This window comes from Cryptomeria japonica, chromosome 10, assembly GCF_030272615.1.
Source record: "Cryptomeria japonica chromosome 10, Sugi_1.0, whole genome shotgun sequence".
NCBI classification, from domain to species: Eukaryota; Viridiplantae; Streptophyta; class Pinopsida; order Cupressales; family Cupressaceae; genus Cryptomeria; species Cryptomeria japonica.
The window spans coordinates 157,774,481-157,846,569 of NC_081414.1; the positions used below are offsets into that span (position 1 = coordinate 157,774,481).

The 72,089-nt window shown below is 37.5% G+C and overlaps 1 protein-coding gene across 11 annotated transcripts; it reads right to left on the reverse strand.

Moving 5' to 3' along the window:
* Positions 1-24,434: 24,434 nt before the first annotated feature.
* Positions 24,435-52,822, reverse strand: LOC131057709 (uncharacterized). 11 transcript variants are annotated; one of them, XR_009109029.2, is made up of 5 exons: positions 52,522-52,671; positions 52,248-52,340; positions 50,279-51,075; positions 49,811-50,043; positions 24,435-24,724 (listed from the first exon to the last, which is right to left on the reverse strand). XR_009109029.2 is itself a non-coding variant. In XM_057991872.2 (4 exons), exons 3-4 carry the CDS (start codon positions 51,023-51,025, stop codon positions 24,653-24,655), a joined length of 819 nt encoding a protein of 272 aa, XP_057847855.1. In that variant the 5' UTR covers positions 51,026-51,075; positions 52,248-52,340; positions 52,522-52,671; the 3' UTR covers positions 24,435-24,652. The 11 variants fall into 11 exon arrangements, 10 of the variants coding, with proteins under 10 accessions (XP_057847855.1, XP_057847856.1, XP_057847845.1 ...); XM_057991872.2 differs by lacking the exon at positions 49,811-50,043; XM_057991873.2 differs by lacking the exon at positions 24,435-24,724 and having other exon boundaries at positions 49,431-50,043.
* Between the last annotated feature and the right edge of the window lie 19,267 nt (positions 52,823-72,089).

Below are 72,089 nucleotides of genomic sequence, written 5' to 3' on the forward strand. Positions count from 1 at the left end.
GGAGTTTTATACCATAGTTCAAGCCTTGAGGAAGTGGAGACATTACCTTTTGTTTAAGGAGTTTGTGTTGTATACACATCATCAAGCTTTGCAGTATTTGAATAGTCAAAGTAAGTTGAATCAGAGACATATGAGATGGGTAGAGTTTTTGTAGAGTTACAACTTTGTGTTGAAGCATAGAAGTGGGAAATCTAATAAAGTTGTTGATGCATTGAGTAGGAGAAGGAATTTGTTGATAGAGATGAGAGTGACAATATTAGGATTTGAGGAATTGAAGACTTTGTATGATGATGACTCGGATTTTGCAGAACCTTGGAGAGCATGTAGAGAACCGGTTATGGTAAATAGAAGCAAGTGGTTGGATTACTTCCTTCAGGATGGGATTTTATTCAGAGGAGTTTAGTTGTGCATACCTAAGAGTTCTATGAGGGAGAATCTGATAAAGGAGAAACACAGTGGAAGATAAGTCGGGCATTTTTATTGACAAAACAGTAGCATTAGTGAGTGAGCAATACTTTTGGCCCCATATTCATAAGGATGTTAGGAACTATGTGCAAAATTGTAGAGTTTGTCAAGTTGCAAAGGGTAGTAGTCAGAATGTGGGATTGTATAAACCTTTGATAATACCGCTAAGACCTTGGGAGGATATAAGCATGGATTTCATACTTGGATTTCCAAAAACACCAAGAAGGAATGATTCTATATTTGTGGTAGTGGATAGATTCTCGAAGATGGTTCATTTCATACCTTGTAAGAAGACATCATATGCATTACATGTAGCAGACCTATTTTTCAAGGAAGTAGTGAGATTGCATGGATTACCTAAAAGCATAGTTTTAGACAAAGACACTAAGTTTGTTAGCTATTTTTTTAGAACACTTTGGAAGAAGATGAAGACAGATTTGAAGTTCAGTTCTACTTTCATCCACGGACTGATGGACAAACATAAGTAGTTAACTGAAGCTTGGAAAATTTGTTGAGATGTTTAATTGGAGATAAAACCAGAAGTTGGGATTTGATCCTTGCATAAGCAGAGTTTGCCTACAACAATTCAGTAAACAGGACTACCGGAAGAACACCTTTTGAGATCGTTATCGGAGTGCGTCCTAGAGGTATATAATAATTAAGAGATATTAGCAATGAAGACCAAAGAAGTTCAGAAGCAGAAGATTTTGCAAATCACATGGCAACCTTGCATATTCAAGTTAAGCAGCATTTGGAGGACATGAACAACAAGTATAAGGAGAAGACAGATGAGAAGAGGATACATAAGAAATTTGAAGTTAGCAATGAAGTGATGGTATATCTGAGAAAAGAAAGATTCCCGATTGGAACTTATAACAAATTGCAAATGAAAAAGTTTGGACCTTGCAGGATTTTGAGGAAGTTCAGTTCTGGGAATGCATATGAAGTGGAGTTATCAGATAGTCTGAGTATTTCACCTGTGTTTAACATTGCAGATCTTCATGAGTATCACGAACCAGAATTTAGTGAGGACAATATTGTAGACTTGAAGAAACAGTTGGCCCAGAAGGAACTGGATCAAGTTGAAGACATTTTGGACAGTAGGATTGGGTGAAGTACTCGAAGCAGTCAGTATAAGGAGTATCTTGTGAAGTGGAAGCACAGACCAGTTGAAGATTAATCTTGGATTTCTCAAGAAGAGGTAAACCACCTTGGTTTTCCTTTAACCCCACCAAAGTGAGAGACTCACTTTTTCAATAACCTCGGATGCCTAATGCAAGAGCATCCCCAGTTCATAGCAATCTTGCATCAACCAAAATATTTTCCTTTTTGTTTTGCTTTCTGTTTGCAGTTTCAACATTTCTTTCTGTGTGTCCCGGATTTGGCTCACCGAATCTTGTGGAGTTGGATTTTACTTGAAGACCTGTTCATCTTCCTTATTCCCAAACCGTAGAGCATTTGGATCTTTTTCTGGCAAGCTACGCTATCGGTTTCCATGACAATTTCCTATTACCGATTGACAATTTCCTGTTACCGATTGTTTGGACCTATTTGCATTTGTGATCTACCGGATCCCTTCCATGGCTTGTGGAGCCCTAAGAATTGATTTCTATGTTCCTTGGCGTGTGGCCGACCTTTTCCCACAATCTACACTTCATTCTTTATATTTTTTGGAGTAATCTCTTGGCGGAGGCCGATCTTGTTGGTTTTACACATTAGGTCTTGTTCTTTGGGTTTTGATACCTTTTTGGGCCAACCGGATCCCCTTGGATTGTATAAATCATTTTAATTTAGCATTAGAATGTAATCAAGTAGTTATATTGAGCGTAGAAGATGGATCTTAAGGTTGAAGGTCCCAGTTGTGACCTATTCTGTATTTTGAGCATGTTTTAACAGGCCTGTGAGCTGGTTTCTGTAACCCAGTTGTTACTAGTTGGTTGTAATCAATTTTCATGAAATAAAACAACCTCCTAACCGGTGACTATTTTACTTTGTGTTTTCGTTGTGTTTACTCTTGCTAACCAGTCTAGACTGGTCTCTTTAAGGTACCTCCTAACCTGTGACTGCTTCACGTCCTTTCCAAACTAAGGTCATTTCATTGGTTCTTTTCTTTGTTGATCTATATGGAAAATAGTGGGCAATTGGTGATTTTATATTTTAACATTGTAATTAATTAGGTAGTGGTTAGAGTTATAAATGGAGTTTCCTCCCTACCATCTTGACTCCTCTTTATCATTCCTTAGCACCGAGCTTTCTTGTATGTTGTGTATAGGCATTTGGATTTAAGGAAATGAAGATAGTTTCATATATTATAGACAAAATATAAAATTATAACAAATAGAACGTTTTAGTTTATTTATTTTTAGTTTATAAGAGATTATAATTTTTTTAAAAATTGTATTATTTAAAGTTTTTTGGGGGTATTTTTTCATTTGAGCTATGTTGGGTTATACTAAGAGCAAGTATTCTTTTGCATTTCAATACATTGGTCTTATCTAAAGTTTGGGCATTATATTCACATTCAGAAGAAAATATCTTTTTATGAAAGGTCTAAGTCAAGGAAACTCTTTAATATCTTTGTTTCTTCTATGATGTTTTAAACCTAAAGCTTCCATAGGACCTTGTTTACAGTTTCAAAGTACTGAAGCACTTATCTCAAAGTGTTCAAGGCTTTCTTCAAAAAAAAAAAGATTTGAAGGTGTTACAAGTGTGGTTGTTGTTGCACCAAAAGATCGACTAACCACTAGACTTATAGAATCCATAGGAGGTGGTTAAGCCATGTCAAAAACTCAAGCGTTGCAGTACACATCACAAGGAGACCAAGGGTGCACACCTTGCAACAATCCCCCCAGCACAAGCGAGGGGTTTGAACCTGTGACCAAGCTCTATTACCACTTGTTACAAGTGTGGTTGTCGTTGCACCAAAAGATCGACCAACCACTAGACTTATAGAATCCACAGGAGGCGGTTAGGACATGTCACAAACTCAAGTGTTGCACTACACAACACAAGGAGACCAAGGATGCACAGCTTGCAACAGAAGGTTCATTAGTTTTTATAGGATTCCTCTATTTATCTTGCCTCACATGACAAGACAACAATAATTTCAAATTATAGTGAGCATCAAGTCTAGCCTTAGATCCATGCTTTGAAATCAATGTAAAATATATGCACTAGTATAGATATCTAAAATACATCTATTTAAAGAAATGTTGAGAGAAAACAATTAAATTATTTAATTTACCTTACATTATTTTATTTTACTTTAAATTATATTTACTACATATAAAAACATAAAAAATTTATTGTATCTACATTGTTTATTTTTCCCTATTACTAATTTTTTATTTGATAATTGACATCTAATTTTTTATATTTGTATTCCAAACTTCTTATCATTATTAAAAAAAAATCATGAAAATATTTTTTTATAAAATACTTATTTTAACTAAATTAGTTATTCTATACTAATAATTAAAAAACATTATTTACTATATTTTTAAATATGAAAGGATATTTAAAAAAATGTTTTTGTTTTTATTTTATATTTATATATGTATGTAAAACTCATAGTTTTGGGTGAGGGTATATTTTATTTTATATGGTGTTCATTTTGAAAATATTATGTATAATTAATATTAATTTTTTGACATGTGAGTGGTTATCAAATTTAAGCTAAAGGATAGAAGTTAACATTACACGCTCGCGCCATTACACTCTATTGGGACCTCCAAAATTTGCAAAAATTTTGAGGGCCCATGTTGAGAAAATTTGCTTGAGGCACTCTAAAACAACCCTGCAATTTCAGTAAGTAGCCCACTTTGAGGTTGAGTAATTTGATACCCGTTGACTTTCATGAGGAACCACTTGGGGGTGTTGTTAACCTCTTATTATAGATGTCTCATGTTCATTTGTAACTCTCCACGATCAGATTTGATGATCTTTTCAAGTCCTTGTTTTGGGGTCCTGAGGTAGGTTTGTTGTTCGTACACTGTTAAACGTTTTTGAGTGGCTATTTTGGAGAGTTGCAATCTGTTGCCAGTTGAGTATCATGTCAAACCAACAATTTTTTGTGATTGTATGCATATTAATGAATTCCCATGAAAGTTTTCAGAGCCCCATGAATCCATTTGACATGTTTTCCAAGTCAAAACCATATGCAATTTGTTCATATTTGTAGACTGAACTGTGTAAAATTAGCTAAAGTAGCCATGTGCTCGGATTTTTTATTTTTTGACCTATTGACCTGCATGCTAAGGTAAATGTTCCCCATGATTCTCTATATTTTTATCTACAACTTCACAAGTTTGCAGCGGCCCAACTCTTTATTTGATATTTTTTCAAAGCTCAATCCAAATGGACTTTGTAAGGGTTGAAAATCAGCACATCTAGAACTTTTCAGAGAAGGCCAGTTTAGATGTGAATATTTTGCACATATGATGGAATTGAGCCAAACCTCTTTGCACACATCCTCACTGTATCCAGACAAAGTGATTTCCCCAATGGCAACCCTTGATACTCAGATTTGATATTTTTTCAAAGAAGTGATTGGAAGGGTCTCCCTTTGGCAAAATGTTTTTAGAGGTATAGGAGAATATTCTTGCTCAGCTTCAAGGTCTACAGGTGAAGGCTAGTATGATATTTAATTGTTTCATGACTGCTCTCGAGCTAAATTTTGTCCCAAAAAAGTTGCAAAATTCAAAAAACGGAGAATGTCACAGGTCTCGGTATGGTCTTAAGAGTCTCCAATTTTGATTTCATCAAATTTGAGTGTGTTTGACATAATATTTTTAAGTATATTTTCTTGTTACTAGCTCGAGCAGGTTAGTTTACAAAGGAAGTACTCCAAATTTGTTTAGCTTGCAAAAAAAATTCGCCTGTTGGATACTTGGAGCTTAATAGACAATTGTTTGGAGGTATTGAGGTACCCTGGTAGAAGGGAGTCTGTGTTTCATCTTTTCTTTCAGTGCTCCTTTGCTAAGAAAATCTGGCACTTTTGGTGGAGTGTTTGGGGTCAGTCTAGCTGACATGTTTCCTCTTTGTCTGAGTTTTGGACCTGTTGGGGTCAACCCCTTGCTAATACTTCTTTTCTTCAAGTGGCTTGGGCTCTCGGTCCTTCTTTTCTCATTTGGCTCATGTGGTTGGAAAGGATTCAGAGGACTTTTTAGGATGTTATAATGGGTGCTATACACCTGTGGTGGAAAATTATCCACTCTCTTCGGGAGATTGTTTTGGCCAAGTATGATGTGTGGTGTGGTGTGGATCCAAGGGAGGCTGTTATTTGCAATCATGTGACTTTACCTCTTCATGGAGATGCTTCGGTGATTTCTGGTCAGCATAACAGAAGGAGGTGTAGACAACCTGTGTAGCGGATCAAACGTGAGGGTCACTGGTCACCCCCTCCTCCTGAAGTTTTAAAACTTAATACTAATGGCTCATCTCGGGGAAATCTTGGGCATGCTGGCTTTGGGGGAGTTGGTCGAGATAATTTTGGTAATGTCCAGTTTATTTTATCTATTTATAAGGGCTTTCATACTAATAATTTGACTAGGCAAGAGCTAGGGGTTGTTACCTGGCACTTGGCTTTGGTTATCATATGCAGGATTGGAATATTTTGGATAAGGGGCAATTGCCTCCTGATATGGCTCATGTGCTTGATCACTTAGTTGACAATGGATATGGCTCATGTGCTTGATCACTTAGTTGACAATGGATATGGCTCATGTGCTTGATCAGTTAGTTGATAGGAGCCCTATAGTTCTGTTAGGCTCTTTGCTTTTTTGTATCTCTTTGTTGTTTGAATAAATTTTTACCCCTCTTTTAGTTTCAATAAGCATTTTAAAGCATTTTTAAATATTTTAAAATACAAATTGGAGACATCTATCATGGTTTCAAATGTTTAACATATTAAAGGTTGTTAAATTTAATCTTTACAAACTTTATTTCTTCAATTTGTGCAGGGGAGCAGCCAAAAAAGAAAACAAATTAGTTGCGGAGGATACCCCACATTCTCGCATAAGAAATTAGTGCACCACAAAATTGGCATGAGATTGCGGGGAACTCATTTTGGATAGTGTTGAATTGACCTGGACATGCAAGCACTAAATTTCGAATTGATGGCTCTTCTGCAGTTAATTCCATCAAGTGTGGGGGGTGTGTATTTAGTTTCCTAGGTGTATCTTTGCCTTTTTTCAAATCCCTTTGGGTATCATATTGCATACACTATTGTATGCATTGTCACAAGTTGTGAGCAAAATTGTTTCAGCCTGTGGTACTCTTCCTGGCCTGTGAATATTATATCAATGCTTCTACAAGATATATATTGAATTCACAAAATCTACTCATGAGATGACTTCAATGGTTAATCTTCTATACCAAATTAGTAATCAATTCAAAAGGGAGGTTTGCAGATTTATGGGCAGCGATTAAGCATATGTGGACATTGTTTTGGTCTGCATCAAAAACATTATTTGTCAAGTGTGTAACTATTGTAGTGCAAAATGCAAATGGTGAAAAATGGAATGGATGGGTTTTAGCGTTTCTTTTTCATTTTTTAGAGTGACAATGAAAGTTTTTAATTAAATGCTTTGGAGAAGCATGTAGAGTGCATAGAAGAAAGAAGCACTCCATGTGACAATACAAAGAGAAAATATGAAGTTCCAGAATATGATTTGGGGTGTTTCACCAGTTGTTATAAAAGGTTGTGCATTCAGTACAGAACCATGTTTTGCTATATGAACAAACATGGCAGTCTTCAGTGTCCAAATTGCCCTTTGCAGAGTAAGTTGAAGCATTGGAAATAAGATGGAAGATTAATGCCAATTTGATAGCAGGTAAGAATGGAACAAAAATATTGGACTGTGGTAGCTGGGGTGTATGCATAGCAAGTTTTGTTTCAGGTTTTAATTGTTTGATCAATTGGTTCCAAATGGCTACACATAATATGAGTTGGGGATTATTTTTGCTTACATTAAAATGCTTTCATATAAATATCATAAAGGGTTAAGAGTGCAAAAATGTGACAGACTTTGTTTGTCACTTGAATGGAGTTTATTTTCACTTGACGAGGTAAAAGGAGAGGTTGCAGTAATAATGTCCTTTTCACCAATGTTTGGGTAAAATGTAGATGGAAGCACAAAGGCAATGCGAAAAGCTATTTGAGGGTAAAAGTGACAATGTATCCAAGAGAAAGGGTGAAAATCAGACAGTGCAAGAGGCGCAGAAATTTAAGGGAACGTAAGACAAATGAAAAATATTGGATCTCATTCAAGAAGGAGATTCTCAGTAAAATGCAGTATAATTATTATTATTTTCACCCAAGTTAAAATGGCTTTACAAGCTTATGTGAAAGATGAAAATAAGGATAAACAAAGTTGAAATATAGTTAGAGAATACTTTTCAAATATAAAAGTAATTTTCAAGAAAGCCAGGACATAAAGAACGAGTATTTGTGAAAATTACTTACTCAAAGGGGGAAATGATGAATTTATCAAGTAATGACAAAAACTTTGTGCCTAAAATATTTCTTTCATCAAATGACGGGAAAAGGCAAGTAAAGAATGAATGAAGAATACAGGATGTTCTCCAAGTTAGCAAGTGTCAAATGGAAAAATGAGCAGATTAACGATAAAAGAAAAGAAAAAGTGCAGATTAAAGGCTCCAGGTAAAAAAAAACAGAGAGAAAATACTTTACAAACTCAAATTTGGAGGAGGACAGGTGTTAGCTAGAGAATTAATCTGGAAATCTCTTCTTCCTTAAATTCTTTATTTTTCCCAATGTAAGGGGTTCCAATTTTTTGGGTGCAGGTTGTTCTGGCAGAAGATAACTCAGATTTGGGAATTCTTTGAAATTTTGGTCATTAATGTAGTGTTTTCTTAGATAATGTGCACTGAAAGGCTTTATTGGGTTTATGATCCACTGTAAATATCTCACATTGTCATTTAAGTCTGAATAATCAAGGATTATGAAGATTTTCAATGCACATGTAATTAATGGCTTTTGTTCAAGGAACAAATTAAATTTGCTCTCAGTTAAATGTTGTTGATTATATGCAAGCATTTGGGATTATGAAGAATATTTAACAATGAGCGTAAATATATTGCCGAGCAAGACATAGCTAGATGCATCTATGCTAACGGATTGGCATTTAATGTTGTTCACTCACCTTATTGGAAAAAAATGGTGAGATCAATTAACGAGGCTCCAAAGGGGTTCAAGGGCCCAAGTTATGAGAATGTGTGTACTTCCTTATTGGAGAAAGAGGTGAAACGTGTGAAAAACTCCTTGAAGCCCATCAAGGATTCATGGAATGAAACAAGGGTGTTTGTTGTGACCTAATCACACATCACCCCACTCAAAATGAGGACCCCCTACTTTTTAGGCCCTCTATCTTTTGGTTTTGTTTTTTGGTCTTTTCGCAACAGTCTCGGCAATCTCCTTCTTTTGCAAGTGTTTGGAGGTCAATTTGATCAAGCCTGCAAGTCATTTGACTAAATTTGGCTAAGTTTGGGGCCTATTTTGTTTGTTTTAGGGTTTTGCCCTTAAGGCCTAGATTTTAGGGTTTTCTTCTAGGGTTTTGGAAAAACTGAATGTTGTATTAGAATCAGGACCCTTAAAGGAACTTGCACGTAAAATTTGAGCGAATTCTAAATAGCATTCTATTTTTAGAAAGTTCCTATTTTTTAGGGATTTCGCTGCCTCCTAGAATGTCTTCATTTTGCCAAAAATCAAACTTACTATTTTTTAGTAATTTCTATTTTTAATAAGTTTCTATTTATAGTAAATCCCCCTGTGTCATGTTTTGCCCTAACGCTAACATTTTGAAACGCTTTCTATTTTTGGAAAGTCCATTTGTGGCAACTTCTTCACAGGCAGGCACTGAAGACCAAATATTCATGATCATTTCTAAATCCGGAGAATTTGAAAAGCCAGCATAGTGATAAAAAAAAGGGTTGTGTTGGAATCATTCCAGGAATGGAAAGCATCAGAAAATAATCTATCTGGAAAATCCACCTATATTCCTAAAATGGCATCCTAAATTTGGAAACATTCGAGTTGGCTAAGTCTGGAATGAGCAACAAGAAATTCCATCACAAGGTGAAAGTGAAGCCCAAGGAAGAATCAAGGCGCCAAACTAGCCAAGGCATGGAAAATGTGAAAAAATGTTGAATTCCATGACAAGGTGGAATCAGCACCCAAGTCAATCAGATGGGCGCCAAATAGGGGTCCTCATGAAAACCTCCAAAATGCAAGATTCCTCCATCAAGTCAAATTGGCACCCAAGTGCCAGGTAGGGCGCCAAATCAGGGTGGACTTGGAAAATTTAGAAAAGTGAAGATTCCTTGGCACGAGCAAAACATCGCCCAAGTTTGTGCATGGGCGCCAAAACAAGGTAGCCTTGGAAATTGTTGAAAAATGATGAAATTCCTTGCTAGGGTGGAAATGGCGCCCAAGCACAGAGAGGGGGTGCCAAAATCATGGGCCCATGGAAAATCTTAAAGTGACGAAATTCCTTCATCAAAACAATTTAGCGCCCAAGTTAGGAGATGGGGTGCCAAAACAGGGTTGCTCTGGAAAACTCTAAAATTGCCAGATTCCTCCTCCACATGAAAACAGCGCCCAGGTTTTTGTGCATGGGCACCAAAGCAAGGTGGTCATGAAAAGTTGAAAAAGGTGCAAAATCCTTGACAGGGTGGAATTGGCGCCTAGAGTCAAGTAGGGCACTAGAATGGGGTCTTCATGGAAAAATCAAAAAACACAAAATTCCATCACCAGGTGAAAATACCGCCCATTCTAGAAGAGGGGCTCCAAAATGACTAAGGCAAGGAAAAAAAGAGAAAATTGGAAATTCCTTCACCAAGTGAAGTCCACGCCCAAGTCAAGGATTCAAATTTTTCTAAGGCAAAGGGTAAATTGAGGGTCAGGAATGGAATAAAAAAGCAAAAAATTCCCCTTGGTAAACATTTTTAAAAACCCATTTTTAGGCATTAAATCTCATCAGAATTTTGAATTTTTTGCAGATTTGGGTTTGTAGGAGAATTTTCTATCTCCTAGACCCAAAACCCTAATTTGTGGAAAATCCCTAAAAAATAGGAGATGGTGGAAAATTGTTGAAAATCTCTTCCTAAGCGAGGAAAGCTGAAAAAACTTCAAGAAAATCCTTCCTAAGTCTAAGATTCTCTCTCATGAAGTTTTCTCCCTCCTAAGGTTTTCCCACCAAGTGGATGGATAAGGTGAATCTCAGGTGAATCTTCCAAAATCCCTCCAAAATTCAAAAAATGGAAAGTTGGCGAGTTGGGGACATAAGAAAGAAAGAATATTCCAAATCATGACACACAACTCAAAGCATTAAAAGAAAATTCCATTTTGGAACTCAATGACGATGGTGGAGGCCGTTTGCGTGGCATGTTTGTAAGGAAAGTATGACCCATAATTAAGATGATTGCCAAATTTGATTCTTGCCAACTAAGCAACATGTTGAGAGGAATTCTATATAAACGCACAAGCACAATTCATTCTTCACATGCGAATTTGGAGAAAAAGTAGTTGGAGAGAAAGCGCGAGCAAACAGACTTGGAAAATATTTTATTCTTTTCAGGAAGCTTTGTTCGCGGGAGTGCTAATTTATTCCTAAGATGGTTGAATCAAGCAAAGCGGCAACTGTTACCAAGAAGGCATAAATAAAAGTTGAGATGAAAGGCTTCCTTCCGAAGTCAAAGATGATATCCAGGTGGAAGGAGATAAGTGATACAAATTTAGGAGCATTCAACATGGTTGCCTTCCGAATCAGGATGTTTGGGACAGCAGGATTGTTAGAAGTAGAATTGTTGCGACAGCTGCTTTTCCCCCTTCAATTCAATGTATAGAGTTGATCTTGGAGTGCGCAAAACACTACAACCCGGAGAGAAGAGCTATTTTGACAACAAGTGGCAAGCTTTTGGCCAACCTGACTTTGAAGACTATTGGAGAAACATTTGGAATTCCTTCACACCATTCCATGACCTACAGGGCTATGAATGGAACTAAAGCAGTATACAATGCAGGTCTTGACAGATGTGCGGAGATCATCAACAAGAGCTGGTTGCAGAAGCCTAGGCCTCACATCTCCAAAATGCCTAAGACGCTCACCATTTTTTTATTCAAGCAGGAGAATGTGGACCTAATCACGATGTTAAGCAAAATAATGGGGTGTCCACATGCCATAAATTTCAAGCCATGGATGTTTTTCTACATTGGCGAAGACATGAATGCTAATGGATTAGTGGACTGGGCCCGACTAATCAGCCATTATGTTCGTGAACAGCTGAAAGATCTGAAGGAGAAGAAGACCCAATCCTTTTATATAAGCTCTTACGTGATTTTTTCACTTGCAAGCATGGGCGGCTTCAATGGTTTACCAGGAAAAGGAGTCATGGGCTGCAGACCAGCACAGCTGAAAGTTCATGAATGTTATCCTCAACTGCACCTCTACAACACTAATTCTTTCAAGCTGGTGAATGACACTTTTACCATGTACCTGACCAGACTTATGCAAAATGAGCTCCACACAAGAGTGTCACCACAGGCCAAGGCTTTGGTGCAGAAATTTGGGGCCACATTCCTACAGTTTCCAAAAGTCACTTATATCAAGACGCAGGGATTCTCCTTCCAGCCGTACAAATTACCGAGATATCCATCGGACAAATTGGTGTTGCTAGAGCTTATGAGGCAATTGACAGCCTATGACCAAATTCTCGAAGAAGTTGTCTATTGACTTCCCAGTTGTTCTCAATGATTATGTAGAAGTATGCCCGAACCTGGTAGCAGCAAAGAAAGCAGCAGAGGAAATGGTATTCTATTGCTTGGCATTTTACACCTCTAGATCCTGCTAAGATCCATATCGTAAGATCAAAAAGGTTGCTGGATTGAAATTTGTACACAAGTTTTACCAAGAAGATTATTGGGCAAGTGCCAAGGATGACCTTGAGGTCAGGAAGAAAATGTTTTCCAGGCTACCCCTTGACACAAGTAAGATAGGTGAAATAGACATTTTGGCCAGACCGGTTCTGAAATTCACCAAACATTGGGTAGATCGGCATATCAAGAGGTTGAGAGAAGGAAATGTCCACCTGACTTACCAGTTGATGGGAAGTCTAGATTCCCATAGTGAAGCCACTGAAGGATCTTCACAAGCTCGGGCTGAGGAAGGGGAAGTTCGGCAGAAAGAAGTTGAGCCTGGTAAAGGAAAGAGTGCTCTGAAGCGGCCACGAATAGTAAGGATAAAGGAAACCCAGCCAGAAATTCAGCAAGAGGTCCAGCAAGAAGAACTACCATAGAAAAGGGCAAGAGTGGAAGGAATTCAGTCGCCGGCCAGAGCTTCCAGTGTGCGGGAGGTAGAAATGTTTACATGGGAAAATCCAGTAAATCCACCTCGAGGCAACCATCCTGACAACGTTCCAACATAGGATGTTCTCTCTGCCTACGCTTCATACAAGCCCAATCAGCCAGGAAACCGGAGATAGGAACTTCCTCCTCATCAAGAAGAACTACGCCAGGATAGTTTCATCGAAACAATCCTTGGAGAGATGGAGGAAACATCACAGGAGTACACACACATGGTAATACATGATCCACCGGCAACCGCTCCAGATTGGCTGAGGAATAGGTTGACGAAAGAACCAAAAAAAGAAACTGATCCAGCCTAGGAATTGGAGGAACTTCTGAAAATAATCGAACAGCCAAAAGAGAAGAAAGTTGCTCGGAAATTCTCCAGAATCACAAGAGATGAGTCCGGATCCAGGACTCTACATTTAGCTGAGCTCGTGGCAGATAAAGATAGGAATGAAATCGCACTGAGTGATTATGTGATCAGAGAAATTGATTTGGGGTGCGCTTCCGCGACGCAGATTGTGGAAGATTTTGAAGGGTCTTCCTTTGGCAATGAAGGATAAAATGCAAAAAATGAAGGAAAAATGTAAAAGGTTGAAAAGCGAAAACTAGGCCCCATACGAGTATGTCAAGAGCTTCAAGCATCCGCTCAGGGAAGCTGATCCTTCATTCATTCCTCTACCCTCTCTTCCTCAAGAAGTCGTTGATGAAGCTGAAACAATTAGGAAAATAGCCTAGGATGCCATAGAATGGGTAGAAGACCTCTTCACTACAGCTGCGAAATTCATCGAAGAATTGGCTCATCTTCACTCTAGGCTTGTTACCCTTCTAAACAGATCGGAAGTAGCAGATGGTCTATGGGAAGATGTTCACATCTTTCGGGACCTAACCATTCCACAACTTAGAGCTTTGATGAAGATTCCAAAGCAAACATTGATTGATGGGAAAGTAATCCAGGAAAATGAAATCTACGACTTCTCGCGGTGGTTTTGCGTCGTTTGCTCCAGAAAGAATATCTTTGAAAGATTTAGCATGGCGTCTTTAACTTTGAAAGACTCAATCAGAAGGGTGCAAGAAGAAATTATCAGTGCGATTGAAGCATTGTTCGCAAAGAGGCTTAATGAAAATGGAGTGACAGTGAACATCTTGACGGATCAATTGCATGAATTCTTCTTCGTAGGATCATTTTCCAAGGAAAACTTTGAGAATATTTCTTCATTTTCCAACACAATGAAGAGGACGCAAGAAATGATGGTGGAATGGGAGAACTTTTTCTCCAAAAGCGAAGAGGAAATCACCTTGATGGAATACCAGATTGAGAGTGCCCCAAGCGTCGTCGAGGTGAATTGGAAGCCATAATCTCCAAATTCATCACATATGCAATTAATGAGCGCGACAACGATCGTCCATTCTTGGACAAGAAACTTTTGACCGAGTAGTGGTGGGGCATTTATTACAAGAATATTTTGACCAAGTGGTGGACCGGTCAATGCATGGTGAATTTATGGAACATCTTTTGCATGCAGCCTCCTCCATATTTATGATTTTATGACATTCCTTTTGCATGTTACAATCGCATGGAATGGTGGACATTTATGAACGAGGAATATTCATTGTATGATGGACAAGCTTGATAAAGTGGTGCATTTAATGCACAAATGGATGCCATTTTGGACATGTTTAAATTGATTGTATATGGGTTTCATGGGCATTTATTGTAGATTCCCACCTTGTTGCATCATGTGTGGGGAATCTTTTGGAGAAAAACCCTAATTAGGGTTTGCATGCCTTCTTGGTTTGAGGCCTATATAAAGGGGTGACCCCCCTCATTTGTAGAGGAGAGATTGTATTCTGAGATTGTTGATATAAGTTTTGAAGCAGTCTACTTAATACATTGTTCAAATTGTTGGTGTATTCTTGTGTTGTTTTAAGACTTGCATGGTCTCAATCTCTTCATTTAAATTAGATTTGCTTTAAAGTTGTTAGACGAACAAGATTTGATGAGATTGTTCATAGTATAGACCCTCACTCATGTTATCGGGAAAAAGTGTATAGTTAGTAATGTTAATTATCAATAGTTAGTTAGCCGACGGGTAGGTAGTTGGAGTCGCGACGGTTGGGTCGCACCCCTTCGGCAATCATATATTGTATCACCTCCGGGTGTTGTGGTGTGTAATGTTAGTCGTGTCAGATGTAATGTTGACGATAGATATAATATGAACATCCTTTGACATTAATGGAAAGATTATTCTGGTACTTCTTTTGTATTTGCATTGTGCATTACTGTTCGATTTCTGTATTCTTCCTGTTTACCCAGTGAGGTAAACATTTGGCGTCGTTGCCTAGACGAACTCAGGAATGGAAGACACGGATGGCGCACAGACACAATGGGCCTACCCGTTGGTGAAGTAAACCCGGAGAACCGACGACAGCAAATTTTACGAGAATTTCATGAGCGCCAGGATGACGGACGCAGGGAAGACCGACAAAGGACAAATAATCCTTAAATTGTGAAAGGAGAGAAATAAAGAACACTGTTAGAAGCAGAAGAATTATGTTGATTGTATACAAAAGAATGAATTAATAAAGACGTGTTGTGTTTTGATTTATGTGTTGAGAAACATGAAATTGTACCACAATTAATGCCCAATTTACTGAATAAAGACAGAAATAAGAAATTAGAAACCGACGAGTGGGAGGCTGCGCAGAAGGCTTTGATTCTGGAACAACGTGTAGAACGTAGACGGAGGTTGAGGCAACTTGCCGAAGGACGACCTGCCGAAGGGTTGCCCGAAGGGAACCAAGGAGGTGTCACGGAAGGTGCAGAAGCCGAGGGGAATTTCTACGCGTCACCAGACTACGGTAGAGCGAGAAGCCTTGAAGAGTTTCTGGAGGAAACTAGGTTACGGAGAGAACTAGTTGAAGAGACTCAAGATCGGTTCAAAAACTTATCTCTCACGCCACAAAGGGAGGATCACCGAAGGGAGCCGGGCACGGGTGACGACGAAGGGGAAGTTAACCGCACGATAGGTATAAGGCAGAACACTGTACCTTCGGTCACCACCACAGGAGACATCAGCGGCATCGGAGGAAGTAACCGCACGGTATGTATAAGGCAGAACACTGTACCTTTGGTCACCACCACAGGAGGCATTAGCGGCATCGGAGGGAGCAGCACCGGAGGGCAAACACAGCCACAACCACCTCCAAGTAGACGATTTCCATCAATGGCGACCAAACAGAAGTTACCCAAATTCAACGGGGATAGCAAAGATGATCCCGCACGGCATTGCCGTACATGCGAAACCATCTGGACAGCCAACGGGGTGACTGACCAGGATGAATGGATGAAGCAGTTCCCCGCCACACTGAGAGGAGTGGCTATTGACTGGTATGCAGACTTGGATAAAACCAGTGTAATTACGTGGGATGAATTGAAGAAGGCATTCGAGAAGGAATTCCGGCTTCTTCGAGATGATAACGAGATAGTTTCCGAAATCTACGGAACAAAGCAAGGAAAGAAGGAGACCGTACGGGCGTACGGGCGCCGACTAAAAGAGTTAGTCGGGAAAATGGAAAGCCAACCGGCCGATGGCTTGAAGAAGAGGTGGTTTGTCGAGGGTTTGAACCCTAAGCTACGACGGAAGATGAAAATTGTGCCTCCAACATCCTACGACGACGCATACAACCGGGCCATGGACCTGGAAAGTGAAAATAAGACGGCCAAAAAGAAGAAGAATAGACCTTCATCATCATCTGAAGATGATGACACATCGGAAGAAGAGAGTAGTAGTGACGAGAAGCCGAGGAAGAAAGTCACAGCCCTTCAAAAAGATATGGAAAGGATGTTAAAAGAATTTAAGACAATGAAGGGGACTACAAGTAAGGACGATGAACTATGGTGCACGGAGTGTAAGGAGAGCGGCCACACGAAAGGTGCCTGTCCCAAGAAGGCATTTTGCGACATCTGCCAGATTATGGGGCATTCTACGAAGGAATGTCCATACAATCTGAAGGCACGTAACCAGCAAGTGCTCTTTGCGCAGGAGCAGCCATCCACATTGGAGGCAAACAATAATGCATCATCTGGAGGATACCGGGACAACAGACGCGGCGGTGGAAGGAATAGCAACAATACCAATAACGGAAGCCGTATCCAGTATGACGTCAAGGGCCGGCCAATTATCCAATGTAGGGCCTGTAATCAGTGGGGGCACTTCGCCCGTGATTGCACGAAGGAAGCCACCCCTCAGCACCTCTGCTGTTGGTGTGGGCCAGGCGACCATGAGGACGCAAATTGCCCGCAGGCAGGGGTGAATCTCCTCAACATTGAGAAGGCTGAGAAGACTGGTGAGAAAGAAGTACTGGTGATCACCCGCGCCCAGACGAAAAAAGCCACTTATCCCGACCCCCGTACGGAGAAGGAGAGATTACGGGAGGCAAAGGCCAATATTGAACGTGAGATGACAACCGAACGACGGGACAACGAGGTGGCGAGTACATCATTCCGTACGGAAGTGGAAAATAACATCATTGGGCAAATATTGCAGATGGAGGTGCCGATAAAGGTAAAAGACCTTCTAGACTCTATGCCACAATTGAGGACTGCCATCCTCACCAATGTGCAAAGCACCGCATTGTCGAGTGCACCACAGGTAGGGGTTCCCGCCACCGCTACGAAGAGTACACCACAGGTGGAGGTTTCCGTCAGCCCTTCGACTGACCCGATGTTACTAGCCTTGAGCAGTGGTAGACACCCAGCTGTGGTAGAAATGGGTATCTGTGGGACCATTCTGAAGGACACCATTGTGGATGGTGGATCTGGGGTGAATGTACTACCAGAAGAAACATGGAAGCGGCTGGGGAAGCCCACCCTGTGGCCACCCACATTCAACCTGGTGGGAGCGGACCAACACGGCATTAAGCCACTCGGCCTGTTGATGGCCCAGCAAGTGACAATTGGTACGCAACCATTCTTGTTAGATTTCGTGGTCATTCCCTCGAAGAAGAAAGGCTATGACGCCATCCTGGGGAGAGTGTGGTTGATCAACGCAAGGGTAAACCACAACTGGAAGAAAAATACACTTTCCATGGAGAAGGGAGGGCGAAAATATACCATTGACCTACACACCCAAAATGTCGGCGAAGAGCTCGCCTCTTCCGACTCGGAGGACTCTAATAAAGGGGAAGGGGGTCCCGATGAAAGTAAGGGCAAGAACGCGATGGAGCCGAACAGTGAAGGGGTGCTAGAATTGGAGGGATGTTCTGAAGATGAGAGATGCTCACTTAACGGGCTCTTCCATTGGCAGATGGAAGATTATGAAATGTTCCAAAGCTACAGGCTCGAAGTAGAGGAACCAGAGCAACCAACAGAGGTGTACCTGCCGGAATACAAAGAATATTGGAAGGGAGACGCCCCAAACCCTGGCGACGTAAATAATCCGAATAGTGTCGGCATCGATTGGAACCCTGTGTGGAAGGCCGCAGCCTTCAAAATCTTTATTATCCTTCTTCTTCTTATGTACGGGAAGGAGGTCGTGGTCCCTGTAGAATTTGTGGTTCCAGGTCTTTCAATGACCAGTGAAAATAGATTGGCCACCAACGGGTACAAATTGAAACCTTACCACGCGAAGCGCGCAGGGGACCCGAGAGGCCAGACAGACACTCGAGAGTCCGGAGGGGGACCCGAGAGGATGGAAGGAGACTCGAGAGGCCGGGCAGGCGACTCGCCAGGTATAGGACCAAAACAGGAGACTGTCGAGCGAGGAAAACCGAGAAGGATGAAGGGCAATCCCAGAGACACGGGACCCGAACAGACGACTTTCTAAGACATCTAAATTAGGAGAGGAGGGAAAAAAAAAAAAAAAACCGTACGGTCGTATGACAGGCGACCGTACGGTCAAAAAATAATTTAAAAAAAAAAAAGAAAGAAAGAAAAACGAAGGAAAAGAGACCACCGTACGGTGGCACCACCAACGGTGGACACCACCGTGCGGTGGCACCACCGAAGGTGGAACCCACCGTGCGGTGGAAGCCACCGATGGTGGAACCCACCGTGCGGTGGACACCACCGTGCGGTGGCACCCACCGTGCGGTGGCACCCACCGTGCGGTGGCACCACCGAAGGTGGAGCCCATCGTGCGGTGGAAGCCGCGAAGGGCCGCGTGGGCATAAAGTTGCCTACCGAAGGGAAAATCGCCGAAGGAGATAAAAAGCTACCGAAGGGAAAGCTGCACATGCCGAAGGAGATAAAAAGCTACCGAAGGGAAAGCCGCACATGCCGAAGGAAGAAAAGCAGCCGAAGGGAAGACAATCACCGCACAAATGCAGAAAGAACCAATTACACCGCACGATTGGAGGTGGTATGGAAATTCATTACAGTGCCTAAAAAAAAAAAAAAAAAAAAACGACGACGGATTGAAAAATGATTCGATGACATCTGGAGCCTGGACACTGAAAATATTGGAGTGTAGAAGAAGGGTTTTTGACATCATAAAATATCACAGAAATGCAGTGCGCCATGGACTTTCATGGGGTTCTGAAGGTTGTAAATTGGTGTTGGTGGCGGGGGCGCTGCCCCTCGACCCCGCCCTGTACTGCGACAGGGAGCGCACCTGGGGCGCTGCCCCAGGACCCCGCGAGGGGCGCTGCCCCTCGACCCCGCTGGGGCGCTGCCCCAGACCCCGCGGGGGCGCTACCCCTCGACCCCGCTGGGGGCGTTGCCCCCAGACCCCCAGTTTATTTTGGAGCTACAGAATACCACGGGAAGTGTTGTGCTTGTCCGTACTGTGAGAAGGAAGCCTGCAGCTAAGCATTGGCGGGAATGCCATAAGCCGTAGAGGGAGATGGATTTGGAGGTTGGGAACAAACAGAGTTTGAGGGAAGGCATTGCAGGTCCGCACAGTTGTATGACACCAGGGAGTTATTCAGTTCAGTTTTTAGCCTTTGGGGAGTGTGATGGAGGATTTGAGGTGTCTCCTAGCATTTGTGCCAGCAGATTGTGGCCACCTCCAGGCATGACTGGTACGCTTTGAGGAACTCGGAGGATGTCTCGGCGGGACGTGAGGTTGCCGTGGTGGATGCATAGAGGGCTCGGGAGGAGCTGACCACCAGGTTGGAGGCAATAGTCGCGTGAGACTTAGTTCAGCGTACCCAGGAGTTGGATGCCGGGAGAGCAGCACGGGTGGCTATCGAGGACAAATTGGCTAGGGAGACCATATCAATTGAGTAGCAGTGGGTGGAAGCTGAGACTGAAAAACGTGTGTTGCAGACAAGTTTGGGTTAGACACAGGAGGATTGTGATGGCCAAGGAAGCCATATTGGTGAAATCCGCACTTGAGCATTGGCTGGTAGCAGAAAAGGTTTTCAGGCGCGGACGCAGCAAGTGTATAAGATCTGGGCCCGCCTAGCGTCAGTAGTTCCTGCCATTCATCTCTATTTTGTATTAAGTCGTCGGAGTCGACTTCTTTTCTTGGGGGGGATGATGTTATCGGGAAAAAGTGTATAGTTAGTAATGTTAATTATCAATAGTTAGTTAGCCGACGGGTAGGTAGTTGGAGTCGCGACGGTTGGGTCGCACCCCTTCGGCAATCATATATTGTATCACCTCCGGGTGTTGTGGTGTGTAATGTTAGTCGTGTCAGATGTAATGTTGACGATAGATATAATATGAACATCCTTTGACATTAATGGAAAGATTATTCTGGTACTTCTTTTGTATTTGCATTGTGCATTACTGTTCGATTTCTGTATTCTTCCTGTTTACCCAGTGAGGTAAACAACTCATACCTATGGTTGGTAGCCAATTGTTATCAACTGTGCAAGGTTAGTCTGAGCTTTTTCTACGTGGACACTTAACTTCAATCATCGAGTGAATGTTGTTCAAATTGATTGCTTTCATTGATGATATTAAAAATTAAGGCACAACCTCTGAAGATTGTACCACCTTCATGTAGTTGTACTATGTTGGCGAAGCGAAGCGTGGTTTGGTCTTACTTGAGCAATCGTTGTCTCCTAGTTCTTAGTTTTAGATTAGGTTAGCTTAGCTTTCTATACCCTTCCCTATTTACTTTCAGCATACTTTAAATCAAAAAATCCTAAAAACAAGCCATTCAAAGCTAAATCATTCTCAAATCAATTCCTTGAAGTTGCAAAAATTTGTCTAATCTTCTTTGAGAGTACGTAAGGCCCCTTGGATTACCAGTAAATCAAATCAGCCAGCTGAGTCACGTATGTTGCACGAAGGAACCTTGGAGTTAACCGTTTGCACTTGTCGCAATCTTAACATACCGTTAAACTTTGATCAAGAGAGAGTGAAGTGGCCATTGGAAACTTTAAGTTAGACGCTGTCCTAAAAAACACGTCAACAATGTCTATCATATCCGATGCATGGAAAGATGCAAGAAATCGTCCATTGATCAACGTTGTTGCAGTGTCCCCTAAAGGGACAATGTTTTTTAGAGCAGTGGGTTGCGAAGGGTAGGTGAAGAATGGTCCATTCATTGCTAATATTATTTTCCAAGACATTGAGGAAGTTGGCCCTCAAAATGTTGTTCAAGGGGTAACAGACAATGCCAAAAATTGTAGGGCAATTGGGTTATTGGTTGAGGAGCAGTATCAACACATTTTTTGGACACCTTGTTCGGTCCACTCACTCAACCTAATGCTTCAAAAAATTGGCAAAAAAGTTGATTGGATTAAAGAGGTGTATCCTGAGGTCGATGAGATCCAAATGTTTATCACTAACCACCATATATCATGAGGCATATTTAGACAATTCTAGAGATTGGAGCTATTGAAGGTAAGTAAATTTTGAATTTAGTTAAATAATAAAAATGTTTAGTAAACCTTTTAATTTAATTTTAATTTTAATTGTTTCTTATTTTGATTTTGAAATAGGTTGTTGAGACCCATTTTGCTTCCAACACACTTTTGTTAAGACGACTTTTGAAGATTCATGCGCCACTAGCTAGCATGGTAATCAGCCCTAATTGGAGCATATGGAAGCAATCTAGGACTACACGGGCAGCAAACATTAGGAGAATGATACTAGATAACTCTTGCCGAGATTGTGTTGAGTACCTCCTGAAGTTCACTAAGCCTATATTTAGCATGATCCGTTACATTGACATGGATAGGCCTTGTTTGGGTGAGGTATATGATGGCATCAACACAATGATTGAGAGGATTAAATTTGCCATAAATGCAAAAGAGAAAGATCCAGAAGAAAAAAATTCAAACAAATACAACAAATCATTGTGGAGAGATGGAACAAAATGACCACTCCATTGCATCTCCTTGCCTTTGCATTGAGCCCGAATTATTATAGTCAGCAAATCCTTCAAGAGAGTGACACAAGAGTTGCCCCATATAGAGATTCCGAAGTTGCTCAAGGGTACAAGGCAGACATTCATAGACTCTTTCCACAAGACATACGGCCCAAGAAGACTAAACTCGTGAGTTTTTCAAGCACAAATGATTGTGGTCTTGAAGCTCTTTGGGACAAGATTATGGTTCCTACTCATAGTCGGTGGTACTTCCATGGAGAAGTATACCAAAACCTACAACCTCTTGACATCAAAGTTTTATCGCAAGTAAGTTCTTAGACTCTTAGTTATTAAAAACCATCTTCTATCTTGCTTATATTTTAAAATTTAATTTATAACTCTTAACTCTCTTATTTCAAAATCTTGATAGGTTGCTAGTTCATCTTCATCCGAGAGGAATTGGAGCACATGATGCTTCATCCACTCAATAAAGCGGAATAGACTACACTCCAAAAAGGTGGAGGACTTGATCTTTGTACATTCAAACTTGCGGCTCATCACACACAAAGAAAATGCCTGCAAATAAGGGGAGACAAAGCAGTGGGATATTGATCCAAAGCATGCCGAGTTGGATGAGTCAATTGCCCGCCTTGATGCACATGGAGTTGGTGACATTAATGACCATGAGCTACCTAGTGATCATGAGATTAGCTATGCTAGTACCACTGCCAATGCTACTACCAGTGCCAGTGCCACTCCCAATGGCATTGTTTGTGGTTCTAATCTACCACAGCATATGGAGGATAATGATGATAGTTTTTATGACCCATATGATATTCGATCAGTGATGGCTGATTGTTGTAGCTTGACATTATCATTTTTGAACTAAAACATTAATATGGTGGTGTATTTAGTGTTTTGCTATGTTATTTGAACTAAAACTTTAATATATGATGGTGTATTTTGCTATGTTATTTGACTATTAGCATAGTGGTGTATTTTGAACTTAACTACTGCTGCATATATGTATATATTTTTTATTTTTATATTTTTTTGTACTTACGAACCCATAACCCCCAAAAAAAATTTGCCAAACCCACAAACCCAAACCCGAGCCCAAACTGGAACCGGCAACTTAGTATATTTAGAATCAAGGGTTATTTCCTGTATATGTTAACTGTTAAAGCCACATTAAAATGGCATATAGATAGGGATTTCAAAGATATTCAACTCCATATTATCAAGAATCAAAAGTGGAAACTTGGAAACAAGGAGCAACAAAGTTGCTGATATCAAGAATGGCCAGGATCCTATTTCGAGGGCAACTTTTGCATGTATCTATAGGAAACGTGAAAACAAGAAATGGATGAACAAGTCAACAGAAAGTGGAGGCATAAAAGGGTAAGGAACATGTAATTTTTCCCAAAAAAACTACAAAAGCTAAAAAAAAAAAAAAATCAATTGTAAAGTTCAAAACATCCTCAACAGACCATAACTGTTCCACAGCCTTTGAGGTTGAAGGGGAAAATATCTTAAGTAGGATTTTGCTGTCGTGGAGTAAAACAAGTTTTCAACTATTATGTTGAACTGCCTACAGATGTGACGTCAGTTAGATGGAAATTTATATAAGCACATTTCCAAAAGCATGTGCTCTATGACAAGAGTGAGCGGATTAATATTGATAAACAGACATAACAGTAATGACCCAGTGTAACACAAGTTTTGTTCAAGATAATATCCTACAGGACAATCATTTCTTTTCTGAATCGTGTGCCCAACTCTAGAATGTATCCAGAGCTAAAGAAATGTTTAGTTCAGATATTCAGATATCAGAGCTTGAACATAATTAGGCTTTCACCTCCCTCCCAAAATTTAAATCAAAAGACCATATCAATAATTGTGGTCATGTCTTGACTTCAACAAGCAGGACTCTGAAGAATTTGTTTCAAATATTTTCCCTGTTTATAAGCAACCACTTAAACATTAGCTACTTAGGAGAAGTATTGTGCTGCCTGAACTTACAACCTTCCAGTTCTGCCAGTAACATTCTAATTGGATGTTTCAACTCCTTTCTTTCCAGTTGCTGATTCCAAAATTGTTAATCTGTAGCTTGAAATGAAAATGCATTTTAATATTCACTTGCTCCATCCAAATCAATGCATGGTGAAACTAAAGTTATTTTGGCCAGGGTCTTTTTTAAGATTTTAAAATTTGTCTGTGGTGTGAACCCTCGCTAACAGCCTGTAGATTGTTCTGACACTAGGAAATTCAGCGTAGCAGTTATAATAGAGAATATAATGTTAGAATCAACTATATTTATCAGTGCTCTCGTCCTGTAGCAAACTGAAGCCCTTTTATAAACTGTTGCTGCATATATGCAGATGAAAGTACAATGTTACAGGCAACAAGCAGTGCTTCTACATCCTACTCATGCATTAGTTCCAAACCAAACAATTTCTGGTTTATAATGCCAGTTTAAGTGTCAGGAGCATGGCAGAAATCCAATAGTGTCCAACCAGTTACAACATTGGAGCCTAGAGCTTTTTACTGGCTCTTATTGACTCAACTGGATGCAATATACATCTGTTATGAAACAGGAGTAAAAATGCATTGTAAGCATTTTTCCCTGTGAAAAGGGAAAAAAATATCAGATGCACCATTCTGGCTCAAAATTGTCAACATGAAGAATATTAACAAAGCTAGTGATCATAAGATTCAATAAAACACTTCAAAAATGATGCAAGTAGATTGGCCTTGCCACAAAAAACACATCTAGCATGTACTGCTAATGTATATGGTGTGCCTTATGATGAAATCTAACAGCCATTGGCATAAAGTAGGGATATATAGAGGTAAAGAGGAAATCATCCTTTTGACAGTGGGTATTAAAGCAGAAAGAGAAGAGTGGAAAACGTGCGAAGTGTAAACATTGAGGATATTATTAAGTGCAAAATAAGATAATTATATCAGTATGCAGTAGTAGCTAATTTGGTATAATGCTACTTGAAATCACCTACTAGTACACATTTTCCTCACAGACACCTCTAAAAGTTTTCACCATGGAGATATGGAGATCATTGCAATAGCACAAATCTACTAGTGAAAGAGAAAAGGGATTTAGAAACAAAGTATTTATGTCTAAATATGTATGACTGACAGACGTGTGATAATTTCTTGATAAGAATTTCCTGTGAAGGGAAGGTCTGATAAAAGTCTTATCAGACACGAGCACATATAAATCAAGATCAGTATAAGTTTTGGCAGTCAAAATACCTTAAATCTTTAGAGAATCAGCATATGAAATACAAATCTTATTCTGCGAAATCTGAATATACACCAGGGTTTACAGTTTTAAATGAAGGGAAAGAGGATTTGAGAATTAGTGAGCATGTTGAAACATTCAAAGACTAGCAGCACATGCATAGAGTAAACTGGATCAAATTTTCCAGAAAATCGAGTCTTCGAAATTTAAAGATCAATTACATCAGAAAATGATTCTTGAACATGAAATTCCCACAAAACCATAGACATGCAGTTATATGAATCAATAATCTTAGCAGTAAAAGGAAGGCAAACAGAAATAAAAAGTGTGAAACAATGTTCTGTTCCTTTTACTGCTTCAATATTCAAGCTCTCAGAGGCTGCCCATTTAGCCTTTATTTTACTTCAATTATAAAGAAATCTTGCATTGCCTATCACTACTTCATTTTTTGAAACTCACATGCTGCTAATTCAGTCTTTTATTTACAAGGGCATTCCCATTTGAAAGCCATAGTCTCCATTGAATGTTCATTTTTCACTAATAATATTCACTCCTCTTTCATGGGTTCCTGCTTTCCCTCAATGAAGATCCTTGAGTTTGACTAGCATATCTTTTTACTGCAATGGCTACTCCGAAAATCCAAGTGTTTTCTCTTCTTCCTTTCCTCTAATCAATAGAGTGCCCAATGAAACAGTAATTTTAAAAAGACTATCACAGATGAACTTACATTAATTGAAAGAAAGCACGGTTTCATTAACAGTCTTAAATTATTTTATGCTTTGAATAATCATCCAAGCACCTTCTAAGGTTTCAATTTTTTTAGCATAGAGTGAGGTCTATGCACTCATATAACAAACTTCATAATACTGTAATATGCTTCAGTCACTCCTTAATGGTGTGCTTCCTTGGGCTGGTAGATCTTCTATACTACACAAACAATCATTGATATTCAATCATATTTATAGCCATTTTTCTTTCATTTAGCAGAATCCATGAGTAATCTGGTTTCATTTAAGAGTAGAGACCAAAAAACAAAAACCTATGTTATTGGATCTGGCAGAGAACAAGCTAGATCCGTAGTTCGGTTCAGTTTGCATAAGGATTCAATCAAGGTGCGATGCTAGGGAGGTGGGTTCGTTTGGGATGAACCTGAGGAGGATCCAAGCAGACCAAGCAGAACCTATGACAAGCCTATCAGTTTTCTGCATTTAGTTAATTTTTATTTACTTTGCTTTTCATTTTATTTTTTTCCCTCCTTTAATTTTGACCTGGTTGCCCTAAAATTAATTCCTAACCATAAAAGTGCCATCTAAGATACAATTAGTTCCAAGCAGTGGGGGTTATATTTTGATTTCCAAGCGGTATGATGTCAGGTATTCAAGTTCATATAGTCGGGTGAAAGCACATTCATATGGAATTCCTAGACTAGGCATCAAAGCTTGCCTTAGAAAGAATGTTGTACATATGCCATGAAGCAAGTGATAGCATATATTATGGAGCAAAAGTAAACCAATGAACTAGCAGGTCGTAGAGCAGATCATCTTTTAACAAAAAGAAGATCAACCGGAATGAAAACCCCCTATGCCTCCATATAATCCCAATGTTGTGGTACAGAGCCACCCATTTTTGGCCACTCCTACTGTCCCCACTAGAAATAAGAGACCAAAGCAACCTCTTTGGAAATGGCATTCCAAAATGAGACTTGAGACATTGCTAATCAACACATAGCAAGGTTGTATTTATGCAAATAGGTTGGCTTTCAATATTGTTCGCTCATGTAATGTCCCCATTTTGAAATAGGATTTAATAATAAATAATAATAGACAAAAGAATAAAAATATAATGTAATATAATCAAAATGTAATTAAGTTAATGAATGGTCAAAAGGCACAGAATGAAGAGTTGTGACTCTCTCGAACATGAGATATAAAAGGGAGAAGAGATCATTTGAAAAGGGATAAGCAAGGAGGGAAGAATTGGATGAAGCATGTGAATCAAGGAAGGATTAATGGAAGAAGAAAAGAATGGGAAGTAGATAGGAAGTGTCTCTTTCAAAGGGCAAGAATTATTAAGGATTGTACTATTTCAAAGGGTGGAAATTGTGAAAGTTTGTGTCTCTTGCCAAAGGGCAGACACGATAAAGAGATGTGACCTCTGCCTCACATGGGAAGATATAAAGGGAAGAAGGTTCATTTGAGGAAGAGATGGAAGGGAGATCAATTTGGAGAATAATATATTATTCTCAAAAGCAGCAATGAAAAGTCGTGACTTAATTGTTATGGAAGGTGGTGCCTCAATTCCTATGAAAGGTGGTGACTCTTCCACTAATAAAATATAAAGGAGAGATCATTTAAAGGAAGAGCAGGAAAAAGGATGGAATAAAATATATAAGACATTAAAAACAGATTTTGGAGCAGACCTAAATCAGGAAGAGAATCAGATTGGATATCAATAACAGACTCAGGCATACAGCAGTTCAATAATATATCTGTAATTTGGTATGGGATTCTTGTGATATGTAAAGCATAATGAATCTGGTTATGATTGCTCACAACTGGCTAATGTGTATACAGTTCAGGATTATGATATTAATATATGATTATTTATATGCATATAGAATACATGCCATAATGAAGGAAATCTTTAAATACTTTGCTTAAATATTATAATCAGCCATGATAGGGCCAATGAGGGATTGCAAGGAGGGGAAACGGCGTTGGGGTCCTCTTCTAAGTACACCACCTCATGGTAGTAGACCGGGGAGTACCATGAGGCCACGGGGGTACAAGGAATACCGCCCTTGGGCTTTAGAAGGGATGGAGGACTTCCAGGACACCCTATTGTGAATGCACCCCAACCCTCTATCATGGTGGATCAATATACTAAAGAGTCCAATCATAGGAAGTGGAATAGGATGGCATGATGAAGGGGAACGGTTATAGGACACCTCACTAGGTACACCACCTCATATGGATGGCAAGGGCCACATGAGGCCAAGAGGGATGGTATATCCACTCTTGGGCCTAGGGTGGAGGATCTCTAGGGCACCCTATCAAGTCACCTTATCCTAGCTTCCCTGTAGTTGAATTTTCCCAATAAATTAGAGATATCTTATGATTAAGTCAATGTTCCTAACCATCATAGGAAAGTTACTTGGAATTGTGATTTTAGGGCCAAAACTAAGGCATTTATAAAGGGAGACATTACAGCTCACCATATTGGTAAGAAATAGTGAGAAAATCAAAGAGATTCCAAAACAGGTTATGAGAAAGTACATGGCACCTTATCGGACAAAGAGGTTAAGCTTGTATAAGATTCATTAAAGCCCAGATCCATGGGTCAAGAAAGGGGTGTTCACTGTTTCCGATGGGTGGAAAGATGCTAAAAAAATCAACCCTAGGTCAATGTCGTAGCAGTGTCCCCTAAAGGGGCAATGTTTTTGAGAGCCATGAATTGTGAGGGTAGGTGAGGGATGACCAATTTGTTAATATACTTATCACAGCCATCAAAGAACTAGGACTTCATAATATTGTTCAAGTCATAACACCAATGCAAAGAATTATACAATTGTTGAGTTGAATTGAGGAACGCTATTCACACATCGTTTGGACCATGTAAAACTCTATCCTTGCAAGCCAAAATTGTCAAAAACTTGCATTTTTTGCTGCAAAATCCATCAAAATGTTGCTGAAGTTGTTTTTTTCTTGCAAACATTGAAAATTTCAGTGGTTTAGAGCATTTTTGAGACATGATTAAGCGCAATTGTAGCGATTTAGGGCATGGCAGCAACTTAAAGCATTTTCAGGACGCGATTGAACTAATTGTTTAGCGAACTTTTCCTACTTTCAAGTTTTTTATATTATTCACCTAGGATTGCGATTTAATATTTATGTTAATCCTCATCCCAACAATTTAAACAATTAGATCAATATTGGTTCAATATTTAAATTAATATTGATAGAGTTTGAAAACAAAAGTGACCATTAAACATGTTTAGGCTTTTGTAATTCGACATTTTTAAGGTTGACACGTCTTCCTTGAACATTACTTGATGAAATAAATTCGGTATTAGTATTTTAGAGTGGTGATAACATCTGAATCAAGATTTCTAGAGGTACAAGTGATAAAAATATTAAATGACATTTGCAATGAAAGTTTGTGAGGTTTTGAAGGCCTTAATTTGTGCTCGGTGACAACGGCTCCACCCCTCTGTTAAATTTTGTAAGGTTGGTCGTACTATTTCATGCTTCCAATATATATATTAATTTGATTACATATACTAATATGTTAATGTTAACTAATGATAAATAAAACCAAAGTTAACTTATCGCGTTTGATCAACGGTTACACCGTTCATGGTATCCGGTGGTAAAGCGATTCTCAAACAAGTCGCACTCCTTCCGATTGGGTAAGTAAATGGTGACTAGTTTATATACTATGGTGAGAGGTATGTAGGGAAGAGATGTGCCTTCCCACGTGGGAAGAGATATGTCTTCCCACGTGGGAAGACATATCTCTTCACTACGTAACCCCTCATCCACTTATATAGCATGCTTACACTGAGGAGGATGTACACACTAAAATTATTAAGTGTGGTGCATCTTCAAAACACGCTAGAGCAGATAAAATACAACTTTCAGATCATATCTCCATCTCTTCTATTTTGATCACAGAATTTTGAAAGAACTTACATGGCATCAGAGCGAAGTTAAGGAAGATGATATTAAAATTTTGTAACGATCTCATAAACTTTCACCAGGCTCTTACTAAGATCACATTCACATAATCCTAATGGCAACCGGAGTTAGGTTTGAAGATAGATTAGATGGAGCATCAAATTTTGTATCTTGGAAATTCAGGATAATGCTTGTTTTGAAAGAAAATAAAATTGACTCCCATTGTCAAAAGTGAAATTCCTGAGGCCTCTGATGATACAGAGAAAATTCAGTGGAGCAAGGACAGTGAGAAGGCCCTTAAGATAATTGTGGATTCGGTAAGAAACAACATTGTACCAATTATTTCTAAATATGAGACGGCCTTTCAGATGTTCAAAGCACTAGCTGACATTTATGAAATCAACAACACTAGCAGGGCTCTCACCCTAAAGAATCAACTACACCATATAAAGATGAATAAAGGAGAAACAGTTACATCCTATTTCTTAAGGATCACTGAGCTTAGGGATCAACTATCCACTATTGGACATCTAGTAGACAACAAAGAACTTGCTATGATGGCCCTAAATGGACTTCCTACCTCATGGGAATCATTCATTCAAGGAATCAGTGCTCATTCTAAATTTCCCAAGTTTGATAGATTGAAAACCGATTGCATTCAAGAGGAATCTCGGCTTGTTACAAGAGGAATAAAACAAAACAATGGTAATGAAGACATTCAAGTTCAAAACTCTAATTCCCACAAGGAAAGAACTTTAAGAGAAAGAGGGACAACAACTCAAATGGGAAGAGGTCTTCAAAGAAGAAGAGAGACATTTCTGAAGTACAATGTTTTAGATGTGACCAATATGGGCACTATGCAATGAAGTGTCCAAACAGGATCAAAGAACAAGCTTCAATGGCAGAAATTAAGAAAGGGAGTAATTCCGAGAAGCTAGTCTTCTACTCAGCACTCTCTAGTCAAGTCACCTCCAGTTTCAACACATGGGTGATTAACAGCGAAGCATCTCGACACATCACTGGATTTCGTGAGCACCTAGATACACTTGTGGAAAGTTCAAATGAAGAAGTGACAATTGGTGATGACTCAAATTATCCAGTTATGGGAATAGGAACCTGCAATATCAACCTAAAGTCAGGCATATCCCTACAGCTAACAGAAGTTCTATTTGTACCTGGTATAAAGAGAAACCTTGTCTCGGTTTTTGCACTTGAAGATAAGGGTTATAGATTAACCTTTATGGAAGGAAAGGTACTTGCTTGGCCAAAGAACTCCACCATCAAGAAAGCCCACACCATTGGAGTAAGACAAGGGAGCCTCTACAGACTTTGCACCACTCCACTTAGAGCCTTGATTCATGAGACTCCAGATTCGAATGAACTTTGGCACAGAAGATTAGGGCACCTTCATTTCCATGCCCTACCTAAGATAGAGAAGATGGTGATCGGCTTACCCAAGCTAAGTCAAAAATCTGAAGGAGCCTGCAAAGGGTGTGCCTTGGGAAAGAATACTAAAGGGTCTTTTAATTCTAGCAACAGTAAATCCAAAAATGTATTAGAATTAGTTCATTCTGATTTATGTAGACCCATGTTTGTACCCTCATTAGGGGGATTTTTATATTATGTAATATTTGTAGATGATTATTCTAGGAAGACCTGGATATATTTTCTGAGGTACAAAGAGTCTGAAGAAATCCTTTCTAAATTTAAGGAATTCAAAGCTCTTGCAGAAAATATGACAGGTAAGAAAATCATAACCTTAAGAACAGACAATGAGGGGGAATACACTTCTGATATGTTTAAAGATTATTGTATAAATGTTGGGATCAAGAGGGAGTTAACTGTACCTTATAACCCACAACAAAATGGGGTAGCTGAAAGAAAGAATAGGACTATAGTAGAAGCTGCTAGGGCTATGTTGTTTGACCAAAATATAGAAACCTCATTTTGGGTTGAAGCATCTAGGACAGCTATGCACATTCAAAATAGATGTCCTCATTCTCTTCTTGACAATAAAACCCCTGAAGAAGCCTTTACTAGCAACAAACCTGACATAAGTCATTTCCGGATCTTTGGGTGTCTAGTCTATATTCATGTCCCCAAAGAAAAGAGGTCAAAGTTAGAACCTTCTGGAAAGAAAGGAGTATTTGTTGGGTACAGTGAAACCTCTAAAGCCTACAGAACATACATACCTGGTCAAAGACAAATTGAACTAAGCAAAGATGTCATCTTTGAGGAAGACATAGCATTCAGGAGGTCCAAAAGCTCTAATGAATTAGAACACCAAGATCCTCCTACAAGCTTGGATGAGGATTCCACCCCTGAGATTCAGAGGGAGACCCTTGAAGATGCTGAGCATGAAGTTCAAGGCTTACCTTTAGAAGAAAATTATCCCGAAACTAGGAAGAGACCACTTTGGGCTAAAAAGATGCTTCAAGAAGCTGAAAATTATGCTGCTCCAAAGGGGACCTTCAAAGAAAGTAAGAGACCTAACCTATTTTCCAGTTATACTGCCTTGATGAGTGAGATCATTGATGCAGAACCTTCCTGTGTTGGAGATGCGCTCAAGCACCAAGTTTGGAAAGATGCTATGTAAGAAGAGTATCAGTCAATTCTGAAAAATAATGTCTGGGATATTGTGCCTAGGCCTAAAGGCAAATCTATGGTATCTTCTAAATGGCTCTTCAAAATCAAACATGCAGCAGATGGCAGCATTGAGAAGCACAAAGCAAGGTTTGTTGCTAGAGGTTTCTCACAGAAAGAAGGTATTGACTATGAAGAGACATTTGCTCTTGTTGCCAGATACACTTATGTCCAAGCAGTTTTGTCTATTGCAACATCTAAAGGATGGAAAGTCCATCAAATGGATGTTAAGACTGCTTTTCTTAATGGTAAGATAGAAGAAGAAGTTTATTTGGAGCAACCTGAAGGTTTTGTGATTCATAAGGCTGAATCACATGTATGCAGATTAAAGAAAGCTCTATATGGACTAAAACAAGCCCCCAGAGCATGGTATGAAAGAATTGATCACTATCTCTTGGAATTAGGGTTTTCCAAGAATGAAGCAGATCCAAATCTCTACTACAAGGTAATCAATGGTGAATTATTAATTCTTATTCTTTATGTTGATGATCTACTAATCACAGGAGAGGATAATTGTATATCTCAGTGTAAGAAAGAATTAGCCTCTGAGTTTGATATGAAAGATTTAGGAATTCTTCACTACTTCCTTAGACTGGAAGTTTGGCAGCAGGCAGATGGTATAATCCTTAATCAAGGAAAATACACCATTGAGACATGGACCAGCTAGGACTCGAACCTAGGACCTTCCATACGCTGCTGGAGTGCTCTACCACTGAGCTACTGGCCCCTCTTGGACCAGTCCATCGTCGTGTTGTGACCTTTTTTCACACATCGCCCCATTGCCAATGGGGAACCTCTCTTTTCCTGCTTTCTAGGGTTTTGTTAGTGTCCTGTGACCTTTTGTTGCAATTTCACCAAGCCTTGTCCAGTTCAAAGCATTTCAAGCCCTGACGATTGAAAGTTAGTTTTTGCATGTTATGTGATTCTGAAGTGTGAACAACACCAGAGTGCTTAGAAAGGCCAAAGGACAAAGATCGCAATTGATTTGGACAAATTTGGACAACTTTCTATTTTTAGAAAGTTTGCTTTTTTTGCTTTTTCCTATTTTTTAGGAAGTTTCGTTTTTGGCATTTTTAGCCCGATCCCCGGTATGGCTATTTTTAGAAAGTTTTCCCTATTTTTTAAGGATGTCTGCTTTTTTGCTTTTTCGAGATGCGAACCTAGGGTTTACACTTGCACCACTGACCAACTTCGACCGGAACTCGAAAATTCCAAGTTTTGACCTAAAAGCTAAATCCCTAGATTTTAGGCTTTTTGCTTTTTCCGGATGCAAACCTAGGGTTTGCACTTGCACCACTGACCAGCTTCGACCAGAACTCGAAAATTCCAAGTTTTGACCTAAAAAGCTAAATCCCTAGATTTTAGGCTTTTTGCTTCTTCGGGATGCAAACCTAGGGTTTACACTTGCACCACTGACCAGCTTCGACCGGAACTCAAAAATTCCAAGTTTCAACCTAAAAAGCTAAATTCCTAGATTTTAGGCTTTTTGCTGCTTCAAATGATCCACCTAGGCGTGGATTTCAAATTTCAAGTTAATCCAGTTAAATTTGATTAAGCTGTGAAATTTTGAAATTTTTCTAAAAATCCTATAAGTCTGGCTAACAAAGGTTTTTTGTGCAGGTACAAATGAGGCCATCCAGAAGTCTGCCATGTGTTCAAGAGGCCATGATGGCTAACACTCTCCAAAGTCCGCCACTGTCTTGGAGATCATGTAGGAGACACCTTCAAAGTCCGCCATGTATGTGTGTAGGGTGCATAGGGGTATAACCCAAAGTCCGCCACTGTCTTGGAGGTCATGTAGGAGACACCTTCAAAGTCCGCCATATATGTGTGTGGGGTGCATAGGGGTATAACCCAAAGTCCACCCAAGCATGCCAAGTGATGGAGGAGCTATGCCTAAAGTCCGCCCAAGGTAAGAGAGCTATGAGGAGCTATGCCCAAAGTCCGCCAAGGTTAGAGAGCCAAGGTGGAGAGCCCTCCAAAGTCCGCCCAAGGTGGAGAGTCCTCCAAAGTCCGCCAAGGTTGGGAACCTAAGGAGGAGGAGTGATGGAAGTCTGCCCAAGTTGGGGACACCACCAAAGTCCGCCCAAGTTGGGGACACCACCAAAGTCCACCCAAGGTGGGAGCCGCCACCAAAGTCCGCCCAAGATGGAGGTCATGTAGGAGCCCTCCCCCAAGTCCGCCAAAGTAAGAGAGCAAGGTAGGAGGTGCCAAGTCTAAAGTCCGCCAAGGGTAAAGAGAGCCATGAGGAGGGACCTTCAAAGTCCGCCCAATGCCTTAGCCAAAATTTCGCCTTGATGGAGAGCCATGAGGAGAGACCTCTACAGTCTGCCCCATGCTTTAGCCAAAATTTCACCATGTAGGAGCCAAGTCTAAAGTCCGTCATATGCCTAAGCCATGAAGAGGTCCCACCAAAGTCCGCCAAGGTAAGAAAGCCATGGAGGAGCCAAGTCCAAAGTCCGCCAAAGGTTATGAGGCCGTGAAGGAGCAAAGGCTAAAGTCCACCCCATGCCTTAGCCAAAATTTCGCCTTGAAGAGAGCCATGAGGAGAGGTCTCCAATGTCCGCCATACCTTGGAGAAGATGGAGATAAATTTCAAAAGTCCACCTACGCATTGAAAAGTCAAACAAAATCAGCAAGATGCTAGTAATGTCACAAAATCCACTGAGATTTCAAAATTAAATCCAAAATGAAGAAAATATCTAAGGATTATTAAAAATCCTCAAAATAAATCCAAAATGGAAAGTTTTTTTGGAAGAAAAGAATATTGAGAATATTGGAAGATTATTGAGATATTAAATCAAAATGGAAAGTTTTTTTTGAGATATTGTTTTAAAACTGGGAAACATGAAGTTAAAATTAGAAGTATGAGTTGGATGATTTTAGGGGTTTTACTTGAAGATTTAACCTTGTCTACAAATACTTCATTATCAACTTCATTATTACACCAAGAAGTTCAAAGTTACTAAGGAGAGCTTAGTAAAGTATGTCAGTCTGAAGATCATCTGGAGAAAATTCTAGATATTGCTGGAAGTTGGATAATATTTTTTGGCAAAAAGTTTACAGATTTCTGGAGAAAGGCAACTAGTACGAGGAAGAATCATCCAAACTTTTCTGAATTTTCTGAATCTTTTGGAGAAAATTCTAGCCTTACTTCTATCCAAGTCAGAGGCCTTAGACATTATGAAATTCCAGGTAGACAAAGATGCTCCTCCACAGTCGAGGATGACTTCAAAGTGGAAGAACATCAGCGACACCAACCTCGGACACATCAATCTGAGGGAGTTTAAGAAGCGAATGTTTGGTCTGGACAACCTTGTGCCTACCACCATTGCGCGAAAAATGATGAAGAGTGGTATCGTGCATGTTGTTGGCTTCCTCCCGACCATGCAGTGCAATGAACTAGTAGTTGAATGTGCCAAACACTACAACCCCATCAGTAAGGACATTGTTGCACCTGATGGAAGAGTGTTGGCGAATGTCAGCGATGAGGCCATCAAAGAGGCCTTTAGGATCCCAGAGTACCACAACACAGTGTATATGACAAAGGACGAAGCTGACAGTCTGCACCAGGACCACCTAGAGGAATATGATGCCATAGTTAACCATTCCTGGCTAGACTAGACAAGGAAGGGCGCCTCCAAACTCCAGAGAAAGAGCCTAGTGCGAGCATACTTCAAGGAGGACATTGGGGACATGATTGTCCTGCTCAATAGAATAATAGGAAATCCTCAGGGAGCTCCATTTGAACCCTAGATGTATTATTTCATTAATGAAATAATCAATGGAGTAAGGATGATAGACTGGGCTCGGATGATCAGCGACAACCTAGACAGCCAGCTGAGGAACCTGGAGACAAATAGGACTTTCTTCATGAGTTCTTACTTGTTTTATTCATTGGCCAGGACCTACAGATACAAAGGTCTCACTTGCAGAGGAGAAGTTGGGAACAAGGAGAACCAGTTTCCAGTGTACAATTGCTATCCCCAGCTCCACATGGAAGAGAAATTCCATTTTAAAAGAGTGAATGATACCTTCCTGATGCACATCACCTGGACACTTCAAGGTGGCTTGCACCAGAGGCTCTCTTAGGAGTCTATGGACTTCATCGGTCGGTTTGGGTTTTGGTACATACAATATCCAAAATTCACTTACCTCCGAATTCAGGGATTCTCCGAGCCTCCATACAAGCTTCCGGCTTACCCTACCAACCGAGTGGTGTTGCTCGAGGTTGTGAGACAATTGGAGGAGTATATAGTGATTCAAAGGGATAAGAAGAAGAAGGCAGGAACGTCCTCACTCACAATTGGTAATGGGCTGGAAACATGTCCATCATCACAAGCTGCTGCAACTGTGGAGAAGGAGTTGGCCTGGTATCCCTTCTACCAATACAAGGCAAGAAAAGATTTTGATCCATTCCATAGGATAAAGAAGATCGAAGGGACAATGTTTGAGCACAGACTGGATCTAGAAGACTACTGGGCTAATGCAGCCGATAGCTTCGAGATCAGGAAGAGATTCTAGTCAAGAATCCCTTTGAACGTGGTGAGAGCAACGGAAGTATTCAGAGTTGCCGATCAAGTAGAAGAAAGCCTAGAACTTCAGCAGCCGAGCTTTGAAAAGATGAAAAATGAACCCTTAGTCTTAATAGATTGGACAGAGGGAGAGAAATCAGATCTAGCAGACCTCATGAGGTCAGTGGTTGAGTACTCAAGGTGGTGGGTGTCTGAAAAGACAAAACAATTGAAGGCCAAAGGTGTGACTTTGACTTATGAATTAATGGGAGTAGATGATACTTTGTCCGTCGATCTTTGTACCTCCACCGGCAATGTGCGAAATCCAGAAAGTGTTGGGTCTCGAAAGAGGAAGGAGTTGGTTGGAAGCTCCACAAAGGTCACAGGGAAAAGGATTGTAGGTGAGAGAAGAGAATCCAGCGAGAGTCACTCCATCCTAAGTGCTGCTACCATTGCACCTGATCAGAGTGCAACTGGGGAACAAGAGATGAACATTTGTGTGATTAATGATGAAGAAAGAGTGCTTTCCCAGCTAGTTGAGGAAGTAGTGAAAGAGGTCTTCCAAAGTCCAAACAGAGAGCAAATTGAAACACCTACAATCTTCTTGGATGGCATACCAGCAAATCCAAGAGAGGCAGATGATGAGTTTGATCGGAACGCTGTAGAGCAATCAACCATTCCGGATTGGCTAAGAGCAAGGATAAAGGCCAAGGTTCCCAAGGAGGCCCACTCAACCGAGGAGGTCACCGCAGCATTCCTGGAGAAGGTGAATGAACCCATTGTAGCTAAACCACCCAAACCCGCCAAGAAATTTTCCCTAATTCAGAGAGACAGTGCCGGATTCAGGATAGTCCAGATAGCGGTGCCCAAAGAAGGGAAAACCAGAGACAATGTGACCGTGGATGATTACAAGGTTACCACCATAGAGCTGGGTAAGCCCACCCAGGATCAAGAGGTCCAATATTTTGATGACTCCTGCAACGTTCTAAAGGCTAGGCTAGCTCATGAAAAGGAGAACAGGAAGAAGGTTGAAGAAGAGAACCAGCAATGGAAGAAGTATGTTCTCCATCTTACCAGCCCACTCAACCGTGAAGTCCCGGCCACTCCGCCACAGCCTCTTCAGCAAGGATCAATGAAGGACTATGATGATATGAAGGTATCGTACACTCAAGAAAAGGAATGGATTTCAGACGCTTCAGTGCATGCTGACACCCTGGTGGAAATCTTAGTATCGGCACATGAGGCAACTTCTTTGTTGATTGATTGTATCCAGGATCTAGCCTCCAATTGGGAAGAGGTGGATGAAATTCAGAATGAAATACTCCCTCATCTGAAGGTTATCCGAGGCATGTCAAAGAGAAGCTTAGTGGATGCAGGCATCATATAGACAGGAGACAGGTACGACTTCGGCACGTGGTACTATACTTTGGTCACTCGGATTGAGGTTCTGAAGAAATCCGAGACCAAGTGTTTTGAGACAGAAGCAAGTGTTAGAGAGATCCTGAGCAAGGTATTCCGTGTGGCGTCAGAAATCTGGAAGAAGGAAAGCCTAAGGGAGAAGCATTTACAAGCAGAGAACCTAAGAGCTAGGATTCAGGCGAGCTTCTTCAGGGATTCAGGGATGATTGACAAAGGCGACCTTTCAAAGATTGCAAACTTCCTCTCCATCGATGACAACTTCCTCACCCAAGTAGTGGAGTGGGAAGGCATCCTTGCCACATGTACCGATGAGGTGGACCTCATCGACTTCCAGATTGGCGGTTTGCCAAGTGTCACCATGGAGGAGGTCAAGCTCATTGTGTCCAAATACGTGGAATCTCTGAAAGAAGAAAGTGGCCACTCAACTTAGCGAAATTAGCAGTTGTACCACGTGTCATTCCTTCAATTGTTTGAGCTGATAGTATTTCGGGAAACCCTAATTAGGGTTTAGGACTTTCAATCTTGGCCCTTGATCGCTGTTTGATCTTGGCCATTCATTTATTTTTGAGAAACTATATAAGGTTGCCTCCTCTCATTTGGAGTGTGAGGTTTTTGATGTATTGTTGCTTAAGGTCATTTCCAGATAATATATTGCATGTGCGCTGCTTTGTAATCTCTATTATTTGAATGATTTGCATGGTTTAAATTGCCTCAACACTTAGTTAGAATTAATCTAGATTTGCTTTCATTGTTGTTAATTTGAATGAAAGATTTGATAAGTGTCAATTGATGGTGTATCTCCGCTCATACTTTTGGTAAATGGATGATTTCCATTCTACCGTGTAAAGTTAGTCTGAGCCCATCCCCTGTGCATCCCAATATCTCGATCATAAGCACAACCCATTGAAGATTACACCGGCATTGTGTAGTTGTCCCTAGTGTGGCGAAGCAAGGTTTGGTTTCTCGAGAACACCCAGTTCAAGATGCTGGTCAAACGTAAGTCCCCCTTGAAATTTCAGCATACACTACACAAGAAGCTATTCCACCAAAGTCGCTTGTTCGCACATATAGACCTTGGAATCAGTAGTGATTTTTCAGGAGAGGATAGAATACCTTCGGGTATCCTATCCTAATGTTTGGTAGATGATAAAACAGACACCAACACGTCGGTCCGGGTGTGGCTTATTTCCAACACCAACACCCCCCCTTAAGCCACACCTCTCGTGTGCTTGGGGCTCCTAGCCTGGACCTGGCTCTAATACCATGTTGAGACATGGACCAGCTAGGACTCGAACCTAGGACCTTCCATACGCTGCTGGAGTGCTCTACCACTGAGCTACTGGCCCCTAGAGCATGGTATGAAAGAATTGATCACTATCTCTTGGAATTAGGGTTTTCCAAGAATGAAGCAGATCCAAATCTCTAATACAAGGTAATCAATGGTGAATTATTAATTCTTATTCTTTATGTTGATGATCTACTAATCACAGGAGAGGATAATTGTATTTCTCAATGTAAGAAAGAATTAGCCTCTGAGTTTGATATGAAAGATTTAGGAATTCTTCACTACTTCCTTGGATTGATGTTTGGCAGCAGGCAGATGGTATAATCCTTAATCAAGGAAAATACACCATTGATATACTCATGAGATTTGGAATGATGGATTGTAAATCCATGACCACACCTATGGAGACAAATCTACACAAACTAAGGGAAGCAGCTGCAGAATCAAAGTTTGCAGATCCTACAGTCTACAGATAGATTATTGGATCTCTGATGTATTTGGTAAACACAAGACCTGATATATGTTATGCTGTTAATGCACTAAGTCAGTTCATGTGTGAAATTAGGGAAATACATCTTGTTGTTGCAAAACATATTCTGAGATATCTTCGAGGAACTATTGGTTTTGGTCTGAAGTATAAACATGTAGACCTTGACCTACATGGATTCACTAATTCTGATTGGGCTGGAAGCGTAGTTGACAGGAAAAGCACATCAGGATGTTGCTTCAATTTAGGATCAGGAATGATCTCATGGATATGTAGAAAACAATCTTCAGTTGCTCAGAGTTCTATAGAAGCTGAATACATTGCAGCCTCCATGGGAGCAAGAGAAGCAGTATGGCTTCGGAAACTGCTTGTAGGACTGTTTGGTCAGCCCTTAAATCCTACTGTCATCTACTGTGACAATCAGAGTTGCATCAAGCTTTCAATGAATCCAGTATTTCATGACAGGTCTAAACACACTGAGATTCCTTATCACTATGTTCGAGATATGGTGGAAAGGAATGTGATCCGACTAAATTATATTGGTACAGGTGATCAGATTGCAAACATTCTTACCAAGCCTCTCTCCAAGATCAAGATTGAACACTTTAGAGATAAACTTGGTATGGTTGAAAATGTTATTTAATTTTGAGATAAGAGTCTCATTTATTCTGATATACTAATATATTTAAAGATGTTTAGTGGGTAAACTCTTTTATTTGTCATGTGTGTGACTCCATGACTGCATGGGCCTTTTGTGAACATTATTGAAGGGTGGCAACTTTTCAATAATGAACACTTGTTTCAAATTGATATTGTAAGGTGATGATTTTACAATTATCAATTTAACTATCTTGATGGATATCATGTGACTTGATATCTGTGGACATGTCATGATAGTATATATATCTCTGAGACATTATGGTAGATATCTGTTGGTTGATATCATTAAATAAACCATAATTATGATAGAGATCTGCATGGTGAATATTATGAACATAATATTCGTGGACATGCCATGAAATCATTATCAGTATGGTAGGCATCGTGTGACTTGATGCCAGTGCACATACCTTACTTGATAACTATGAGTTATGGTGAGTATCATGAGACTTGATATTCATTGTTGAACCATATCTCTGAATATCACTATGGTGTGATATCTCCTCTCTTCACAATCAATGGATGAATTGTGATGTTTTCTCTAACATGAAATGTGTCCTCCCTAGTTAAGAGGGAGTGTTAAATTTTGTAACGTTGGTCGTACTATTATATATATATATATATATATATATATATTTGATTACATATACTAATATGTTAACGTTAACTAATGATAAATAAAACCAAAGTTAACTTATCACGTTTGATCAACGGTTACACCGTTCATGGTATCGGGTGGTAAAGCGATTCTCAAACAAGTCGCACTCCTTCCGATTGGGTATGTAAATGGTGACTAGTTTATATACTGTGGTGAGAGGTACGTAGGGAAGAGATGTGTCTTCCCACGTGGGAAGACATATCTCTTTACTACGTAACCCCTCATCCACTTATATAGCATGCTTACATTGAGGAGGATGTACACACTGAAGTTAATAAGTGCGGTGCATCTTCAAAACATGCTATAGCAGATAAAATAAAACTTTCAGATCATATCTCCATCTCTTCTATTTTGATCACAAAATTTTGAAAGAACTTAACACCCTCGACTGCACCCTATACCATATATGCCATTGTAGAGGTGCAAGTGATAAAATTATAAAAAATGACATTTGCAATGAAAGTTTGTGAGGTTTTGAAGGCCTTAATTTGTGCTCGGCAATGACGGCTCCACCCCTCAACCAGACCCCATACCATATAGGTCAAGGCCGCTGCCCCTTAACCTTGTTGGGGGCTCTAGCCCCAAACCCCCGCAAGGGGCACTGCCTCTTAACCCCACAAGGGACTTTGCCTCCAAACCCCCAAGTTTTTGAAGACTATTTAAAAATTATATATTTATAATGTTCCATAAAGTAGCCAAGTTTTCATGGAGTCTTGAGTTATTAAAAATTTAAAGCCTATCGAGTTATTGTCGAGTCCGGGTTTTTCAACTGTGGTGTGGACACCTTGTGTGGTTCACTCTCTCAATCTTATGCTACAAAAGATTGGGAGCAAAATTAATTGGATGAAAGAGTTGTATGTAAAGGCTAAGGAAATCCAAATGCTCATCACCAACTACCACATGTTTTAAAATTGGAGCTATAGAAGGTTAGTGAAATAATACAAAATTTTATATTTTAGCTTCACTTTACTTGAAAATTTATTTTTTTAAATGTAGTTACTTAAGACATAGTTTGATTGTGTATTCTAACTCTTCTTTAAGATTTGTTTTCAAATAATTTTTGTTTTTTATTTTAAATAAGTTGTTGAGACTTGTTTTGCCTCTGAAGCAATCGTCTTGAGACGACTTGTGAAAATTTGTTCGGCACTTTCTAGCATGGTCATTGGCCAAACTTGGTCCATATGGAGACAAAGTACCATTGAGAGGGCAACTAATATTAAGTAGATGATCTAAGTATCTCTTTAGTTTCACCAAGCCTGTTTTGAATATGATTTGTTATACCGACATGGGCAAACCTTGCTTGGGAGAGATGTATGATGGCATCAACTCAATGATGGCAAAGATTAAAAATCATCATAAATGAGAAAGACCAAGTCCTAGAAGGAACTTTCTACAAACAAGTGCACATAATTATTGACAAAAGATGGAATACAATGACAACCTCACTCCATCTTCTTCCCTTTGCATTAAGTCCAAAATACTATAGTGCTGAGATTCTTTTTGTGCCACAAAGGATCGCTAAATATATAGATTATGAAGTCGCTGAAAGGTACAAGTAAAAATTTCATAGACTCTTCACTAACGTATTTGCAAGATGTAGTCATGGCTGAATTCATTAATTTTATACACTCCAATGGTCAAAGTGTTGAGGCTCTTCATGATAAGTTCATGAATGATGTTAACAATTGGTGGTACTTCCATAGCTAATAATTCTAACACCTAGAACCCCTCCAAATCAAAAAAAATTGCAAGTTTAATAAAAAAAAAAAAATTATCTTTAAAGTTTCATTTATAATTTTTTCAATCTTTTTTTATAATTATAACTCTATCTCTCTACTTTGTCTTCATAGCTTGCTAATTTATCTACATCTAGGAGGAATTGGAGCACATATGTTTTCACCCACTCAATAAAACGCAACAGATTGCACTCAAAAAGGGCAGACAACGTAGTGTATGTACATTCCAACTTGTGCCTCATTTTGCACAAACAACATGGCTACATAGAAGGATAAACAAAGTTGTGGGGTATGGAGCCAGAGCATACTGTCTTAAATGCTTCCACTTCCTAACATGTTGCACTTGAAGAATTCAAAAGCAAACACAATTTTAGTGTGAGTGGCACTCAAAAAGGGCAAACAATTTAGTGTATGTACATTCCAACTTGTGCCTCATTTTGCACAAACAACATGGCTACATAGAAGGATAAACAAAGTTGTGGGATATGGAGCCAGAGCATACTGTCTTGAATGCTTCCACTTCCTAACATGTTGCACTTGAAGAATTCAAAAGCAAACACAATTTTAGTGTGAGTGGCAATGGCATTGATTGTGGTTCTTCAAATGTTTCTACATCGTCTAATGTCAATGATAATGATAATATTGATGATTTAAAAAATTTACTTGGCATTGAAAACTAGGTGTTGAACTTGATATTATTCTTTTAATGTTGAACTTGAAGTTTGAACAAAGAATATTTTACAATATTTATCTTTTATATTTTAAATGGCATTCAAGTTTATGGTGATTTTCTTGTTTATATGATATTCTAACTTAATTCCTACTTTTAGGCTGCAAATATATATATATGATTTTTATTTCTTTTTTTGTACAGACAAAACCAAAATAAACCCAACCCCAAAACAAATTTGCCAGAACCACAAACTCAAAACAAGATCCATACCAAAACAAGCAACTTAGACAAAACTGTTACAGTGAAATATATATAGTCTTTGATTAATGGAAAACATGTTTGACCAATCTTTAGTTTTGATCTTCTCTAAAAGTTCTTATGTGTCTTTTTCTTTCAAAATTTTAATGTATAGCTTTTCTGTTTACATATTCCTCTTCGTAATTCCTATTGAGATGCCCCTTGTTCATGGGTTAAGAAGAAAAATTTACGGAACCTACAAGAGAAAAAGAAAGAGAATAGTATAAAAGAAGAGAATGTATTATGGCACCCTCCCCCAGTTGATGTTATTAAGTTAAACTTTGACAAATCTTCAATGCATAACCCTGGAGAGTAGGAGATGGAATTGTACTGCAAGATTCTAATGGCCTCTTCCTCTATACAGGTTCCTTGTTCTTTAGCCCTGAGACCAATAATGAAGCTCAGTGGAAGGCATTAATTGTAGGTTCAGGGATAGCAGAATCTTTAAATTACAAGTGGGTGATCATTGAAGGTGATTCTCTCAATGTTATTAATGATATGAAAAAAGGGTTCAATCCTAATTGGAAGTTCAATCACTTTGTGGCAGAAGTGCAGTGCCTAAAAACTAAGTTTTTCTGAGTTGAACTACAATCATGTAGAGAGGAGCAAATGTAACAGCACACCTTTTAGCTTACAAGGGTACAAATCAAGAACTGTTAACAGTTGAGTATATCTATCAGGACTCAACATGGCCTGATTTGGAAAACTACATCCTTTGCCATCGTGGGGCATTCCTACCCAATGTTCATTCATTTGGCAGATTTTGTGGCAGAGATGCATGCTTAGTAATTTATAGTGTTTGTTTTTCATAGAGATGTAGTGCAGAACTTGAGAAATTATCATTAATGGTTGTTCAAATGTTATATTTTTTGGAGTCTAGGGCAGCTTTGGCATGCTCAAAATTATAGAATTAGTGTGAGCCCTTGTGCAGTCTCTGGAATCCATTAATGAGGTGATTAGTTAGAGCCTTGTGTGTTGGATAGTTGCAATGTGGGCTTGGTGTTTGGCACTCCTTTGTGTGTGTTTGGGAGGTAACCTAAGTCACCAGGTTCGAAGTTCAACAGCTTTGAAATTCGAATAAAGTTCGACAAGGAAAAAATTTAAAATGTATAAAATTCGAATTAAATTCGCCATATATAATTTTTTAAGATATATAAATTAAATATGTTTAGTTATTATTAAATATTAATATTTAAAAATAAAAATAAACAAGTAAAATAATATTAAGTTTAAATATATTAAATGTTAATATAAATAAAATAATATTAATTTTTTAATAAATATAAATTATTCAAATATAAAATATATGTTATAAAAAATTATAAACCATAGAAAAGTTTTAAATCAACTACATATAAGAAAATTTAAATTCTTCAAAAGAAGTCGCAACAGGAGAGAACAGTGGGAACGCGACGGGAGAGAGCAGTGGAAATGAATGAAAATGACGGGAGGGAAAGAGCAGTCGTGGAATGAAAGAAAGCTAAGCCAAGAACGAACACTACCAAATCTATTGCCCGACAGCCATCACGATTTCGAGCAGACTAATCCCGTGGTGGCATGTCGAGTAAAACATATCCTCTCACCCATCGTTTCTTTGTTGTCACGCCTTGAAAAAATATGTAGTGCCCTAGCCGTGAGCAGGAGGAATTTTGTTTTGAAAAAACCTAATACAAAGTGCTCCGTACGAATCTAGCGACGAATTTCAACGAACTTTATACATTTTTTTAATGTTTGCCGAATTTCGAACTTCAACCATGAAATTCAGCGAATCCGGTGACTAAGGAGGTAACCACCATTGGTTTGGAAGGATGACAAGAAAACAAAGTGCAGACAAGGATAAGTGTTAAAATGGTGGTGATGTGCTGGCTCATTGTCTCAAAAGAATATGTCACTGAGAATTGTTGTGATGTTTTTACACATCAACCCATTGCAAATGGGGACCCCCAACTTTTTGCATCTTAGCTTAGGTGTTTGGGTTTAGTTGTCTTAGCTTGGCAATAGTAGTAGTCATTAGCCTTTGCTTGTGAGAAGGGTACGTCTTGTTAGTCGGGGAATAAGTGTGTCGATTCAAGTGAGTTAGAATGCAAGGATTGTCCTTACGATGTGATCAGGTCAGGGATTCATGTTTCAAGTTCTGATTCCATGTTGGGGTGTCAAAATTGTCATATGCTGACAATGTTGTTAAAGTTGTCAAATGTTGCAAAATGTTGTCAGGAAAACTATCAAGGAATTGAGTTTTTTTTTTTTAATCACTCAGTGTGAAAATGGTAAAATTCCAAAGAATGTGAGGCCTAGACAAGGATGTGAAAATCACTCTAGATAATACAATTTGGGAATATACCCCACTATCATCACATTTGTCAAAGGCCCCACTATCATCACATTCGTCAAAGGCAATTGGATAATGTTGAGTGTCAAGAGATATTGCCCCAAACACAAGGATTTCTTTTGTGATGATTTACAACACAACCATGATGAGGTGGCATCCGTTTATCATCAACCTATTAGAAGGTGACAAGTCAGCACATCCAAGTTCAATGTACCTGACTCGTCAACAAGGTAAACATGTGGAAGGAACAAAATTTGATGTACCTAACCTCATTTTTCATTGGTCCATATTTAAGAGGGCCATGTGTCCATTGCAATGAATTTTATCATTGGCCACAATGAAGTTAGTTGTAACTAACCCTAATTAGGGTTTTATTGTTAAATCTCGACCATTGATTTTGAATCAATCTGAGCCTTTGAATTGTAAAGAGACCTCTATATAAAGCTCAGTTCTCTCATTTGTAAAGGTTAATAGCAAATAGTTGATCAATAGTTGTTAGATAGCAATTAGAAGTAGAGTAGGAGGAGGAAGATCGAAGTTGTTGCTAAGACTTGTTGAAACTAATACATGATTTTCATTGAAGCATGGTGGATATCTATGTGTTGTTTTCACATTTTGCATGGTTTCTTGTTACTTCTTAGTTTTAGTCGAAGTGCATTGATTATAATGGAGAAATGTGATGATATTTTGTTGGAATTCCAATTCATACCAATTTGTAATTTGCTGATTGTAAGTTGCAGTATAGGGTTAGTTTGAACCTCATTAAGCACTAGTTTGATTGTGGATATTCACTTAGACTGCACCAGTATTGGGTGTTTGAACGAATATTCATAATATGAAAAACCTTCATTATCCTTTCGAGATTGCATCAGTTTTGTGTAGGTGTTTCTGCATGGTGAAGCAAGGCTTGATTATGGAATCCATCTATCAAAGCATCATCCTTTGTCATCATTGTCCTTAGGACTCTAGATTAGATTTCTCAACCTTCTCCCTTTTGCCCCTTTATTTTCTAATTCAATCAAGTGATGTTCTATGTTCCAGTTGTGTTCCTAAGCGTAAGTCCCTTTGTGATTATCAGCATTATCACATCATACACACTGAGTCTATCCACAAACTTAAAGTCAATTGTTCGCATTGTAAACCTTGGAGTTGTCTCACTTGATCACATCGTATAGCATATGAGATTTCTTTGTTCAAGAAAGGATAAAATACTTAGTATTTTATTTTGTGTTCGAGGTGTCTTAAAAAACACATCAACAAGAATGAGGCTGCATTAGGGCTCATGCAAAGAGTTCTTCGTGACAAAGGTTTGGAATTTGGTAACAAGCCAAAATCAACACTGCAAGGAGACTTTAACACCAAGTTGGCCTACTTTGTCCCTGATATGGAATCAGGGATGTGTTTGCTTAAGTTATTCCTACCCGATTAGTTCAGTGACATGGAGGCAGCAAAGATGGACGAGGAGTTGAGGACTTGAGAGGCAGCAAAGCAAGAAAGGGAATTAGAGCCAGTGTATGGAAAATTGGTCAACTTGGTTGACGCCCAACCATACCAATAGGAGGAATTCATAGAGCTCCAGCATGGAGTGGGAGTATTGCAGGCTTTTTGCCATGACATGGGGAAGGTATTAGCAGCCCTCAGATTTATTCATAGGAATGGCAGCACAGAGGTTGAGAGTGACTTCTCTCCCAGTCTTCTACGAGAGCTCTCTACATCATACAAGGCATTGTAAAGACCTGCGGTTCAGACTCATCCCTGCCTCTCTCTGGGGCTAACCAATATGTCATTCCCATGAGACATCCGTGGTCCAATGATGTGGATTGAAGAATGTGTTGTGGATCATGAGGACGTAGCCATTGGCAGAGATAGGTGTAGCTTGTCCAAAGGTGATTTATCTTTTTGTCCTGCAGAAGAGCTGCTGTAATTGCAGATTCTGGCTTTAGAACCATTTGTATTGCCCTTTTGTGTTGTTTGTTAGTGCCTCTCTTTATTGATAGTATAGTTCTAGCTATAGCATTTTGCACTTTTAAAAGTTTATGGATGCATTGTAAAAACTTGGTTTTATTTTCAAAGGTAGGCCCCTATAGAAAATCTAACCATAAAATCATGAAAAAAAAATCAAATTGAGATGGTATTTTTAGTTCACTCTTAATTTATGGTTTCATTCTTTGATCGCTTCAGTTAGTTTCTAATTTGCAATTAGCCTTAATTTCAATTTTTAGATTTCTTAACCTTCAATTCAGCTTATATTAGATTTTTAACCAAAGTTACCAGAAAATTTCATTAACAAGCATGGAGCTTGGTGACTACATTTGTATATAACATAGCAATATCCTTATTCATTTACTGGCCCGCCCTAATTTGATCCGCATCCTTGCAACAGTACCCATACACCCATGTCTACAAGGAACTATGCTTTTAACTAATTGATTTAGTTTAGCTATATGGTGAGCTGTTTTCATTAGTGAAAACTCATTAGCTAGTTTGTTAGATTTAACTCTTAGTTTAGTTTTGGCTCGTCATTATTGATTTCTTAATCATTTTTTTGTTAGCTGCAGTTCATACTTTTTAGTCATCTAGATTATATTTTTGTTCTACAGTCCTCTTTAAGTTCATTTGCTAATTCCTTGAACAGCAGTGAACTTAATAATTACAATTGTTATAGCAGTTTTTGCAATTCATTTTTTGTGGTTATTTCACAAGTACAAGTGTCTAATATCTCTCACTTTCATAACTTGGTTGCAGTTTGGTTAAGTTTTCATTTTGAAAAACACTTTCGACTTGCTACACATTTATGTTCTAAAGACTCAATAATCTTTGTCTTTGAGTTTTACATGCTAAGAGAACATTGCAGTTTGAAAACAACTAAAATTGCATTTTAGAGATAAAATTCAAGATTTTGTCGTATGTTAACGGGTTCCTTTTTAACTTATGCATTTGTAACCCAGACTTCATAAATCAAACCAATCTAACTTAGCTTCCCTTTCTCATGTTTAAATGTGAAGTTCTGTGCATTCATGATTAGTCTAGTATGTTTCTAACCTGACCTCGAGATAGGTAAAAGAGTTAATACCATTGACCGCAACATTTTTCACAGTCAACACATGTGCATATGTCCCCACTCCTCGGTAGCTATTCATATTGTTTCAACGGTTTCAGGGGAACACACAGGCATCCACTTTTCGCATCCCTGACTTACCCCAAAAACTGGAGTCAATGCAGCACATGTTTATTCAAGCGAGGTGAAGTTGATTTGTATCAGCCTTAGTAGCCACAATCATCCTTCTCTTCTTTCTTTACTATATACTTTTGCAAGAGAATACAAACCAATAAGATGATAAGCAACTTGTTCAGTGCCCAAGACACACACCAAATAACAGAGAGACTATAAAATTAATCAGGTGTCAAACAACAAGTAAAATTACATAAGATATAGAAAAACAAAAATACAGGAATTCCCTTCCTTAAGCAAGGATGTAGTGGAAATAGACACATGGAAAAATTCTCTAACCAAAAAAGGAATTTTCATTGCGATACTCGCCTTATATTGAAATCTGTCTGAGTTTGAATAGCCTCCCTTCCCCCAATCATTAGCAATGGACAACTGTGCTTCCATTTTTGCAGCCTCTGCCTCAGCTCTTGCTTCTTCAGCAATCTGTAGTGCGGCCACAGCTCGTGCTGCAGCCAACTCAGCAGTTATTTCAGCATCCCTTGCTCTCTCATTGGTTACTGGGAAGTCCTCCTCTATGCTGCTTTCAGCTTCACCAATTGAACCACTTTCAGCAGAATAAGGATCTGCATTCCTCATTTGTAATCGTTCCTCCAAAATTGCAGTCATATTCCAAGCTTGTTCATCACTTTTCCTGGCAACCACTGTTTCTGAATTTCTCCCAGTATTGCCTTGTTGTTTGATTCCAACTCGATGCCCAGTTTCTGTCTTTCCTATACTTAAACCTGGTTTGAAATGATGTATTCTGTTTGTAAAATCCGATTCCAAGGTCTGAATTACCTCATCCTCCTCCCCAAGTACTTGCATTGCGACAGCCTCAGCCAGAGCTGCACCCTCTTCATCAAGCCTCTTCTCTTGTTCCTTTCTCTTTTGTTTTTTCTGCTCCAGTTCTATCCTGATCGCAGTTGAATTTGCAACAGCCTTATCAAGACGCCGTTTCTTTTTTTCTTCTTGCTTTTGTTTGTCTCTTTCTTCCTTAGCCTGCTTCTTCTTTTCCTTCTTCGATGGCAAACCACTTGATGCAGAAGGGCTTTGCCCTGTTGATCGACCATCCGCCATTGGTATCTTGTTTCAGCTGTGATGAGAAAAAACAAACAAATTCGGCAGTTCTGCATAATGCACATAGTAAAAAGTAGTGATCCAGATTAAATTTTGCACAAAGCTACCACAATGTATATAATGGAGTAACTTTGGAGAAACTACAGTTCAACAAACCAAAAAATTCCAAATAAATGCATATCCACTGGCATTAAACTATAGAAAAAAGGTTTTAAATGTTGGTGGGAAGCCTCTGCAATCATTAAAGAGAAGAGGTAAAATCACACAAATTCCTCACTCCTACACAATGCGTAAAAGGTACTATTCAGAAAAAATATTTAAATGAGCTTAGGTACTGAAAAAGAAGTGGTGAAACTTCCCAATACTGAATAAAACACATGAAGTAAAAGTACAGTTTATCTTGTATAAAGCAACCAGAAAATTAGGAAAATAATAAATATTTATAAGAAATTCAACAGTTCCACGCAGTAAATAGAGTAAAAAATAGATTATAGAGCTAAGTTTCGAATAGATCATACCCCATATAAGAAAAATATGTATCAAGTAATAATTCGATATGAAACCCGGCAGTTCTACAGCCCTAATACAAGAAATATATATGTCATGCAATGATTTATGAGAAGTTAAACAGTTCTGCAAATGAATAGACTGAAGATAATTCAATATCATTTTTTTTGCAAAGCAAACATCGTATAAGGATAATGTATACAATGATTGATTTATGAGAAATCCAGCATTTTTGCCAATGCATTGGGTCAAGTTTTCCATTCACTGTTAGGCTTTGTAGAAAGCAATCCTCGACATTTTAAAATATGTACAAACTACAAAGCAATGTTGTAGGGGTGACTCTGCAATTCTGTACAATCCATAGAGTGAAAATACAATTCAACATTAAACAGTAGACAAAGCAACCCTCACATCACTAAACTACGTATAATAAAACAGTTTACGAAAAATCATAATACATAAAATCAAGCATACGTTTATCCTCCATTACAGGATGTTTATACAGGCAGGATGTGCTCATCTGGCATTGCAGCTGTTTATCCTCCAATGAAAAAACAGATCCAGAAAAATAAAACAAGCGCAGTAACAATATCCATACTAAAGACATCTCAGCACCTTTCTCTGGCCCTAAATGACAGAAACTAGTTGAGAGAATGTCCGAAAAAGCTGGTCAAATTAAATAGATAGTGTAAACCGTAGAATAAATGATTATTACCAAGTGCAATTAAATCGATGAAGTGCATAAAATTCATCGTCATACTCAATCACTCTCCCTCAAACAGCCTCTTCCGTTCATACTTGTCCGATTCTTCACCATTCATGTTCCCAACAAAAACAACATCAATAATTAGCATGCAAGCACCCATTTTAACTGCATTACACTTGCAATGCACTGTGAATCATGGAGTAAAATTATTGTCGAATTTCATTTGATCCTTGACAATGCCAAGTAATATGAAAAGAATTAGCATAAAAAGAAGTGTAGTTACCGTGCCCTGCGGTAGCAGAAATATAGACCGATTGAGAAACCGTCTCGGAAAATTTGGAGTTAATCGGGGCGAGGGAGGCGCTCAACTAGACCTGATTAGCCAAACTAACTTCAATATACTGAATTTTGTACTATATTAAAATTGTCAGAAATAAATGCCCTAACCTGATATATATAAAAAACAAAAACTGTGCATAATATCTAATGTTTGTTGTGAGAGATAGTTAACTATACTGTGAAAGTGCAGAACTTAATGGTTAAGTTTGCATTGCTGCTATATACGAAGAAAACTTTTAACAATCGAGAGGATAAAACAACAATTTACTGCACATGTATCGTGTTTTTCTAGGCCAATAACATTTCTTGTGTTAATTGTTAAAATAGAGATTTGAGAAACGACATCTATAAACACAAAATTATCCTTCTATATTTTCTTGACTTTCAACATTGGATTATATTCCACTACACTGTAAAAGGTGTAATTGCTAATATTTGTTTGAGTATTAATTGTAATTTGATTGTTTGATTGTTATTAGACTATTAATTGTAATTTGATTGTTTGATTGTTATTTTTTTTTAATGTTTGAAGGCGAGTCTCTTTCTTTGATTTTTTGAGTTGATATAATCTAGCTTTCATTGAGTTTTTGAATTGATATAATCTAACTTTCATTGATTTTTTGAGTTGATATAATCTAGCTTTCATTGATTTTTTGAGTTGATATAATCTATCATTTTTTATTGATTGTTCTAAATAGTCTCTTTTTTTTATTAGATTCAAGAGCTTATTTTACATTTAAAATTACAAATAAAATCACAATTAAAAACTAAAAATACAAAAAAATATTAAAAAAAAATCACAGTAAAAAACAAAAAATACAAAAAAACATATTTAAATAGTTTTAAGAAATTGATTTTGATTATATTTTCTTTTTCTTACAATCATATAATAAAAATCGACTGAAGCTGGGAGGGGGGAATTATTATTCCATATTTTCGAAAATGCATCATCCATATCTACTTCAAATCATTTTAATTCCTAGTTAACGCGGTGAAGTAAAGTACTTCTCTCCAAAATGCATCATCCATGTCTATTGTCATTAATTTTCAAACCAATTTATATAAAGAGGAAGAGATAAAAGGGGAAGAGATGAATATATATATAAAATGGTATGGTATATAATATATAATAATGTATAATATTAAAATATTACATATATTAATAAGTATAAATTATGATATGTATTTTAAAACTAAAATAAATAAATAAAAATATTTGACTATATAATATTATTATATCAAGATTTATTTTCTGAAGCATTTATATCATATTATTTTATTTTATTTTATAATATTATAGTGGTTAACAAAATTATATTTCTCAATATAAATTTAAATTTTGAAAAGTATAAGAATATAATATATTAACATTACAAACAATAGTAACATTAATTGAAAGATGAATTCAATATTAACAAATACTTTTTTATTATAAAATTTTACATAAATATAAATAAATTATTAAATAAATTAATTTTGAAAAATTAAAACTATAATTCAATTAAAATATTAAAAAAAAACTATACTAAAACTAATACAATTTAAATTTACATAGATAATGTCAAATACTATTAAAGTTTTTTTTAATTTTATAATCAATATTTTATAGAAATTTTTTAAAATATAACAATTAATAATAATTTAAACAAAAATAGATAGTAATAATATAGATTTTTAATGCGATAAATTAATATGTAATTTTAAATTTTAGATATGAGATTTCTATGTCTTAAAAAATTAATACAAGATTAAATTTTAAAATCAATGTGAAAACAAGATAAAATTATTTAATATTTTTTAATCTAAATTATTTTATATAAATTAAAAATTTGTATTCAAAATTGTTATAATAATTATCATGGTTTAAGAAATGCTTTTTATTAAAAAAATAAAAATAAATACAATATAATGAAAGAAAATGTCTTTTAACTGTAAACCTTGATTAGTTCGGGTTTACCGAAATTAAATTGCAAATTGAAGTTCGCTGCATTACTAAACAAGTAAAAGCTCGAGAGAAAGCTCCAGGGATAACAAGCTCATAAATGCGTATTAAAAGCCCTGCTTCCAAACATTCATTTCATTTTTTTACGTAAGACATTGGAAAAAATAAATTCCTTGCTCATATTTGATTGGTTAGTTCTTTTCATTTTTATTGAAAAAAAAAAGAACCCAGGAAAAAGTATCCTACCAATCAGAAAAAATCTAAAAATAGAAAGAAAAATGAAATTAAGAAATAATTTACCCTAAACTATAAGATAAACTTTAGAATAAATGCTTGACACAGTTTACCGAACAAAATTAATTGAAAGAGACGAAACTAATAACTTTTTCTTAGAATTTAATATAGGTTAATTAAACAAGCATTTGGTAGTGACCGGTACCTCTTTTGGAGAATTTAAATACTAGTATTTGTTTTTTAATTGAAAAGATTAATGAAAGTGAGGTTCAAATGGGTACTCCTTTCTATATATATAAATTGATCTTACTAGCTTAATTAAATAAGTGGAATCTATGTTTTAATAAGCAAGGGTTTGCATAATAAAATATGGAAGTAGTGGTGGGAAGTTTATTTCAAAGTATTAATTATGAGAAGAGTCAATTTTATTATTTTTAACACTAGGTGGACTTACCAAAAAAAGTAAAAGCTATATTGGGATGCAATCTTGCCCAACTCTTGGCTACTTATTTGGGGCTCCCTCTTATTATAAAGAAAGTTTCTCACACTTTTTAGAACTTAATCCTTGAAAGGGTCCATACAAAACTTGCAAGGTGGAAATCAATTTTTTTAGTCAGCAAATAAACTTCGGTTACTTAAGGCTTCTCTTCAAGGAATTCTTATATGCTTCCTTTCCTATTTCAAAATCCCTAAAAATATGGTAAAGTTCGAATAAATCCAAAAGAAATTTCTTTGATCAAAATTAAAAAGAAAAAGAGGCAGGCCTTGGTTAACTAGAAAGAGAATTGCACTCCCAAATCTCACATGGGGAGCTAGGAATCATGAAAATATAGATAAACAATCAGGCCTTATTGTCTAAGGTTTATTAGGATTTTTTGAAGGATAAGGAGGAGTGGAGTCCATGATGAGAGCCAAATATTTGAGTAGCATGGAGGTGGCTACCCTATCTCTTCTTCTAGTGTACCTAAAGGGTCTATTATTTGGAACAATGTGCTCAAATCCAAGTGTTTAATGCAAAAAAGGAAAATTTGGAAGGTTGGTGGTGGTATGAAAAATAATTTTTAAGGAGATAAATTGTTGGAAACCTAACCCTTGTCCTCCAATCAACCCTTCAATCGTTTGCATAATATTTCCACTAATTTCTTTGGTACTTATGTGAATAATTAACTCCATAGAATTGGGATAAGGTTCAAATGGAAGATTTGCAAGAGTGTTGCCCAATTAGGTTCACCGAAGGGACATTGCAATGAGCCTTCAAAAGAGACTCTCAAAAATCTAAATCACAATCTTCTCTATTAGGTAAAAGTATTTGAACTCGAACCAACAAAAGTTCTTTCTTTGTTAAGCTCACTTGTAGTATGTTGTCAGATCCCCCTACTAGGAAAGCTTTTTGGAAGAAAGTTTGGATTCATAACCCCATTCCTAAAGTTAATTTTTTTATATAGACCACTGCTCATGACAAAATGCTCACTCGGGACAACTTGAAAAACAAAGGATTTCAGCTATGTAACAAATGTGTGTTGTGTCAACAAAATAAAATTATTCCTTGCCTCCTTTTTGATTGTGACCATTTTAGAGTTATATGTGTATGCATTGAAAATTGAATAGAATAGCAAATAACTTAATGAGCAACCACAAACACAAATCAAGCACTAAATTCTCAATCGTAATCAATAAAGGAGGGCAAACGAATTCAACAAATGAATAATTCAAAACAAGATGCAAACTAATGTCAAATCCATGCAAGAGGTCACTATTGCTCTTCTCCTTTTTGTGATGTGTAGACTATGGCTCTCAAAATCATAACATTTTGTCGATAGCATGATGACACAAAAGTTCAAAGACAATGGTTGTTAATGAATGCAAATCAAGTTTGCTTTTATAGATGCCATGATATCGATCAACAATTTAGATTGAAATATTAGTAGAATGATCAATAGTTTAGTGTTGTTGACAATTTGATTTAGAGTTAATTGCTCATGAGACTAAAAATGACTGATCTATCAACTAGCTTGATTGATCTGTCAGGACAGATGACCAAGCTATTAACTAAATTGATTAGAAGCGAGGTGGATTGATTGACTCAATCAAAAAAGGTGAATGTGAGTTGAAGTGAAGTTAGTGGTAGTTAATAGGAGAAAATAATTAACCATTTAAACATTTGTTGTAGGAAAAATAAATAAAAATATATATTTTATTTATTTTGGAGGAAATTGATTTTCTAAAAAGATGGACAATTAAAAAAAATTAAAAATTATTTAATTGTGAAGACATAATTAGTAAATCAAATAATTTGAAATAATTATTTAATTGTGAAAAATTGATAGGAAGAGGTATTTAATTAAATAATAAAGATTATTTGATTAAAGGGGAATAGAAGGGAATGATTAAATAATATAATTATTTAATTGATATTAGAAGAAAATAAGATAATTAAATAATTAAAAATTATTTAATTGCGAGAAGGGATGGGAATTTTGATTTTTCATATTAGACTAGGAGATTAGAGCTAGATTAGTTAAATAATTAAAAATGTTTAATTAATTAAGAGGAAAATTAGTGAAATTGACATTCACAAGCATTAGGGCAATTTTAGGTGTCTATAATATGAAGAAAGTTATGATTGCATCTAATATTTTTTGGGTGATGAATGATAATCTAGAGATTTTTATTTAGGGATGGCAATCCCCCTTTTTTCTAATTCTCAAAGAACTCTAAAAAAAATTTCCCCGTCATATTGTGTAAAAAGAAAACAACTACATTTTTAGGAATAAATGGATTAATACAAAGGAGATTTTTTTCTCCTTCACTAAACCTCCTATGGAAAATTTGTCCAACTCAAGTGATTAAAAAAAAAAAAATTGTCCAACCCCAACATTAAGAGGTCATAGTTCCTCCTAGGCCCTACTGACTTTGACATTATTGATAACTAGGGATTGAAAATTGATATGAGCAACATTAATATGTCCAAGCAACTAATATGTGCTAATTCCTTTGGGTTGGGTCAAGTTGAACTTTGATGGGTTTCTACAGGAATCCCAGGTTGGCCAACAATGGAGGAGTGTTGATATCTCAAGAGGGGAATGTTATTACTACCCGTGCAGGTAAGTTAAAAGTTGAATATAATAATGATGTAGAAGCCCTTATAGCTTTTTGGGGAATTAAATTGGCTATTAAGCTTGTATCCAATGCTTACATATTAAAAATTATTTCAAACTAATTATTGATGCCTTAGTTGGGCATGCCACCCCTAGTTGGAATTTGGTGGTGTAGAGGAGGGGATTTGCTACCCTCAAGATGATGAAATATCAAGGAACAAATTGCCCTTCGCTACCTCACTTGACTAGCACTCTGGTGAGCCAAGGAGATCAACAATAGGAAAGGAATGGAAACCACACTAAATAGAAATTATTGAATAATAAAAGCATATAAAATGATAAAAAATATTATGACTATGATAAATGAAAACTATAAAACACATATTTTACCATCAGTCTGTCAAAGCCTTGGTCTCGAATGGATGTGCGTCGTACAGAAATCTGCACACTGTATTGTCGTTTGTACGACCAGAGAACTAGAAAAACACATAATTAACCTAGAAACCAACTCCACGCTCCTCGAACCATTTCACGACCTATACACTCTGATAGGAAAAAGTGTTGGGGATGTATAGGGGTTTGCCTCAATCAAGCCCCCATTTCAATGTTTCCACCTCCACGAATAAATAGATAGATAGATTGGATAAAATGATAAAATAGATAGCATAATAGAAACAAACCCCACTTAATAGAGGAAAACCCCTATTACAAGAGATACAATGATAATATAGATTAAATGCAACTAGATAATAGATGCACATAGAGATTTGATAAATAAGATAATATTACATTACAATAGATATGAGAGATAAGAGGAAGAGTGTTACAGAGCCAAGACTCATCTCTTGAGATGATAACTGATGCTCTGCAAAAAGGATTAGAAAATTTGTTTGATGGCAACACACACAAGAGCACAAGAAACAAACGTTAGTGTTAGCAACAAAAGATTATCTTAAACAGGCATATCAAGAGAGATATTAAGCATGAAATAGAAAGCATGCAAACACATAATAGATAAACTATACTCCTCCAAATGCTAATAAAGATGCTCATAGTTGCTCCTCCCTTGTTCCTCTCCTCTCCAAGTTCCACATGAGTGTAGCTCTCAGCTTTTAGCACTAGCCATGGATGTCATATGGAGATTCAAGATGGTTGAATATGATATACAAATGTTATGCAAGTGTAGATAGTGATGCTATGAAAAAGCTCTATGCTAATACCAGTATAACAACAATACTCTAATGCTTCCTTCTTTGCTTAAGAAGAAGGGTTCTATTTATAGAAGAAATGGGGAAATTAAGGGTTAAGATTGAACAATCTTAACAAGGGTTAGGATTGAAATATATTCAATCCATGTGAGACTTTCAACCCAATCCCATGTTGACAAGTGTCACCATGAGGAGGCTTGAGAGGAGAGATAAGGAGCATTAAATGCTTGAGGGGACATGATGGTTACCCTAGGGGGTTGGGTTAGGGTTAGGTTAATGGATATTCCATTTATCCAAGGGATAAATGAATGTGCAAGGGTTAAATGGTTACCTTAGTCAAAGAAATAAATGCTTTGAAGAGACCCATGAGTCAAAAGAATGGTTAAGTTAGAGGAAAGTCTCTAACCAAAGCTAAAAGGTGAGTTAACCATAAATGGTTATGTAAGAACCTTTAATGGTTTGGAAGACTTTAGAGGTTAACCATTTGAAGACTTAAAGCCTTAATTGTCTTTCAAAGACTTTGAGGGCTTTGAAAAGTGACTCCAAGTTGTTTAGGAATGTGACAATGATTAGGATAGGATTAGGCTAATTAGAAGGAGTTAGAAGAATCTAGAAGGGATTTAGGCATGCAAGTGGATTTTGTAGGAGAATGCAAGTGGGAGGAATTTTGGGATTTTCAATTAAAATAAAATCATTTATTTCAATTAAATGGTGTAATTTGCATTTGGATAGATATTTAAATAAATATTAATTTATTTAAATGTGAATGCAAATTTTGGATTTTATTTAAATAAATCTTAATTTATTTACATGAGAAAAAAAGGAAGATAAAGCATTAAATGCTTGAAGACTTTGAGGGAAACCATTAAAGGCTTAAGAAGACTCTAGAAAGAAGCCATTGAATTTGAAGACTTTAAGGGAAACCATTAAAGACTCGAAAAGACTCTAGAAGGAAATCATTGAGTTTGTAGACTTTAAGGGAAACCATTAAAGGCTTGAGAAGACTCTAGAAAGAAGCCATCGAATTTGAAGACTTTAAGGGAAACCATTAAAGGCTTGGGAAACCATTAAAGGCTTGAGAAGACTCTAAAAGGAAGCCATTAAGTTTGAAGACTTTAAGGGAAACCATTAAAGGCTTGAGAAGACTCTAGAAGGAAGCCATTAAGTTTGAAGACTTTAAGGGAAACCATTAAAGGTTTCAAGTGGGTGAGGATAAATAGGATTTTAAATAAATTATTTATTTATTTAAAATAGTTGTGCAACTTGCATTTGTAGGAAAATGCAAGTGGGTGGAAGATTAAGGTTATTTAAATAAATGTAAATGTTAATTTATTTAAATGTGAGAGATGGGATTTTGGGGGATTTTAAATAAATATTAATTTATTTAAATGTTTAGAGAAGATTTAATTAAACAAGTATGATTTATTTATTTAATTAATGGTCTGAATTTGTCTAAGTGAATTAAATCAAATAAATTGAATAATTTATTTAATTAATAGGAGAAGAGGGTTAAGATGAATTAATTAAATATTAATTTAATTAATTATTGATTGATGGTTAAATAATCAAATAAATATTCATTTAATTAAGTGGACAGATTTATGTGACTACAATAACATATTTGTGCTTTGAGAGAAGACTAAATTGTTTTAAGATTGAGTGTATATTTTGACAGTGCTTCGCTATGATAATGGGAGCAATAGAGCCAATAGTGAGTGTTCATGCAAAATGAGGGAGAAAGAAGAGTTTTGTTGCTTAGCATGGGTAAGAGTCACCATTCTGGATGCGCCCAAACCAAGGGACACATGTCAACAAAGATTTGATGTAGAATATTCTCATTTGAATTTGGAATATTATTGGGATGTTTGAGCATTCCGCTACCATCTCACCAAATTAATCCCAAATTTGGCTCAGGGGTGACGAGTGCTACTTCATCTATAGGATTCATGATGTTAGAATAATTAAATCTCGATCATGAATTTTCATCATAAATGCACCAAGCTCGCAAATGTGTCATAAATGCATTGGGTGCAATTTGTGACACTACATTTTGCTCCCACTTTAGTGAATTGGTTTACTCAAGGGATCGGGTGCACTAAAGTAGTTCAAAAAAATGTGTTCATTAAATTCATGCAATGCATTAAATGCATTAATTACCTCAAGAAAAGGATACTATAGAGGTTGCAAAGGTCAACTAGGTGAACAAGAATTATGTCCCCAGTGCTCAACGAAAAACTATAGTGTCTGATGTGGAAATCCAAGTACTACAACAATAAAAAATTTGTCGGCGCCAAAATTAGAAGAAGCTACTTTGACAAGAAGAATGCTCAAGAGGCATTAGTACGAGTCAAAAACAAAAATTTGATAGAGGATGAGTATATGCTTCATTGTGTTTTACCCCAAGCCAGATGGGGAAAAACAAGGAGGATGATCTACAACCACCACAAAAAAAATGTAAATTTTGGGTGAAATTCAGCTATATACTAGAAAGGTGTAGCCCTAGAAGGGTCATTTTCACTATTCACATTAAGGATTTTCATTGTGATTTGTATAGAGCCACAATGAAAATGTCACACAAACAAGATCTCCAACCTACCCACATTGAGTTGTGTGCCACCATGGAGAAGGGCAACCATTCAAACGAGGTAAGCTTTGTTTCATGTTTTTTCGTTGTTTTTTGTGCATTTTATAGGTAGTTTAATTTTCAGGGCAGTGCATGTGTCCCATTTTCATGCACGCATCCTAGACCCATGTGTTCGTCCCAAGACAAACCATGTGCTACCATCCTAAGGACCCAACTAAAAAGATAGAATAGAATGCTTGCATGTTTATGATGTAGAATGGCATATAATATAGAACTAATGAAGTTTTATCGATGCAGTTGATTCCAAAGGTCTATCGGCATACTAGTAGCCATCTATTGATCTTGTTGCACGATTGCGCAAACAAAATGTCAATGACACACCACCAATGACCATGACAGGTGGGACTTTAGTGGTCTATCAAATGTCAAAGTTCCAGTTTTATGTGCTAACGTTGAGAGAACTCATTGAGAGATGGGATGTTGATACCATGTCATTCCATCTCCCTATAGGGGAGATGACATTGATATTACTTGATGTGTACTGGATCCTTTGCCTACCCATCCGAGGTTGATGAGTATTAGTAGGGATGCCCATGTCATCTCAAGAGCTCCAAGATGGACAAGAATGGTGCATAGGCCAAGTTATAAATGTAATTGGGCACATCTATCTCTGATACCTTAAGCAGGAATGTGTATCAATGCCACTCATATGATGCATCATGATCATGACTATGGCACTTCAGGTTGTTGCACATGGATGGGGTTCATGTGTGTGTGAAAAGTGGATAAGTATCTGCAAGTTGTAAGACACAACACTTCAATTAAGTCATTGCATGCATGGTTAGACAAATATAATCATGAATATAAAAACCACAACAAATTGACCTATTGCCTTCTAAAAGATGCGAGTATAGACTTGCTCTCAGATTTGTATAAGCAACACCAGTGACTAAACTACACCAAGACAAAGGATTTAATCTATATGAACACAAAAATAAGCTAAATATATGCAAAATTAAGCTAGATGAATGAATATTAAGCTAAATGAATTCAAGCAATCATAATTAAACTAAATATGTAAAAAGCTAACTAAGATGCAATAATCTCAAAGCACAATATATTCAATAACTCTAGAGCAAAAACTGCACAATAACAATAAATCTTCAAGGTGTTTTGAATGAAAGATGAAGGCTGAATTTATAGAGACTCAAAAGAGAGACCAATGGTCAAGATCGATTAACAATGAGCGGTTGAGATTCCTCAATAAAAAGCACATTTTAGGATAATTGAAATAATTGAGAGATCAGATTAAGTTAATCTTGAGATAGATTCCAATTATAGCTTGATTGAATGCATTCAGATTATAAGTCTAAGTCTGCATTAGAGTTAAATTTAGTTGATTCCATGCACTTGAGATAAAAATAGGTGATTCCATGCACTTTTCTTTAATTTGCTCAAGATTTTTATTTAGAAAAAGGCTTTTTCAATGCAACTGAACCTCTTTCCTCAAGAAAAGCTTTGAGTTTTATTTTTAGAGAAAATGATTAATTCAATTTAGTTGTTTTTCTTATTTCTCAAGTTATCTCAATTTTAGAAAAAGAAATATCTTGTTTGATTTCTTCTCTCAGTTTAATTCTTTTATTTTGTTTTCAATTTAACTCTTTCTTTTGCAGATTAATTCCTCTTTTTGTGATTAATCTCTTTTTATAAATTAATTCCTCTTTTTGTGATTAAATGGCAAACTTATTTATTAATTAAATACGGTAGGCTATTTAATTGAATAAATAGGATAATTAATCAGAATGATTTACTTGGAATGATTTAATTTATTAATTAAATATTTAATTAATATAGAGTGATTAATTTGTCGTGTAACATTAATGATTGAAGAACTAATTAATTAGGTGCTCAAGGTTGATTTAATTGCCTTTGGTTAGGACCTTGGTGATGTTGTCGAGATTAGGGGCCCATGGTTTGAGTGACCATTTTTAGGGTATTACATTTGCTCCTCTTTGAATTAATGTGCGAGCAGCGCGTTGGTTCAAAGAATATTTGATGTCAAATAGATATCAGTTCTGAACTTGATGGATCACAAACTGATGAAGAGATGTTCAACTTGATTTGTAGCGATGAAACTGAATAGATTTGATTAAAGTGATGTTGATCCCAAACTTGATTGAACCAGGACTGACAAAGAGTGAGATGTCGTTATTGAACTTGATGGATCAAGAAATGAGCATCAGTCTAGAACTTTATTGAACTAGATTGAGTGAATGAGCAAAGATAAAACCGATTCCGAACTTGATTGAACAAGAATCGACTGAGCAAAGCGAAAGAACCGATTCCAAACTTGATTGAACAAGAATCGATTAAGCAAAGTGAAAGAACCAATTCCGAACTTGATTGAACAAGAATCGATTAAGCAAAGTGAAAGAACCGATTCCGAACAAGAATCAATTAGCAAGAGAAAATGTCTAGATTGATTTGATGTGATGAAATTGAACACCGATTTGAAGATTAATTCAGATAAGGACAAAAATAGAGATTCCTTTATTTGACATCGAAGAATCTCAACTTAAAACAACATGATTTAGTTAAGATGCCCCTAGTAACAAGGTTTAATTGATTTTCTTTGTTTGAAAAGATTTTTCCTCAACTTTGTGAAGAGGATTTGAAAATTTTCTCGACTTTTGATTATGATGATCACTGAAAAGGTGTAATGAGTATGCCTCCTCAGCAGCGAAATCGAAAGATAGAGAGGGTACAATGATTTGAGGCAATTTTTAATGATGATAATTAGTTGAGCATGAATATTGATGTTGAAGATAAAAATCAAAGTTGATTTGAGAATTAAATTGAGATTTAGAATTGAATTGAGCGTAAAATGATTCGAAAATTGACTTGAGGATGAAAGTGTTAAGTGGTCAACGTCGTGAAATTTCAACTAGAAAATTGACGTCAGATTTTGATTTCAATCTTGAAAATGGACTTAGGACAGTCGATTTAGCTTAGGGTACAAGTTTTACGTCCATCGGAGCAAGTTTAAAAATTTGGGTTTGAGCTATATAAGGGGTTCAATGTGTCATTGTCAATTTATTTTCACCTCTCAAAGTTTAAAATTTGAAAAACCTTTTGCAAAGAAAATTGGAAATTCTGATTCAGGACCATCGATTTGAGCGCCAGAGACGTCATAATCAACGCGAAACTATGCCCCAATAATAAGTGATCGATCTTTAGCCTTTGCATTTTGGAATATTTGTTGAATTTTTTCATTTTAAAATCCGTGTAAAGTCATTTTTATCATTTTGTCGTGCGGTGTTATATTGTTACTCATACGAGTATCTATCATTTTGTGTTTTGTCATTTGAGCAAGTAGGGTTTGTCGTTTGATGTATACCCTTGCTTCATACGAAAATGTTCTTGATAGACCATTTTGTCATGTGACATATTATTATTTGTCATATGATAGTGTTTAGTTGTTCAGCTTGTAATGTTTGCTCGTACGAGTTTCTGCTTGTCTGTGAAAACTTGTATAAAAAACAACAAGTATTTTTTAGAGCGTAAAGAACATTTTTTTATTTTGAATGGTGTATATTTGGATTCTATAGTATGTTTATCACATTCTTAGTGCAAATTGGGTCACGTACTGACGATTTATATGTTCGATTTTGCATATTCAATTTCCAGATATTCAGTTTTGGTGTACATTTTCGCCAATGATGAGGCTAGTGCGAGATTTATCAGATGCAGAGAGAGGTCATATTGGTTTGTGTGGATTCGGATACCTGTTACAGATGCCTGATATCCATGTGAATCATGGTATGTTGACTGCTTTCTAGTTGAGCATTTTCATTCAAAGCATAACACCTTTTATTTACCAGTTGGAGAGATGACCATCATGTTGGAGGATATATACAGGATTTTGAGAATTCCGTTTGCTGGAGATAAGGTTGATTATGATGCTACTTCACGACTGGGTATTTTGGCATTGGGACGGATATTCCATGACGAGACTATTCTTGATCGCGTTATTACATGGGATGATTTGACGAGCAAATATGGTGCGTAGTACCCCTTGGCTTGTGTTTTGGTTGGTATGATTGGTTGTTTTGTGATGCCTAATAAAGGACAACAGGGGTTTCTATGTGGTTGGGGCATGATGCTTGAGAGGTTATTGACTCATCCAGTGAGATTAGGGTGGGGATCATGCTTACTCACTCATATGTATCATGAGATGCATGAGATTGTGTATCGGGAGGGGAAGAGCATGGCAGTAGGTGTGTTAGTTTTACAAATATGGGCATGGGAATATATCCCGGTATGCAAACCTATTGTAGATGATTCAAGAGAGGCGCACCAGCCTATTGTATGTTGTTATTTAGGTTATGTTACACAACCCCACCTAGGCAAGATGGATTATTGGAGGAGACAATTGGATGATTGGGCCTAGAGCTATGGAATGATTGGAGAGCACAGAGGAAGGACATGTTTATGACTCGACCTCTCATTGGCAGATTGGTGTCTATTATTGAGTGGTTTGTAGTATCTAGGGTGATGAGACAGTATGGGAGACTGCAAAGTATATCCCAAGAGTTCACAACCTATGCTCGATATGGAGAGGAGGAGAGACGAGGATGGGCATTGAGACTGTCATATGTGTTGAGCATGCAAGAGTTAGCAGGTTTATAGCCGCAGAGATGGGATTATCTAGAGGATGTAGTAGACGCGGGGATATTGCCTCGATATAGAGATTGGTTTCAGAGACATCCATTCCCTCGATTTACAGATCCGAGAGAGCATGCACATCTTATAGAGGAGGTTGATGAGGATGCACCAGCATAGGCACAGGTACCAAGTCAGGTACAGGGAAGAGGAAAAGTACGGGGATAGAGAGCAGATGTTGTTAGGATTCCCACAAATACTGAGAGGGGGGGTGAATCAGTATCTAACCGGTTAAGTGATTTTCTTAACTTAAAACATGTAAAGCATATTAACATTGTGTACTGGTAAATAAGAAATAATTCAATAAATAGAGATAACAGCAACCACATGAAAAACATACCATAACATAGTAGTTTAACGAGGAAACCCGGTGTGGGAAAAACCTTAATGGGATTTGTGACCCACAATATTCACTTACTGGCCAATAAGAGAATATTACTGCTACAATAGGGGCCTGCACATGCATGAAGGCCAAGTGCCTAGAGCTCACTACTCAATTACAAAATGGGAAGTCTCACTGAATTACAAAATGGATGATATAAATCCAATGTCTTGTACTGCTTCAAAATAGCATCTACTATGCCAGATCCAGTACCAGTTTATAACTTTGCTTCATACATAAACCCTTAACCTATAATTTGCATAATAGGTTTGCCTTATTTCGCCTAATCACATTCTGCCATTATTACATAAATGTTCTACAATGATCTCTTATATATATGAGTCATTTCACAATTTTCCAAGTCGGCTTACAATGATTTTACAGTAATTAACAAAATAAATTACAAACAAAATTCCTGTCGGCTTCTGTGTTGGTATGCTTCCTTTCAATGCCGGTGCCGGTGGTCTATGTGCCGGTGTAGAGTCTGACCTTGCTAGTGCCAGTAAATTGCCTTGTCGGTGTCATAGGATTGTAAGGTTGCCATCAATGACAAAACCTTCAATCACCTACAATATCTCATTGGAGTGTGCATTTGCCAACAATCTCCCCCTTTGGCATTGATGGCAACACTCATGAGAAAAATCCAAAAACTGTCATCCAAAAAGAATCTGTTGGAATTGTCTTACCAAAAATTGAGTACCAAAAGAATGTGTACTCCCCTGAGTTGATGAGTCATTTATTGATTATTTTTCTCATTCCACTACTCCCCCTTTGGCATCAATGACAAAGGTTGTCAAAGTGTCAATAGAGTGTGGTTTCCTATTTCATCCTTGTAATTGGTTGGTTACAATCTAAAAAAGATCTGCCAAAACCAGATTCAGGCTCTCAAGGAACTTTTTGTTGTCTTTTATTGCGGTCTCTGTCCTCTGAACTGTACCAGTGAGGTGTTGCATTTGCTCTGCCGGTGTTTTTTGTCCTTGAATAAAAGCATCATATATTTCTTTTATTAAGGAGGCGAGGTAGTCCAATTTTGGACTATCTCCATTTTAGATCTTTAGCCTTTCATTCTATTCTCTCCTTCTCTCTTTCCAACTTTAGTAGTTCTTCCTCAAAACCTGTTATTTTTTGCTCAAAAACTGATAATGAATCAGATGAATTAATGAAATTGCCAACTAGTTGATTTATTTCTTCCTATATCTTGTTGATCTTCTGGTCTATATCAACTGTCAAAAAGTTAGTTTTACATGTATCCCTGTACAAAGTTTTAAATTCCTTCAATGTACTACACAGTTCTGGTAGAAGTGTGTCAAATTGTCTTGTACACTTCTTTATTTCTTCCTCAAAGAATTTGTGTTTTTCCTTCTCTAATCTCTCCTTGAATGCTTCCTCTTTTATTTGTTCAACTGTCACAGTGTTGTTAGTAATATACTTAGACAAAGTGTCAAGTTGACTCAAAGAAGCTTTATTATCTACATTACACTTAGGTGCTATCATTTTCAAAATTGGAATGGTATCATCTATTGCCTTGTATGCTTGTGAGCTACAATCTGTTATCTTCTTGATGGAATCCAAAAGAACTTTTGTTACATTAGTTGATTTGAATTCTGCATTTGAAGAGCCAACACTCTGTATCCCACCGGTGGGAGCAATATCCTTGCTTGTGGTGACCTCTGGTAGGTCAGTTTGTGTTTCCATTTCTTTAAGCAAAGGTTTGGATTGCTTGGTTGTTGCTGGTGGCACTATCTTTGTATGAACCTGTAGTTGTGATGGAGCCTGTTGTTTTGTCTGTTGCTCAGTGTTATCATCTGTCGGTTTACCTTCTATGCTATCTGTTATCGGTGGCTCACTAGCCATATCTATTTTCCCAGTTGTATCCTTATCTACCACAATATTGACTTTTTGTGTGTCAATGTCAACTATTTATAACACCTCAGAATTGGGATTTGTGTCCTCTTGTGGTATGTCCATACTCTCACTAGCCAGTTGATTGTCAGTGGTAACTACCGGTGGAGTATCCAGAGGCAATGGGGATAGATTATCTGTTATTTTTATGCTAGGTGGTCCACCAACCTTGCCTTTTCCCTTATCCTTATCCTTCTAATATACTTTGATGGGTTTAGGGTTTCTATATTCTTCCTTCTTTTCCTTCTCTACAAGGAATATGTCCCATTCATTAGTAGTTTCCTCTGCTACCTCATTCACTCTACCAACCATAAGTGTTATATGTCGGTGTGCAGTTGAGAATACTGACCGGTTAGCCTCAGAGATCAGATCATCTATCTCTTTTGGTGAGTTGACAGGATAAACAACAAGTAGTTTTTCAACTTTTATTTTCTTATCAAGCTCTACAACAGCTTGCCTTCTAGCTTCAAGTCTTTTAAAAAGTTATGTTGGTAATTCATCCACAACTTGCATTAAAAATTTCTTGTAAATGTCCAAGTGTAGAATTACACTGTTTTCAACTTTCTCTTTGTCATCAATTGATAATGAATCATATAATTTATTGATGTTCTTCAGTTTTCCATCCTCTGTTATTTCATCTAGAAGTTTGTTAATTGGAGCAATGTTTTGTTGAGTCTTCTTTTTGGGTGTTAACTTCTTTGGAGTTACTTTTCTAGCCGGGGGCCATACTGCCTGTTGTTTCTGTCTGGTTCTTCTAGGAGGTGTAGATACCGGTGAAGGTTCCCATTTTCTCACAACTCTTTTAAATGCAGCTGGCATATCACTTTCTGAAGAAGTTGCAACCGGTGAAAGCTGAGTTTCCAGTTGAAGTGCTTCTAACTCATCTTCAGTAATACCAGTTTGTTTAAGTACATCTTCTTTGATAGCTTTAGCTTGTCTAGATCCTCTTCTAACTGTTTCTTCCACCTTCTTTACCCTTTTCTTTGATTAGATTTGATTTTCAATAGTCTCAGCACTGCCAAATACCTCTTCTTTAGGTTTCTTGGGTGCTTCCAGGAGGGCTTTTGCATATGTTTCAATTATGTGGTCATCAATTTCATAACCCATTTCAGTAACCCAAATGGTTCTTGGGATAACTGCCTCCATCCAAATCTCATCCTTCTTAATAACAAAGCATATTTCATCCTTATACTTATTTACAATTGCTTGTGATAATCTCTCTGGTATTCATTCGGACCTTCAATGCCTGAAAGTACTCATCTATGTTCTTTTCTCTGTTTTCACCCATGTTATTTAGTAAATTAGACAATGGTTTGCCTATCGGTATATCAAAACCAAGATTTTTATTACCTATACCGGGCACTTGTTTTGTTATGTGTAGCATTAAACAGACGAGTAGGTTTCCAAATCTAAATGTCCCCTTTTTGTCTTTCTTTATCTTTCCAAGATTGTCAATAAGTTCATCTTTCAACCATTCACACACATCTATTTTTGCATTATCTTTAATCATATGATAGGCACTCTTTATGCATAGGCTAGAGACTGAATTTAACCTGTTTGCATGTGTGGTTTTGTAGCCTAAAATCATGCTAATGAATTTGACATTGATGTCGGTTACATCATTTACTCTTAAGGATCTCTTATCAAATGTTGCACCTGTTAAGTTAATCACTAGGTCATTTGAGACCTTCTTTGTTTTATTAGGTTTGTTACCGGTGGAAGGTAACCCTGTCACAGCCTTTACTGCCTCTCTAGTGATTTTGTGAACTGAGTCTAACCAGAAGAATGCACCATGTACCCTGCTTAAAACTATCCTTATAACATCCTTAGGGAAATTCGGGATACCGAGAATTTCAGTGAAACCTAGGGTTTCTACTATCTTGTGCTTAGGTTTAACATTATCGGAATTGTCACAAATTACAGTCTTATACATGCTCTTGATTTCCTCATCATCTAATTCTTCTATGTGACAATGAATGTACATCCTAGGGTCTTCAGCAAAAACTACTCCCTTAGGGATTTGAGAAAATGCACCAACATTATCATCCTTCTTAGCAATTTCGGGAACTAACTGAAATACGGGTCTAGGGCATTTAATCACTTCGACTATAGTAGGATTTGCTATGAATTTAGGAACAGATGAAGAAGCCATGATTATAAATGCCTTTATCTGCCTTAGGAATGATTGCTTGCTGAATTGCTTCACTTCTTTGCTCGAAATGCCTTTGCTTAGGAATTTTCACGCTCTTTGAATGTTTGAATGCTCGGTGAAATGAAATTGGAGCCAAAACATTGATTTATAATGTTAATTTTTCCAACCACCACATTTAATGCTTGCCGGTTAAGTAATCACTTAACTTATCTACCGATATAGAAGTAATTTCAACTTCTTACCATCAACCGAGGGAATAATAGCATGTTTCACATTTGATTGCCAAACCCTCAAAGAATTTTCTTCAGTCAGATGAAGAGTCTCCTGCCGATGGAGTGTTACTCTATTCTGCCAGTGGAGGAGTATTCCTATCAACATTTAGTTTTGATTTCCTGATCCATTGTTTTGAGAATTCCTGCTTAACTTCTTCAACTTTTTCTTTACCTTTCAAACTAGGACTTTTGTTATTTACCGGTGAGGACTCGCTTCTACAAAGTTTAGCAATATGTCCAATCTTGTTTCAGGCATAACAAGTCACATTATTTTTTTGAATAGCTTTCCCATATCCTATGCCGGTTTGTGTTCTGCATTGATTAGATAAGTGTGCAAATCTTTCACAAACATAACATCTTACATTCATTCTGCAATTTTCAGAATTATGACCAACTTTGTTGCATTTTGAACATTGACCGGTGGGTGTATTGGTATTCTGATAATTTCTAGATCTACATTGATTTTCTCTATGACCATACATGTTACAGTTAAAGCATTTGCCATTAAATTTATAAGCAGTAGGTTGTCTTACCAGTTTTCCATGATCCTGTGTGTTTGCAGTACTGGAGCTTTCACCAGCTTCAAAGCCAAGTCCACAAGTGTCACCATTAGGTTTTTGATTCTTCAACAAGTCACCAAGTTCTTCTGAGCTTTTCTTGAATTTTTCTTTGTGTTGATTTGCAATAACCTGTTCTCTTTCTAAGATTTCTTTCTGTCTCATAAGTTCATTTGAGTCATTCTGTCTATGCATCAGATCTGTTTTCAACAAATCATTTTCATAGCTAAGTCTTGTGTTCTCATTTGCAGCATCACTTAGTCTTCTAGTCAAATCTTCTTCATTCTTCTTTCTATCTTCAATTTCTTTACAAAATCTCATAGTCATATCCTGCATCTCATTCTTTGTTGTCATGTTTTCTTGTTTCAGCTTGTTTATTAGATCACTAAGAGTTTTTTTTTCATCATTCGCATCTTTTCACAAAGTTCTCTTCTCTTGTTTCTTGCAATGGTGAGATTT

Bases quoted from the DNA above. Each gene is read 5' to 3' on its own strand.
- LOC131057709 (XM_057991862.2), bottom strand. From the start codon at position 51,025: ATGGCGGATGGTCGATCAACAGGGCAAAGCCCTTCTGCATCAAGTGGT.